General features: G+C 39.4%; 3 non-coding genes across 3 annotated transcripts; all 3 read left to right on the top strand.

Annotated features, from left to right (window-relative positions):
• The first annotated feature begins 21388 nt into the window (after positions 1-21388).
• Positions 21389-21494, top strand: LOC120264100. Its single transcript, XR_005537278.1, has one exon. It is a non-coding gene; the product is annotated as a small nucleolar RNA R71 (small nucleolar RNA).
• A 16108-nt stretch (positions 21495-37602) lies between these two features.
• On the top strand, positions 37603-37709 carry LOC120264093. The gene has a single exon (XR_005537271.1). It is a non-coding gene; the product is annotated as a small nucleolar RNA R71 (small nucleolar RNA).
• A 2420-nt stretch (positions 37710-40129) lies between these two features.
• LOC120264042 lies at positions 40130-40236 on the top strand. Its single transcript, XR_005537224.1, has one exon. It is a non-coding gene; the product is annotated as a small nucleolar RNA R71 (small nucleolar RNA).
• The last annotated feature ends 31853 nt before the right edge of the window (positions 40237-72089 follow it).

Below are 72089 nucleotides of genomic sequence, written 5' to 3' on the forward strand. Positions count from 1 at the left end.
ATAAGTAAAACCCCCTTGGTATTCGTGTCAATGGTCTAATGGAGTGGCTGCGTCTTCTCCAATGGTTCCCTCGTCAAGCCTAGGGCACACCTCACCGAATCGATGCCTATGAAAGATCCCCCAATAACTCTCTTCCGAAGGAATGTGGTGTTGAAAGCTGTAGAACAACTACAAAAGCCTTGCCAAAGCCCCTCTAAACCGTAGCTGTAGAACAACTACAAAAGCCTTGAAGATGGTGAAGAGATGGCCAAAAGATGGGATAAGGATCCCATAAGTCAGGCTGAAATTGTGGCTTTAAATAGGCTTGAATCGGGCATCCACGGACATAAGGAATTTCCACACGCTGGTGTGAATCTGCAGGAATTGATTTTCTGCGGCCTATGAATAGTCACTGCTACAGTAACTTTGCTACAATGATTTTCTATAGGACCCGTTACAGTAGCCTGCCAAAATACTCTCTAATCCATACTTTTCATCGAGGCTACATGAATGGATACACATTCATGCGATAGATCGCGTTGCTTCTTCAACAAAATCACATTTGATGACAATCTTGCTAGCTTTGCATAAATCGGAACATTTGAGTGTGACTGCCTTTGTGCCCCTCCACTTTGCATGTTCATTCGAGCCCAACAGAGGTTGGGACACACTCACGTGTCTTTGAGCATGACTTGTGTCTTCACATTTGTTCACTTTAATATTTCATCAACAACATGCATTCACGACCTATTTTGGCTTCTTTCTTCAATACTTGTCTCCACAACCCTACATGCCTTTGATCGATAAAATCTTAGAAAAACAATGCTCATTGTAAGAAAAGAATACTTTGTATTACTAATACACAAGCACTTATCAAAAATGCTAAGTCTGGAGTTCCTCACAGGTAACCTTATTGCCGTGAAGATAACCACAAGCCGATTGAAGAAGAAGTACTGTAGTCATTTTGAGAATCCTTACGGCCCATTTACTGACCGTAAGCCACACCTTAAGCCACACCAAGTTGGGGTTTTAAGTGACTTTTAGGGCATAATTTCAAAAGAGAAGAAGTTTATCTTGAGGGCTCATCATCACCCTCCTTGATCTGAACTAGAAGAGGGTAAGAGAGAGAATATCTGAGGTAGAAATCTATGGGAAGAGCGAGATTCAGCAAGATCCACTCCTTGAACCATATTTAGAGAAGGTTGAAGACACAAGGGAAGCTACCCCTTGAGTGGCGTCTTTGGAAGCTTTTCTACAAGGGATTCCAAGCGTCATTCGGCCTCCGATTTTTGATGGAGTTTGTGATGCTTTATTTAGTTATTTTCATGGACTTGATTATTGATGTGTTGTCCGTAAGTGTGTGGGTCACGAACCAGTAGTAAAGTGGTACACCGTAAGGGGTAGGGTTGTCGAACCTCAGAGAATAGACTTAAAGTATTAACTCTTTCGCCGATGTCTAGTTGAGCAAGAATTGGTTTGGTTAAAAGAAAAGAATTAAACAAACTAGGAAAGAACTGGTGGAGATGTCAGGTAATTTGGATTGAGATTTTAACAACAAGAGAGCAATGTCCCGAGTTGATTCCTTTGAGCAGAGCATGCTGACTTGGTTCTAAAGCTTACCATGTACATTCTAAGATTCAAGTGTGTGCTCAAAAGTAATGTTGCATCTATGGTTCTCACATACACCAAGTTTTGCCAAAATAATTGTGCATATCAAACACATCAAGTTTTGTAATCACACAAGGTAACTAAAACTATAGTAATCCATACACAAAGTTATATCAAAGCAATTGCGCACATCAAACGCATTGAGTTACTCAACACAAGATTTAACAGATGAAGCAAAATAACTCCGTAAATATTAAATAAAAGTAGTCAAATCATACAAAGCATCATAGTTCACATCTCGAGGCACCACGGATGGTTAGCCCCTCATTGATGGGTACAACAAGGAAGATAAAGAGAAAGAACCAAAGGAAGTAGACATAGCTCCCTTTTTCACAAGATAAATCTTCCTAGCTGAGCTCCGATATGCTAACCCCACTTCCCTTGTGCCTCTAACTCGTCCTTGATCCACTTAGAATGTTTGGTGAAGCCTGATCTTCGCTCTCCTCAAAGTCCTCTCGGTGCAGAAGAGAATCTCCGAACCAAGATGAGAGTGAAACCCAAAAATCTAGAGTTATAAGGGCAATTTCGGACTTGATACAGGCTAAGCACTATCATGATTAGACCATGTTTCCTCTGTTGGGCTTTTGAGTGAATCGGTTAAGCTTTCACCTAGATTTTTAAGTGGTAGGTAGCACGATCTTGCTTGGACCATGTTTTACTTGAGCATGATCATGCTAGGAGCAAGGAAAATAATATGTTCTCCATAAGTGCACGGGTCTCACACAAGTAGTGAAGTAGTACCCGTGAGGGGTAGGGTTGTCGAACCACAGGGACTTTACTCAAAGTACTAATTTATCTTCTAATGTCAAACCGGATCACAAATTTAGTGTAAAGATGATAACCAATAATCTTAATGGAGTGAAGGATGACAGGTAAAAGCTGAAACTGAACAAGTGAGAGACATAGAGATAGAGCAGGTGGAATTATTAGGTAGATTAGGATCTAATATTTCAACAACAAGAGAGCAATGCCCCAGGATGATTCTTATGAGATATCGTATGCCGACTGACCTCTAATGTCTACCAGGTACATTCTATGGTTCTTGTGTGTTCTCTAAAGCAATGTTGCATCTAAGGTTCTCAAATACATCAAGTTTTGCTAAGGTAACTGTGGTTTCATACACATCGAGTTTTGCAATGACACAAGGCAATTACAACTATGGCAATCCCACACCAAGTTTTACCTTAGCAACTATGCAAATCAAATACATCAAGTTATGCAAACAAAAAGTTAAATACAAGAAACCAAAAGAACTCCATAGATCATTAGAAGAAAGCATCCAAAATCATACAAAGCATCAAAGTTCAACTCGGACAATGCTCCCCCTAGAACTAATGTTTCAAGTGCAAGACCAACTATTATGTCTCCTAATTGATGCTTACTGAGTTATGGACATCCTTGAATACACGGTCCCAAACCTAAGGTCAACCGTGACTAACTCTATACTATTCCCCGGTGGAGAAATTAAATAGTCTCAACACCTCACACTATGTAAAAGTTGTAAGACGCTCTAAGGATTCCAGGTGATAAACCCTATTCCTATGTGTAGATCTAACCCTTTGGTCCAGGCGAAAGATCCCTAGTCACAATTAAGCCCCAGTTGCTAAAGTTACTTCAATGCTTCACTCTGTTGCTCGTGCAACTAAGCCCCAGCAGAGTTCATCCCTTAGCCCTTCACTCTACTATGACCGCAAAGAACTCTTAGAATGTGGAGGTAGGATAAATCACATCGGAAGGGAAAGGGGATGCTCTGCTACCTCTCGACCCTCTCCAACCTTACTTTGTCTAACCCTCATGGTGTGTCACTCATCCACAAAGGTTACCAAGATGGACTCTCAACCATAGTGTCACTCGAAAGGAGAAATCATTCAACAAGCATTGAAGATTGGAACTCAATTAAAACATCAAATTAAGGAAAGCATAATAGAAGGTCAAAGAAACAATAACATCTTAGGGTTTACAAAATCCAAGTACCCACTAGGGGGTTTAGCTCTCCATGGAGCAAGATACAATCAATACTAAAATCGATAGTAAAAACAAGTAATCTATAAGAAAACCCCTCGGTATTCGTGTCGATGGTCATGTGGAGTGGCCTCATCCTCTCCGAAGGTCCCCTTGTCAAGCCTATGGCACACCTCGCCGAATCGGTGTCGACGAAGGCTCCCCCAATAACTATCTTCCAAGAGAATCACAGTGTGGAAGCCGGAGAACCACTCCAAAAGCCTTGCCGAAACCACTCTAAACCCTAGCCGCTGGCCTCTCAAAAGATGGAAAAAATAAGAGACAAAGGATGCTGAAATCGGGCTGAAAAACGGCTTTAAATAGGCTGTAATAGGGTTGAAAAACGGCGTTAAATAGGCTGGAATCGGGCATCCATACGGGACTGTGGGTGTTCCATACGCCCTTGTGGACTTTCCACACAAGCGTGTGGATTCTCTGGAATTCGGATTTTCTGTCGTCTGTGAACAGTAACTACTACAGTAAATTGCTACATTGATTTGCTACGTTACTTGCTATAGTACTCCCACCAAAAACACTCCTGAATCTACTTTTCATCAAGGCAACATAAAACGGGCACATGTTTATGCCATAGATCGTAACTTTTCTTCAATCAAAGGCCTCATTGGTGAAGATCTTTCTATCAATGCACAAGTCGGGATACGCAAATGTGACTGCTTTTGTGCCCCTCCCACTCATTTTAATGACTTGAATATATGGAGGTTGGCACACAGTCATGTATCTTAGAGCCCCACTTGTGTCTTCGCGTTTGTTGCTACCAAGATTCCACCAAATAGTGCTTTCACAACCCTACATGCGCAAAAAAACACAAATACACATGTATTAACACTTAAACCTGATAAAAGTCATGCTCATCGTAAGAAAAGAATACTTCACATTCTTAACACACAAACACTTATCAGTACTGTTAGCACACAAGTAGTAAAGTGGTATCAACGTGAGGGGTAGGGTTGTCGAACCATAGGTACTGGACTCAAAGTAAAAATCGATCTTCTAATGTCAAACTAGATCACAAATTCAGTTTAAAGATGATAACCAAGAATCTTAAAGGAGTGAAAGATGACAGGTAATGGCTGAAACTGAACTAGGTGAGAAACGTAGAGATAGAGCAGGTGGAATTATCAGGTAGATTAGGATCTAATATTTCAACAACAAGAGAGCAATGCCCCGGGATGATTCCTATGAGATATCGTATGCCGACTGACCTCTAATACTACCAGGTACATTCTATGATTCTTGTATGTGCTCAAAAGCAATGTTGCATCTAAGGTTCTCAAATACATCAAGTTTTGCTAAGGTAACTATTGTTTTATACACATTGAGTTTTGCAATCACACAAGGCAATTACAACTATGGCAATCCAAACACCAAGTTTGACCTAAGCAACTATTCAAATCAAACACATCAAGTTATGCAAACATAAGATTAAACACAAGAAACTAAAAGAACTCCGTAGATCATTAGAAGAAAGCATCCAAAACATACAAAGTATCAAAGTTCAACATCTCGGGGCAACATGTACTGTTAACCCCTTAGGGATAGGTACAACATGGAGAAAATAACTACAGATCTAAAGAAAGAAGATAAGACTTCCTTCTCTTCAAGATCACCTCCAATGTTGAGCTTCATTGCTAGCCCTAATTCCCTTGTGCCTCCACTACTCGTGCTCTAGCACCAAAGTTCAGTCCGGACCCAGAAATGTGAAGGGGAAGACAATAGAAGTTGTCCCCAAGAAGAAGGATGAAGGGTCAAGAGATCCTCCCGGTGGAGAAAAGATCCCCGAACAAAGATGAAAAGGAAACCCTAAAATTGGAGTTATAAAGAGGAATTTAGGGCTTGACACGGTCTGCGCATGATCGTGTCCTAGACCATGTCATGTCGGGAGAGAGTTGAATGAAAAAGAGTGTCTTTGCCTGCGAAGTTCCGTGGAATGGATACGATTGTGTCATGACCATGCAACGCTATGACACGATCTTGTCATGGGAAGCCAGATCGTGTCAGTAATTCTTCAATAAACTCTCCCATGGCTTGGTATTTTTGGGGCATTGACACGATTGGGTCTTGACCGTGTTAAGCTTGCACATCCTTCAACGCAGAATTCTTGCTGGATCAGCAAATGGCTGAGAACTTCAGGGGGTATGACACGAGTGTGTCCTGCCCGTGTCAAGCTTGAACACTTGAACTCCGATTGAATATTTTCATCCTGAATTTGCTCCAAATTGTACTGAGCCCCCAATTTCTACACATTTGAGAAAAATACCCATAATAGCACTGCTCATGTATAAAAAGAAACTTGAAAACAAGGAAAATGATAACTTCAGGTTATGAAAACATGTATACAAAGTGCACTCATCACAAAACGTGTTTCCCTTGCTATGCAAAAAATGTATCAATCCTGCATTTTCTAGTGGGAGAGATACGCTCGTACTCCGACAGTGTTTGGCCTGAGAGCATCCTCCTGCTTGAGTTTGGCTCATTTTGCCTTTGTTCTTTGCTCGTTTCATCCCCGATTGCACTCCAAATTACATTGAACCCCTAAATCCTACACATGGAACAACTATAACCAGAATAGCATCGTATATACACAAAGCCATGCTAAAGGACAAGTAAAATGATTAATTTAGGCTATATAAACATGATATGAAATGCACTCATCAATTATGTATTTTGCTAGTAGGGACAACTAAATCCCCAAGCTCAGCAGATGTAGGTGAAACTTGGGGGTGAACTTGTGTAGATTGGATGCTTTGAGTTATTTATTGCATTTGGTATGTTTGTGATCCATGTTTGGTGTATTATGATGAATTGGTATGCATGAGAACTCTGTGTATCAATTTTTAGGTTATACTAGGTTGTGTGACCATTGCCCTTGTATTAAACACACCACGCTTGGAAGGGATACATGTATGAATACTCCGTGACCATCATGTATTTTGTACCCATCCAACTTTAGGATTGTTCCTAGTTTGTGTTTTGACCCTAAATTGAGAAATCTATTACTCTCATTACAATCATAGGAGGATTTGGTCGGAAGAAATTACGTATCAATACTCCTACCGGATTAGGGGTTAATTGCCGTGACCATCCGGTTAACCTAACTTAGAATTTTTTTGGTCCAAACTACCATTTGCATGATAGTTGTAGCATCCTTCACACTTTAGTATCCCCAAGGGGATCCTCATTCGTGACCACCTTCACTCCTCAATTATCACCTGTGATTTGCCTTCATTGTAGACATTTTAGTAGAGTTTTATTTATTACTTTGGAGTTTCATTGCATTACTCAAAGTTTTAGGTTAAACAATACACAAAGAGGAAGTAAGAGTAGCTTCTCGGGCCCTGGGAATATGATCGTCTCTTGCTTGCGCGAGAGCTATTACTTGACGACCCGTGCATTTGCGGATCTTAATCAGAAATCCATAATGTTAGGTCACACATAGGAGATAGGGGTTGAGTGCACTTCTATGGCTAAGATGTATGGTGTTAAACTTCTTGGAGATTGAGTACACATTTGAAATAGAGCATTTGGTGTCAAACTCCTTAGAGGTTGAGTATATCCATAGATTTAGAGTAAATGGTGTCGAACTCTTCAAATTAGGGTTAAACCTAATAGAAGGGTTCACAAATCGTCAATACATTATTAGCATATGGGATTTGGGCAGATTTCCTGTCTAAAGAGATCAACTACTCTAGAAATCTCCACAGTCCAAGAGTGCTCTACCAATAATCAATATTGGAAGTCATTGCTAGTGTCATGAGAGGAGTGAGCTTGGCGCACTGTTCCATCCCTTGATTTTACATCAATCAATCATTCCTCTCCGCATTAGTTTTAGAATTTCATTAGTAGGGTTAGGAACATCAATTTCTTATTATAGGTTAGATAATAAATGATGAAGTTGTACTAGAAGTGCTGGTCCTTGTGGACTTAACTACATGAACTTCGGGTATATTATACTACTTTCTATGATCAATGCACTTGTAGTGTATAAGCAAGGAAAGTATCAAGAAGAAACCTCTAGATTTCTACGTGAAAATAGTAGAATATAGGATGGATACAGATGTATATCCCCCTTGGATGACAAGTGTAATATAGATAATAAAATAAAGGCACAATGGCGGTTTGGACCTAGAGACTGCTAAAGTAGATTAACCACAAATCGCTTCGCAATTAACCTTTTAATCCCATATGAGTGTTCATCAGGGATCCCTTCCTAACCAACTACTCATTGTCGAACCATCATTGGGAAGGTTCTTGAATTATTCACACAAGTCAGGACATTGAATTGTGACTGCCTTTGTGCCCTTTCAACTCACAATTTAGCTTGAATTCTCTTGGAAGTTGGCACACACCCCACGTACATGAGCTTCTCTTGTGTCTTGATCCTTATATTGCATAAAAAATCCCAAAAGGTGCCTTCATAACATATCTTTGCTTTTTTTTCTTCTCTCAAGGCCTGTACAACCTATTTGCACAAAGGAACACCAAATACACTTTACGAGACATAAACCATGATAAAAATGATGCTCAATGCATGTAAACATATAGAGAAATATGTATACTCAAGCACTTATTAAACTCCCCCACACTTAAGCATTTGCTTGTCCTCAAGAAAAACTAAACATTAAACTCTCAAAAATAAGAGAGAAGTGCTTCACCTTCGGTTCACCAAGAGAGTATAAGAATAAAATTCTAAAATCATGGAGAGAGAGTCAAACACTTAATAAAACAATCAATACTCTAGCAAAGAATCCAATTGAAAAGAAAGGAATGAAATTCGAAAGCGTGTGTGTGTGAGGAACTCAAATCATGTCAACACTATGTCCACTACTCAAAGTTCTTATTAAAATGGTACTTATTTGTAGACAAAGAATAGGTATTAGCTTCACACATCCTCTAAGGTATCCCTTTCCCGTGCTGCCACTCGAGTGGCTTTCACACTTTTCAAGGTGGTAGCTTTCACTCATCCGATGAGATATCTCTTTCTCTCATTAGGGCATAACATGTATTCGATTTATGAGAGTAGCTACATACAACCTAGGTGGTAGCTCTTTCCACCCCCTATGTACACACAAAACAAAATTTTTGAAAATTTTCTGATTTTTAGATTATTTTGTTTAGAATAAAACTAGTACTATGGAGTCCCAAAAATATCAAACTAGAGTTTTCATAGGTCTAATGAGTGAGAAAAGTGCACGAATCAGCAATTGAACAAAAATTTCAAGGATATTGGATGAAAACTAGAACATGATAAACCCTAGTATTTACAACCTCCAAAAACTAAGAATTAAACTCTTAACCCTAAGGTGAACCGTCATTGGCAACAAGAGCATGCTCATGAAAAACACAAGTATAAGACATATATAAGGTGAACCCTCCCCCATGCTTAAGATGTACATTATCCCCAATGTACGCATGAAAGCACAATAAAAATATCATCAAAATAAGCAAAATGTGTATGGGAACGCAACTGAAACAAAACTCCCCTGAACTCCTCATTGATCGTTTGGTTAAGTCTAACTCATGGGTGTGTTGTGTTCAACGGGTTGTGAAGATCACACAGGTGTACAATAATGTCACATGGCCATCGACAGACAAAACCATCATTAAAATCACTCTCAAGGCCATTTGCATAGATACAAGAGGTTCAGAGAAGTTCAACAAATATAGAAAGCACGGACAAGTTTATACATATAAAACAATAAAGAACAGACTCAGAAAGCAAAATAAAGCATGAAGATAACTCTCAGAAGATGAAGCCTTTTGAGTATACAAGCCCACAAAATAACAATGACAAAAATGAAAGCATAAGAAAATAAAAGGAAATCGTATGAGTGAAAAGCCTCAAGCTTCCGTGTCCGGTGTTGGTGCTGCTGGTGAATCAGAGGCGATATCCTCGTCTAATGTCTAGTGCATGCGATCAAGGCGCTCTTGAATCCATGCCTAGTTCTCGAGGATGGTTGCCAAATCAGCCTTGAGTCTAGCCAAATGCTTGTAAACTTGAGTAGAAGATGGACCAGGATCGGAAGATGCTCCCAGTGCTACTGTGATTTCCTCTGAATCAAATGAAGAAGACCTATCTTAAAAAGGAGCTGAGAGATGTATGGTCCGACGAAGAGTGCCCCTATCCCTAAATACTATCTTTGGTGGCGATGATAGTCGGCTACAATATACCCAAGATAGAGGGGCTCTCTCTAAGTCATGGAATGGAGAAAAGGAAGATCTAACCGGGTAAGTGAGCCTGTATCATCACCACCAACTTTCACCGACCTACTGAGAATGACATAGATAAACTTATGCACTGGTCATGAAAGTAAATAGACCTTGGACTAGCCAGGAACAAACTGGTAGTTGCCACACAAGTCACGTAAAACTCAGCTCAGAGTAAGGCCAGTAAGATAATCTGCAGGAAGCTGAGCAAACTCCTCTGTGCCAATGTAATCCTCGTTGTACAGGCCCAACATGACTGCAAACTGAGGCAAGGGCATACCGTGGGGCTTACCAAGAGCTCTAAAATAAATAGTGTTCTCCTTGTCGAAATCAGTGTCTGAGCAATCAACGGACTGGATCACGAATGCTAAGAAGTCGATCACAACCAACCACATCAACAAGCTCTCAAGCCTCATCAGCAAGTCTGATCTCCCCAAGTGCATCCCAATCAATGTAATGTGAGGGTCCAAATTTAAACTTTTGGAGACGCTTGAACCTTTGCCAATGTTCAGGTTGAGTAAATTCAAATTCTGATGATGGGGTTGGCTCCCAATCTTGGTAAGGATGTTTCTGAGCAATCTTCTTGGTCCTATGTTCCATACCTACAGATTAAATACCAAGAGAAGTCAGTTTGGCATGAATTGGTGAAGTGCAGAAATCCACGTGGGCGTGTGGCAACCACATGCCTGCGTGGGCTTGATAGCCACATTTCAAGCCCATATGGGTGCGTGAGCAAGCCACGTGGATGCGTAGGGTAGCTTAGGGCATTAGAACAGCCATGCAACTGCATGGCCCTACTAACGGTCATGTGCCAGGGCTGGGCACGGGGTACCAGCTCATGCAACCGCGTGGGTTGCCCTTGCGGTCATGTTGGCTATTGGCCTTCCTTAGCCAACCCACTTGGTCTGTGGGAGCACCATGTGACCGCGTGGGAGCCTGACCATGGCTAGTATGATATGGTCAGGCCTCAACAGCTCTCCAAACTTTGTTTACATGTATCCTCAAATGTTTACCATAAGTTTCCATGAAAAATAGCATATAAAAACCATGAAATCCTAAAAAATCTAGAAATAGGGGCATGGAGGAGATGATAAGAGTTGGAGGCTTACTAGTGTGAATCAGAGAAGAAAACTCATTGAAAAGAACGGTAAAACACTCCTAAATCTTCAAGAAGTCGAGGAAAAATGGTTTGGGAGTTTAAAGGATGGGACTCTTGAAGTTGGAGAAATTAGAAGGTGAAGGGTTTTGGGGATGAAAAAGATGAATAGTGACCCTTCATTTTCTTATAAGAAATATGGGGGTGTGGATATCCGACACCCCCACGTGGGTACTGTACACGAGCACGTGGAAATTCCATGCACCCGTGTAGGCTGTAGAATTTCTACAGACAGTCTACACAAACATGCATTCTCCAAATTAAAACTAATTCCTCAACTATAATCTTGAATTACACTCTAAACCATGCCACACACATGAAAAACAATTTAAATCACCAAAACAATTTCATGAAAAACCCAACACCAACAAAAATCAACCAAGGCACACACTCATGAAATTTATTATTGCATAAATTGAAATCTAAGCTAGAAAACAACTAAAAGCTTGGGTTACCTCCCAAGAAGTGCTTATTTTACGTCACTAAGCTTGATGTATTTGTCCTTACCTGATGGTGGGTCATAGAAATGGAAAATTTCTTTCATTTCACCTTGCATTGTTCCTTTCTCCGGATTAGTGATTCCAATAGCACCGTGTAGAGATACTTGAGTAACTTCATAAGGACCTGAACCATCTTGGCTTCAATTTTCTCGCAAACAACTTCAAGCGAGAGTTAAAGTGTAATATTTGGTCGACTACCTTGAAATCCTCCTGCAATTTAATATGCTTGTCATGCCATTGACTCATTTTTTCCTTGTAGTTTTTTGCATTCTCATAGGCCCTTAAGCTCCACTCATCCAATTCATTCAATTGGAGCTTCCTTTGATCCAAGCCAGTGCAAGGCTGAAATTCATCACCTTAATTGCCCAATATGCCTCCTATTCGAGCTCCACCAGTAAATGACATGACTTCCCTTAAACAAAATAATACAGTGTAGTTTTTACCATAGTCTTATGCGCTGTCATATATGCCCACAATGTGTCATCTAACCTTTCCGACCAATCTTTCCGATTATGCTCTGGTGTGACACCCGCAAATGTGTGAGGTCACCAAGTAATACCTCTCACGCAAGCAAGAGAGGGTTATATTCCAAGGGCTCGAGAAGCTACTCTTACTTCCTCTGCGCATGTTGTCTAACCTACAGATTTGAGTGATTACTCTAACTATAAAGTAAAAGAAAGAACTCTAAATGCATGTCTACAGGCGATGCAAATCAGGGGTAGAAATCAAGGGATGAAGGTGGTCACAGATGTGGATCCGCCAGGGGCTACTAAAGTGCGAACGATGTTGAAACTATCATGCAAATGGTGGTGTGGACCAAGAGATTCCTGAGATAGATCAACTCAATAATCATGGTAATTGACCCCTAATTCGGTACAAGTATTGATACGGAATTTCTTCCAACCAAATCATCCCACGATTGCATTACAATTAGGGAAATCTTTAATTATGGTCGAAAACACAAACTAGGTCCAACCCTAATGTTGGAGGGGCACAAAATACCCAATGGTCATGGCGTATTCATATATGGATCCCTTCCAAGCTAGGTGTGTCTAGTACAATGGCAATGGCCACACAACCTAGTACAACTTAGGAATCGACATACAAAGTTCTCATGCATATCAGTACATCAAAGTACACCAAGCATGGATCGCAACACACAAAAATCCAATAAAATAGATCAAAGTATCCAATCTACACAATTTCACCCCAAGGTTTACCAATATCCGGTGACCTTGGGGTTTAGTTGTTCATACTAAGAAAATACATGACCAAGCCCATAAAAACAACTAAATAAGCAACAAAGAGCTCCCTCAAGTGATGAATGTGGAGAATCAAGCCACCGGAAGCTTCCAACGATGCCACCAAAGGGGTGGCTTCCTTGGTCTCTACAAGCTTGAACAATGGGAAATGATGCCGGATCTTGCCTCTTCCTTTGATTTCCTTTTCTAAAATGTCTTCTTGAGTTATCTTTACCCCGGATTTGGAAGATGGATAGGAATAGTAGAGGTAGGAGAAGAAGGTGTGGAAGAAACCCCCTCATTTTAAAACTTTCTCGGGTTGGCTTTAGGCCTTCTTCACATGCATAAAGGACACTGTCAGAGTCTCAGGAATTCGCTAAAAATTGGTGAAGTTACAGTAAACTGCTACAGTACTGTGCATTTTTCATCTTATTCACGGGAAACTTCACACGCATTTTTCTTTTTTTCTTTTTTTTTTTTGTATGTACACACTGTGTGTCATGTCCCCTGGTGTAAAACATGCTACAATGCTTCACTTAAGGCTAAAGAAAACAATGAAGAAACCAAAAGCTATTAAAAGTAGTATTAAAGATAGAAGTTAATATTCTAATGGCAATAATCAAGTGATGGGTTGGTAGGAGTGTAAAAAGGTTGAAGTTTTTGTAAAAAATCATAAAAGTGCACTAGAGATAAAACAAGACTTCTATGAAAGCATAAGTATGGATACCACTCACATCTATCATTTTTTCAAACTAGGAAGTTCTAAACTAAGCATGATAGCTATCACAGGTAAATCAAGTATGCAATCATTATAATACCCCATTCCCACACCTAGAGTTGTACATTGCCCTCAATGTACATAAGTCAGTAGCATATGGTGAAGAATAGTAAATAAGCACAAGGAGATGGAGTAAAGTGACTTCCCCATTTTCAGTGATGAGTGAGTTGTATGCGTATGTGACAACGCCCCGTATGTATGTTCCGCAAGTGCACGGGTTTATCGAGTAATAAAATCCCATGTGAGTGGGTATCGTATCTACAGGGAGTAGGGAGTAAAAATATTTAAATTGTTTTCTTAACCGAGTGTAGATGAATAATGATTGTGTCGACAAGATGTAATGTATTCAAGAATAAAAGAAACAAGAGAGAAAAGCACAAGTAAGTGAGAGATAAGGCAATCAATATAAATGGGGTACTCGGATATTGCTCCGCCTAGGACAATTACTTCAATTGCAAAACCGACTATTATGCCTCCCAACTAATGGATTAATGAGTCGTGGAAACCCTTCAATACACGGTCCCAAATCTAAGGTCAATCGTGACTAACTCTATACCTTGTCCAGGAGGAGAAATCGAACAATCTCAACACTTCGCACTCGGATAGAATTGCATGGAGTTTCTAGGAATTCCAAGTGATAAACCCTCTTCCTAGAAATAGACCTAACCCTTTGGTCCAGGTGAGAGGTCCCTAATAACAATTAAGCCCTAGGTGCTAAAATCACCCCAACGCTTCACTCCGTTACCTATGCAACTAAGCCCCAGCTGGAAGGTCATCCCTTAGCCCATTCACTCTACTATGACCGCAAAGAGATCAAGGAAATGGAGGTAGGATAAATCACATCGGAGGAGAAAGGCGATGCTCCGCTACCTCTCGACTCACCCTCTCGAACCTCTCCAAACTAGCTTTGTCTAACCCTCGTGGTGTGTCACTCACTCACAAGGGTTACCAATATGAACTCTCAACCCTAGTGTCACTCTAAGGGAGGATTCAATCAATCAAGCATTAAAGATTGGAATTCAAATAAAACACCAATTAATGAAAGCATAATAGAAGGTTTAATGAAACAAATACATCATAGGGTTCACAAATCCAAGTACTCACTAAGGGGTTTAGCTCTCCATGGAGCTAGTTACAATCAACAATGAAATCAAATGTAAAAACAAGTATTCCATAGAAAACCCCTTCGATAGTTTTGACGATGGCCTTGTGGAGAAGCTTCGTCTCCTCCAAAGGTTCCCTTGTTCGGCCTAGGACACACCTCGCCGGATCTGTGCCAACGAAAGCTCTCCCAATAACCTTCTTCCAAGTGGAGCACGATGTTAAAGCCGAAAACCTCTCCAGAAACCCTGCCAATACCTCTAAAAACCCTAGCCACGACTCTCTCTCAAGTTTGGGAAAGAATGGAGAAAAAATGCTGAAATCGTGGTTGAATCGTGGCTTAAATAAGGCTGGAATCGGGCATCCACACACCCATATGGATTTGCCACAAGGGCCTGTGGAATTTCTGCAGGGGCATGGCTAATTTCCACACACCCATTTTGGATTCTCTGGAATTCTCTTTTTCAGCTGCTTGTGAACAGTACCTGCTACAATAATTTGCTACAGTGTTTTCTACAATACCTTCCACAGTATCGGCCCGAAACACTCCTGAATCTATGTTTTCATCAAGGTAAAGTTAACGGGCACACGTTCACGTCGTAGATCACTTTGCTTTTTTCAATAACCGGCCTCATTGGTGAAGATCTTGCTATCAATGCACAAGCCGGGATACTCGAATGTGACTGCCTTTGTGCCCCTCCAAACCATTGTGCTATCTTGAATACACGCAGGTTGGCACACATTCTCGGATCTTGAACCCGACTTATGTCTTCGCGTTTGACCCTTCTAAAGATTTCCTCCAAATAGTGCGTTCACGATCTACATTGGCTTCTTTCTTTAACATTCGGCTTTACAACCCTATATGCATGAAAGTAACATAAATGCACAAGTATTGGTGCAAAAACCTGATAAAAGTAATACTCATCATAAGGAAAGAACACTTCACATTCTTATTACACAAACACTTATCAAACTACCCCACACTTAGGTCTTAGGTTTTGCTTGTCCTCAAGCAAAAATTAAAACATTAAAGAATAGATGAAGGAAATATTGGAAGTGCTTGGCCTTAGGTTCACCAAAGCATACAAAGAGAGCATTCTTAAAATAAGGGAAGTTTCAACATTAAATACAAAAAATCAATGCTTTAGCTAAAAACTTGAATAAAAAAGGACAACAAACCCGAAATTGTGTAAGTGTGTGTGCAAACTCACTCAAATCAACCCAAAGTATACTCCTCAAAGTTCTAAGTATAAAAGACTTATTTATTTACACAAAGTAACACAAATTAAAAATAAATGGTAGTAGCTTCACACATCCTCTAAGGTAATCCTTTCCAAAGTGGCCTCTAAGGTGGCTTTCACACTTTCGAGGTGGTAGCTCTTTCTACCGGGGTGGTAGCTTTTACTCATCCTATGAGATAGCTATTTCTCTTATTAGAGCATAACTAGTATCCGACTTATGAGAGTAGCTTCATACTTCTTAGGAGGTATCTCTTTCCACCCAACAAGCACAAGTAAAGAATAAAACTATTTTGTTCTTCCTTTTTCCTTTTTCCATTATTTTTTTCAATTAACAAAAGAAACAACTATAACTAGTCCCTTCAACAATGAATTTGATTTTCTAAAAGAGTTTGATGAGCGAGAAGTGCAACAAGTGTCAATCGGGCAAAAATTCTTAAAAATTCAAGCAAGAACTAGAGCATGAGAACATTCAATGTTAAAAAGTTTCCCAAACTCAAGAATACAATAATTGCAACTAAGGTGAACCACCATTTGCTATGTGAGCATGTATGTCAATCAAAACTAATATAAAAGACATATGCACTATGAAACTCCCCCCTTCCCCCTCCCTCCCACACTTAAGTTGTACATTATCCCCAATGTACAGATGGAAGTCCACTCATAATGTATATCAATCGAGAGTATATGTGGGAGAAGCAATCAAAATAATACTCGCCAGACTCCTAGTATTGCATTTGATGGAGCCAAATCCTTGAGAGGGATGTTCTGACGGGTTGTGAAGCACACATGACCAAGTGCAAAAGCACTTCGGTCGTGTCCATGACTAGTTCTCAATTCCCATACTGACAAGACCATCTACACGCATACATGAGGGTGTTCAGTGAAGCTCAATAAAACAAAAACCACTCGAGTAAATAATAGGTAAAGCAATAAATACAACTCAAGGCCACAAAATGAAAAATAAACTGAGAAGGAAAGTCCTTTCTAAGTATACAAGTCCAAAATGAAATGCAAAAGTAATAAAGATGATGAAAAAATAAAGTTAAGTGTCTGTGTCATTAGCTGTCGGCTCTGCTGCTATTGCTGGATAATCGAACGGTGCAGGTGGATCAGGTGATGATTAGGTCGAGGAGCTGGGGGAGTCCGTGGTCACAGAATGAACAATGGGGCAACATCTCGCTCAAGAATCTACTGTAGTGTGTCAAAACGTACCATCAAATCTGCGTACTACACGGCCTGTGTAGCTCGGACCTTCGTAATATCTGTCCGTAACACCCCTATTGCACTCTCAAGCATCTCAAATCGATCATAAGCTCGAGATGGTGAAAACAGGCTTACTGGGGATGGCTCATCTGCCACAGGGGATGCCTCGGTCTCTATCCGTGTCGGCTGAGGCTCGGGGATAGGCTGAGAAACCTCAGCGTCATCACCTTCACCATCGGCTATCTCTGGAGCTGGTGTAACCAAGCCATAAACTCCAGACCTGACCCTGCGAATCATCCCCAAAGGAGCAGGTATGCTCACCTTCTCGGTCCCTCGAATCGCCTCTAGGAGACCCATGCTGATGACTAGTCTTGTGATATACGGGCCTGAAAAAATGACTCCTGCTTTAACATACTGGCTCTGGTGGCGCATGTACTCAGCTAGAATGTGCCCCAGATGAATGACTCTCTCTGCACCATGGAGTACATTTATAATAGCTCTTGTCTGCTTAGTACCCCTATGCTATCACCACACCCGTTCACTGATCTACTAAGAACGGTATGGATAAATCTGTATGATGGCCGAGAAAGGAAAGTAGCCTTTGACACTCCTGGCTCATACTGTCCCTTCCCACAAAGTGTCCTATATGCTCTGTGGGGTGCCAGACTACAGAGGTAATCGGTGGGTAATCGATCGTACTCCTCTGTATCTGTGTAAACCTCATTATACAAGCCCAGATAAACAAAAAAACTCTGTAACACTCATACTGTAATGATGGCCGAGTGCTCTGATCTGTATAACATCAATACTGTCGAATCTCGAGTATGATCGGTCAAACTCAAAGGATGAAAGTGCCTCCAAAGTGAGCTGACGAATAGCTGGCTCTCAAATAGACAAAAGACTTCTCCAGCTACCCACAGATAACATCTTCTTAATCTCATCTGCTATATTCTCTGTTGATTGAACTTCCCTGAGAATGCTCATGTTTGGAAATCGGGTCTGACCAATTCTGAGCATCGACAGCCGCTCGAAACATGCTTGATACTTGGGAATAGCAAAGTCCATGTGACCTAACTCAGGGAAATGCTCCCGCGGACACTTGTTAGTTTGCTTCTTTGACTGAGGGACCATTCCTACAAGATTTGAAAAGAAATTCGATCAAAATGCTCACAGGTTAATGCTGCAGAAATCCACACGGTCGTGTGGAAATTTCACACGCCCGTGTGGATCCACGGGCATGAAAAACGCAAGGCCGCATGCTAAAAACTCACAAATACATCATTAAAACTACTTAGACTTTTTCCTAAGCATTCATTCCCCTTCTAATTGTAGAAACGAAGCAAAATCCACTAGTTTTAACAAGTAAAATCAAGAATTATCGAAGAGAAAGAATGGAGAAGGGTTTACTGATGAGATGAAATCAAGACACCTGAAATCGGCGAGAAACTCAAATAATCTACTCAAAATCAACAATAGGAGATTGGGAGAAGGAGTGTGTGTGTTTTCTGGGCAGTTGAAAGTGGAAAGGCAGAGAACTCGATCAAATTTTAAAAGAAAACCCGCGCTACTATAGTTTTTGTACATCCATACGTGCGCGAGGAAATTATCCACGCCTGTGTGCCCGACCCACAGGGGCATCTCCACATCCCTGCGGTTCCTTTTCAAACCCGAGAAAACTCTCTAAGTGTTTCGCACGCCGTGGATTCTTATTGGGCAGTTCACTAGGGCATACGCATGCCCCTGTGTCTTCTCGGGATGGAGGAGAAACTCTCTGCATAGATCCACATGGGTGTGCCGAAATTACTCACGCCCATGTGTTTATGGGAAAGTCATCCACAGGGGCGAGTCCACGCCCCTGTGTTTTTTTACGATAAATTTGTAAGTCTCTGCATGAAAACGCACGCCTGTACGGAAAATTTCACATGGGTGTGGACCGTTACAAGGTTGTTCACAGGGGCGAGTCCAAGCCCCTCTGCCCTGTTTGAATGAGCTCTGAACGGAAACGTACACCCGTGCAGAAATTCCACACGGGAGTGTGTTTTCTCTTGACACTTCGAAAACACTGCAGGCTCTGCAGAAAATTCCTAAACATATAAATAAACTCAAAGCCTGCCTTACAAAGCGACTTGACCCAAAGAAAACACTGAAAATAAGCTCAAACAACCAAAATTCTCCCAAAACACAATAAAGCACAAGATGACATCAAAAATCTACAACAAAAATCATGACAAAAGCATTTAACAATCAAGACACCAACAATCAAGCTTATTCATGCAAACTCTAATCTAAGAACTAGAAAAATAGTAAAAACTTGGGTTGCCTCCCAAGAAGCGTTTGTTTAATGTCAATAAGCTTGACCTACCTTGTCTTACCTCACATGGGCTCATAGATGAAAGTTACCCTCTTACCCATAACTTGAAAGCATGATGACCAAAGCCTCTTGAAGGTAGAGGGGGAGTTATCGGGCTCGGTACCGCCTAGCAAAGGTTCATCCAACTTGTTCAGTTTGCGCACATCCCCAATAGCCATGGGGCGCTTCCTTGTCGTCTCCTCGCCCGCTTCATCTTCTGAAGCATCTTCTTCATGATCCCCGGAGTAGATGGTACTTTCTCCTCTAGACCAAGCGCCATTACTTCTTCATTATCCACCTCTTGGTCTATCAACCCCTCGTATGGGTCCGGATTCAACATTTCCTGTATGTATTCATCAATTATCTCATTAGTAGTGTCAAGAAAGTATAGAGTATCATCAAAGTCTAGAGAATATCACATAGCTTCGGCAAGGGGATATGTTAGCTTATCATCTCCAATCCTCAGTGTTAACTCCCCGCTGTCCATGTCGATCAATGCCTTACAAGTGCACAAGAATGGCCTCCCAAGTATCAAAGGAACATCCGCATCCTTATCGACATCCAACACTATGAAATCTACAGGAAATATACACTTATCAACTTTGACAAGCACATCTTCAATGATTCCCCTCGGATGTCTCATTGTTCGGTCCACCAATTATAATGCCATCCAGTGAGCCTAGGCTCTCCCAATCCTAGCTTCCGAAAGAAGGAATGTGGCATGATGTTGATACTGGCCCCTGAGTCTGCCAATGCCATTTCTTCACCCATGTTGCCAATGTTGCATGGAATGATGAAGCTGCTGGGTCATTCTTCTTGTTCAGCATATCATTTTACAAGACCACCGAGCAAGATGCATCTAGAATCACAGAGGCAGTCTCCTCCAATTTCTTTTTATTGGTCAACAAATTTTTTAAGAACTTGGCATACCTCGGCATTTGGGATAATGCCTCAACAAAGGGAATGTTTATATGTAGTTGCCTAAACAAACCTAGAAACTTCTTGTACTGCTCGTCCACTTGGTCGTTCTTCAATCTAGAGGGATAAGGGATTCTTGCCTTGTAAGGTGGGGGTGCCACCTTCTCCTCTTTGATTGCTCCCTTCTCAACCTCTACGACCTCTGGTGTTTCAACATTGGTCTTCTCACTTGGAAGCCTACCTTCAACCTCACGACCACTTCTCAAAGTGATCGCCTTCACATGCTCTCGTGGATTTTTCTCGGTATTACTTGGCAAGCTTCCTTGCGGTCTCTCCGATAGAGACTTTGTAATTTGTCCTACTTGATTTTCTAGGTTGTTCAATGAAGTGGTGTGGTTGTGAAGTGTAGCCTTGACTGATTGGAACCGTGTATCCGATGATTGCACAAATCTAGTAAAGGCTTTCTCTAAGTCGGTCATTTGGGTTTCCAAGCCGGACACTCTGTTTTCCATGTTTGGGGCTTCTTGTTGTTGGAAACCTGGTTGTGTGGTGGCCTTTTATTGCCTTGATTGTTCCATGAGAAATTAGGGTGGTTCCCCCAACCCGAATTGTAGGTATTGCTATAAGGATTTCCTTGGTTTCTCATTGCATTACCCACATAATCAACTTGTTTAACGGAGGGTGTACCACCAACGGCTATTGGATAATCAGAGGGAGCATGTCTTTCACTGCATCTAGTATAAGTAGTCACAGCCGCCACTCTATTAGAAGTTAGAAGGTCTAATTTCTTACTCAATGATTCCACTTTGGCTACCAAAGAAGTGACTACATCTATTTCATGGAGTCCGGCCACTTTTTTTCATCCCATGCATTCCATTGATAACTATTCATGGCCATCTCTTCCACTAATTGTCGGGCTTCTTCCAGGGTTTTACTCCCCATTGTTCCTCCTACGGCGGTATCTAAGAATTGCCTTGTACTCGGATTCAACCCATTATAAAAAGTCTGAATAAGCACCCATTCGGGAAATCCATGTTGTGGGCACCTCTGCAAAAGATCCTTGAAGCGCTACCATGTCTCAAACAATGATTCCAATTCCATCTGCATGAACGACGATATCTCATTGTGAAACTTGGCCGACTTCTTGGAGGGAAGTATCTCGCAAGAAAAGCTTCAACCATCTCATTCCAAGTCATTATGGATGCTTTTAGCAAGGAATGAAGCCACTGCTTGGCTCTTCCCTTGAGAGAAAATGGGAAAGTCCTCAATCTTCAGCATATTACAAACTTCCAAGAAGTTCTCTATGTGGTTGTTTGGATCCTCATCGGCTAAACCATTGAACTGCGCTGATTGCTGAATCATCTGGATGAATGCTGGTTTCAGCTCAAAGTTCGAAGCTATAATCGGGCGTCACACAATGCTAGATGGTGTCCCCTATACTGACGGTCTGGCATAATCAGATAATGTTCTCTACTTTTCATTCTACTTAGCCATGTTGTCAGATCTTTCAACTTCCAATTCAGCTAGATTTGACAGTTCTTACATAGGTTCTTTCCCTTTTCTTCATAGTGTAGGTTCCAGTTTGGGATCTCCTTCAATTAATATCGAAAGGTTCCCTTTGGTCATAACCTGGAGCTGTACCAAAAAGAAAAGAAAAATCAGAATGATGATAGAATAGAAAAAATGTGAAATAGAATGAATGAATGAATGGCTAAGATAACAAAGTGCAAAGTATCTCTAAACGCCCTACTCCTCGGTAACGGCGCCAAAAACTTGACAACGCCCCTTGCATATGTCCCGCAAGTGCACGGGTTTGTCAAGTAATAAAATCCTATATGAGTGGGTATCGTACCAACAGGGAGTAGGGAGTAAAAATACTTAAATTATTTCTTAACCAAGTGAAGATGAATACTGATTGTGTTGACAAACAACAATGGATCTAGTTACAATCAATAATGAAATCGAATGTAAAAACAAGTATTCCATAGAAAACACCCTCGATAGTTGTGACAATGGTCTTGTGGAGAAGCTTTGTCTCCTCCAAAGGTGCCTTTGTTCGGCCTAGGACACACCTCGACGGATCGGTGCCGACAAAAGCTCTCCCAATAACCTTCTTCCAAGTGGAGCGCGATGTCAAAGCCGAAAAACCTCTCTAAAAACCCTGCCAATACCTCTCAAAACCCTAGCCACAGTCCCCTCTCAAGTTTGGGAAAGAATGGAGAAAAGAATGCTGTAATCAGGGCTGAATCGTGACTTAAATAGGGTTGGAATCGGGCATCCACACCCCTGTGGATTTGCCACACAGCCCTCTGGAATTTCCGCACGGGCGTGGATAATTTCCACATGCCCGTGTGGATTCTCTGGAATTTTCTTTTTCAACCTGCTGTGAACAGTACCTGCTACAGTGTTTGCTATAGTACCTGCTACAGAACCTACCCGAAACACTCTCGGATCCATGTTTTCATCGAGGTAACATCCACGTGCACACATTCACGTCATAGATCGCTTTGATTTTTTCAATAACCGGCCTCATTTTTGAAGATCTTGCTATCAATGCACAAGCCGGGATACTCGAATGTGACTGCCTTTGGGCCCCTCCAAACCATTGTGCTAGCTTGAATACACGGAGGTTGGTACACATTCTCGCATCTTGAACCCGACTTATGTCTTCTAGTTTGACCCTTCTCAAGATTTCCTCCAAATAGTGTGTTCACGATCTACATTGCCTTCTTTCTTTAACATTCAGCTTTACAACCCTATATGTATGAAAGTAACACAAATGCACAAGTATTAGCGCTAAAACCTAATAAAAGTAATGCTCATCATATGGAAAGAACACTTCGCATTCTTATCACACAAGCACTTATCAGTATGAATATGAGGAGAGTCAAATCCAGACAATGTGATAAACGCAGAACTCCTATCATTATAGTCCTGAAAAGATCAAGAAGCATATCATAACTCAAAACTCATAAATTTGAAGAAGCAAGTTGACAAGAAAAAATGGGGGAGCGTTTAGCAGGTATTGAACCCTTGCTATCAACATAGTACACAACATAAAACATAACACACAATACAACAAAGTACTAATAACAAACAATAAAAAGCATCACTAAAGCACTCATGGATGCTGTGTGTCAGGTGGCAGTGGTGGTCTCTCAAGATGTCCCAATCTATGTAGTGGACTGTGTCGAATGATTTTTGGGCCAAAAGTGCGTAATGTGTCTTATGCTCATCATTGTTGAAGCATGGTTCAATGGTAGGAGGTGCGTCAATCCTCCTTGCTCACTTAGAGGCCATACGCTTCGCTAACATCCCTACAAGACACAAGACAAGTTATCAAACCAATCTAACAAATAAAACAAGTCATCATGATAATAGAGAATGAAGATTTTCAATGAATGCTACAATATCTTTCAAAAAACATTTTGCAAGGGTTTCCATTGTACATGGACTATAAAATTTTTTACAATGCTTAAATTTCTCTAAGAACCCATCATAATGACAAACAATCAATCCCCTATATGAATCTCATCCATTCATCAAGAGAAAAGTAGAGGAAATAAGAAGAAAGAACCATTCTCAAGGTTAGGGTTCAGAGAGGCATACCATTCAAACTCAATGAAAATGATGGTAAAACTCAAAAAAAAACCTTGCAAAACAAGTGATCAAGAGTAGGACAGTGATCTAGAGCAAGAAATTTGGAAAAAAAAATGGTGAAAAAATGAGTGAAATCAGTGGAGAATTGAGTGAGAAATGAGAGAAAGAAGAATGAGATAAAGATAGAGAAAATGTGGCAAAGTGGGCTTTAAACGGGTTGCAAGACCCGTTAACTGGTTGGCAACCACTTAAGCTGCCTACTAAGCTCCTCGGGAAGCCTTCACGGGTCACTTGACGGCTACTAAGGGGGCCATGAAGCTTCCCGGAGGGCTTCACGGATTGCTTGCTGGGCTGAGAAGCCTGGCAAGTGACAAGTTCCCCTTGCGTATATCCCGCAAGTGCATGAGTTTGTCAAAGTAATAATCCCGGATGAGCGGGTATCGAATCCACAGGGAGTAGAGAATAAAAACACTTAATCCACTTCTTAGCTATGTAAAAGATCAGTAGTGATAAGTGTGACAATAATTCAATTCTCAAAATTAAAAGCAACAAGTAAGAGAGCACAAGTAAAGGAGGAGGTAAGGCAATCGATAAAGATGGGGTACTCGGATAATGCTCCGCCTAGGACAATCGTTTTAAGTGCAAGAACCCTCTATTATGCTTGCTAATCAATGCAATGGTGAGTCGTGGAAATCCTTAAATACATAGTCCCAAATCTAAGGTCAACTATGCCTGACTCTATACATGTCCCGGAGGAGAGATTGCATAATCTCTCAACCTCGCACTCGAATAGAATTGCAATGAGCTCTAGGGATTCCAAGTGATAAATCTCTTCCTAATTATAGGCCTAATCCTTTGGTCCAGGTGGAATGTCCCTAACCACGATTAAGCCTTAGATACTAAGATCGAATCAACGCTTCACTCTGTTGCACGCGCAACTAAGCCCCAGCGGAGAGTCATCCCTTAGACCATTCACTCTATTATGGCTGCAAAGAATTCGAGGAACGGAGGTAAAATCTATCACGTCGGAGGGGAAAGGGGACGCTCCTGTACCTCTCGACTCACCCACTCAACCCTCTCCAACCAAGCTTTATCTAACGCTCGTGGTGTGTCACTCACTCACAAGGTTACCAACAAGAACTCTCAACCCTAGTGTCACTCTAGGGGAAATGTTCATACAATGAAGCATTCAAGGTTGGAACTCACAACAAACATCAATTAATTGAAAGCATAATAAAGAGATTCAATGAAACAAATACATCCTAGGGTTCACAAATACCCAAGTACACACTAGGGGTTTAGCTCTCCGTGGAGCTAAGTACAATCAAAGAAATAGAATGTAAAAGCAATAAATCCATAGAGAAACCCCCTCGATAGTCGTGTCGATGGTCTTGTGGAAAGTCCTCTACTCGTCGTCCAAGGATTCCCTTGTCCGGTATAGGATACGCCTCGACGGAAGCTCCCCTACCAACCTTCTTCCTAAGCAATGACGTTGTCGGAGCCGTAGAACCTCTCCAATACCTTAGCCAATATCTCTCAAAACCCTAGCCGAAACCCTCTCTCAAGTTGGGGAAAAGATGGAGAAAAGAATGCTGAAATCGGGGCTGAATCGGCTTTAAATAGGGCTGGAATCGGGCGACCACACGGGCCTGTGGATTTTACACACGCCCATGTGAAATTTCCACACGGGCGTGTATAATTTCCACACGCCCGTGTGGATTCTCTGAATTCCTGTTTTATCGGCCAGCTGCGAACAGTGCTGCTACAGTACTTTCACTGCATTTTTCTGCTAGAGTACCTGGCCTAAAATACTTCCCGAGTCCATACTTTCACGAGGTGACGCAAACGGGCACACGTTCATGTCATGGATCGCTTTGATTCTTTAATGACGGACAAGTTGGTGGAGTGGGGCGTTCATTCCTTATGTTGAGCATTACTTTTCTCGGGTTTTTACACTAATATGTGTGTTTTTATGTTACTTTCGTGCAGGTAGGGTTGTGAGGCCGAGTATGAAGGATAGAAAGCCAATGTGGATCGTAATGCACCGAGTTTGGAGGAAATCTTGCTAACGTTCAAACGCGAAGACATAGGTCGAGTGTGAGATGCTAGAGTGTGTGCCAACCTCCTCGTATTCTAGTTGGCCGAGAAATCTTGCTAAGGTTCAAATGCGAAGACATAGCAAGGTACTGTAACAGCACTGTTCACAACCGGCCGAGAAAACAGGAATTTAGAGAATCCACATGGGCGTGTGGAAATTATCCACGCCCGTGTGGAAATTCCACATGGGCATGTTAAAAATCCACAGGCCCGTGTAGTCGCTCGACTCCAGCCCTATTTAAAGCCGATTCAGCCCCGATTTCAACATTCTTTTCTCCATCTTTTCCACCAACTTGAAAGAGGGCTTCAGCTAGGGTTTTGAGGGGTATTGGCAAGGGTTTTGGAGAGGTTCAATGGCTCCGACATCGTCATTTCTTAGGAAGAAGGTTGGTAGGGGAGCTTCCGTCGAGGAGTATCCTATACTGGACGAGGGAATCTTTGGACGATGAGTAGAGGACTCTCCACAAGACCATCGACACGACCATCGAGGGGGTTTTTCTATGGATTCATTGCTTTTACATTCTATTCCTTTGATTGTATTTAGCTCCATGGAGAGCTAAACCCCTAGTGGGTACTTGGGTATTTGTGAACCCTAGGATGTATCCATTTCATTGAATCTCTTTATTATGCTTTCAATTAATTGATGTTTATTGTGAGTTCCAACCTTCAATGCTTGATTGTATGAACATTTCCCCTAGAGTGACACTAGGGTTGAGAGTTCTTGTTGGTAACCTTGTGAGTGAGTAACACACCACTAGTGTTAGACAAAGCTAGGTTGGAGAGGGTTGAGAGGGTGAGTCGAGAGGTACAAGAGCGTCCCCTTTCCCCTCTGACATGATAGATTCTACCTCTGTTCCGCGAGTTCTTTGCGGCCATAATAGAGTGAATGGTCTAAGGGATTACCCTCCGATGGGGCTCAGTTGCGAGTGCAACAGAGTGAAGCATTGAGGTGATCTTAGTATCTAGGGCTTAATCGTGGTTAGGGACATTCCACCTGGACCAAAGTGTTAGGTCTATAATTAGGAAGAGATTTATCACTTGGAATCCCTAGAGCTCATAACAACTCTATGCGAGTGAGAGGTGTTGAGATTGTTCGATTTCTCCTCCGGGACATGTATAGAGTTAGGCATAGTTGACCTTAGATTTGGGACTATGTAATGAAGGATTTCCACGACTCACTATTGCATTGATTAGGAAGCATAATAGAGGGTCCTTGCACTTGAAGTGATCGTCCTAGGCGGAGCATTATCCGGGTACCCCATCTTTATCGATTGCCTTATCTTCTCCTTTACTCGTGCTCTCTTACTTGTTGATTTTTACTTTTGAGAATTGAATCATTGTCACACTTATCACTATTAATTTTTCACATAGCTAAGAAGCGGATTAAGTGTTTTTATTCCCTACTCCCTGTAGATTCGATACCCGCTCATCCGGGATTATTACTTCAACAAACCTGTGCACTTGCGGGATATATGCAAGAGGATCTTGTCATATTTTTGGCGCCGTTTCCCGGGAGTAGGCGTTTAGAGATACTTTGCACTTTGTTTTCTTAGCTATTTTACCATACATTCTATTTCACATTTCTTCTCTATCACCGTTCTGATTTTTTTTTTTTTAAAAAAAGGTTATCTCACATTTTCTTATTCTTCCATCATTCTCATTTGTTTTCTTTTGTTATGTTTTACTTTTTCTTGCAAGGATTTTAAATAATGATTGACCCAGTCGTTGCTCTATATTTTTAGGTCGAAGCTCTTAGTAAAAAGGTTGATAGAATTGTTACTTCATGACAACAAAACATTCCATGTTACAACGCTTATCATCCAATTGAAGTGGGCTACCCAAACTTATTATGGAATAATGGTGAACAATATTGGGAGGCACCTCAAGAGGAATGTCAAAGGGGTGAGATATTCGGCGAGGATGCACTTCAGTTACAAAGAGTATTAGCTAACTTTATTGAAGCATCTGATGTCTGCATCCAAAATATGGAGACCACACGAAGATGTCATGAAGCCTCCTATAAAAACATTAAGCATCAATTAGGAGGGATACTTGACACACTCTCCAAGGAACAATAAGTATTTGAGCAAGCAAGTCATGTTCCTTGTAGAGAAGATGTGGTAGTGAATGACAATGAAGAAGTGGGGCGGAACGAGTATGATGTTGTCGAGATTTAGAGGATACATGAAGAACCGTTCATTCAATGTGATGATTCTTTGAGTGGACAGTATGTTTGTGAGCAAGAAATGATGCAAGGAGAGTTGGCGAAGACAGATTGTTTTCAAGTTGAAATTGAAGAAGAAGCAACTTCTATGCTAATGGAACACGCATCTCTCTTTGGGATTGATCAATTCATAAATTGCAAGAAAGAGATTTTGGGTTTGGAAGAAGACGTGGGTAGGAGATTGAAGCCATCCAATAACCTACCTGTGTTAAGCTTGGACAATTCCCAACCCAAATTGTTTCCTTGGAGGCCAAAGGTAAGATGGTTGGACTCTCCAACAAATATTCCACTCCGGCAAGCAAATTTTTGGTTTAAGGGAAGTAGCTATGCAATGTCTAGTCGGGAGGAACATACTTTTTTCAAGCCTCCATAAGGTAAAGAAGAGGTACGTCAAGCTTAGTGACGTAAAACAAGCGTTTCTTCGGAGGCAACCCAAGTATTTACTGTTTTCTAGTGTCTAGTTTAGTGCTTGCATGAATAAGAGCTTGAATGTTGGTGTTTTGATTCTTATATGCCATTGCTATGCTTTTCTTGTGCACTCGTTGGTGTTATCTTGTGCTTTTATGTGTTTTGGTGAAGTTTTGGTCGTTTGAGCTATTTCTCATGTTTTTCACTGGTAAAACTTGCATATTATGGCAGGTTCTGAGTGTGTAAACATGTTTAGAAATTTTCTGCAGAGCCTGTAGATTTTTCTAAGGCATCCAGAGAAAACGCACGGGCGTGTGGAATTTCCGCACGCCCGTGAATTTGTATTATGAGCTCATCCAGAGAAGACACAGAGGCGTGCGGCTGCCATTGTGAACAACCATGCAGTTTTCGCACGCCCGTGGGTAATTTCCGCATGGGCGTGTGAAGTCCTCCAGAGTTTGGAAGATTATCCCGAGAGTACACAAGGGCGTGAACTCGCCCTTGTGGGTGACCTTGTTAAAATCGCACGGGCGTGGGTAATTTCCGCATGCCCGTGCGAATCTCTGCAGAGGAGCTCTCTCCATCCCGAGAAGACACAGGGGCATGCGTTTGCCCCTGTGAGTTGGGCATGTGAATGTCCACGCTCGTGTGGAATTTTCACACGGGCGTGTGTCTTAGAGAATTTTCTTGGTTGCATGGAGACTCCCAGGGCGTGCGTCTGCCCCTGTGGGTCTGGAACACGGGCGTGGGTAATTTCCACACGCTGTGTGGATGTACAGAAATGCTAGAACCGCAGGTTTTCTTTAAAATCTTTTCGGTTTTCTTCATCTTTTCACCCTCAAATGTTTTGAGAACATATCCATGCTCTCTCCTGACCTCTCACCATCGTTTTAGAGGGTTGTTAATTGAGTTTTCCGGCTGTTTTCTAGTTTTTAATTCTCATTTTGTCGGTAAGCTTCTCTTTCTCTTTTCTTTGCCAATCTTTCATTTATTTTGCAGCACCAGCGTCATCTTCACTAGCAGCGGAAACAGATGTACTAGCTATTGACACCGACACTTGAGGCGTCTTTAACTTCTTTGTTCTTATTTTTTGCATTTTATTTTCTGCATTTTATTTTTGATTTGTATACTCAAGAAAGGATTTTCCTTCTGAGTTTATTTTCATTTTGTAGTTTGAGTTGTATTCATTGTCTATCATTTATATATACTCGAGTTATTTTGTTTTTATTGAGCTTCACTGAACCCCCTCGTGTATGCGTGCAGATGGTCTTGTCATCATGGGAATTGAAACTTAGTCATGGGCACGGCCATGGTGCTTCGGCACTTGGCCGTGTGAGCTTCACAACCCGTCGAAACATTACTCCAAAGGACTTAGCTCCATCAAACGTGGCACTCGGAGTCAGGGGAGTATTGTTTTGATTGCTTCTCCCACATCTATTTTTGAATGAAATACATTTTAAGTGAGCTTGCATGTGTACATTGGGGACAATGTACAACTTAAGTGTGGGGGGGAGTTCCATAGTGCACACATCTTTTCTATTATTCTTGATTGATATATGCTCACATAGCCAATGGCGGTTCACCCTAGTTACATTGATTGTATTCTTGAGTCTAGGAGAATTTTTAACATTGAATATTTTCATGCTCTAGTTTTGCTTGAATGTCAAGGAATTTTTGCCCGATTTATACTTGTTACACTACTCACTTATTAGAGTCTTTTGGAAACTCAAGTTTGATGTTAAAGGGACTAGTTATAGTTGTTTCTTGTGTCAAATTCTAAAAAAAAAATGAAAAGAAGGAACAAAATAGTTTTATTGTTTATTTGTGCTTGTTGGGTGGAAAGAGCTACCACCTATGAAGTATGAAGCTACTCTCATAAGTCGAATACTAGCTATGCCCAAATGAGAGAAAGAGCTATCTCATAGGATGAGTGAAAGCTACCGCTCCGATAGAAAGAGCTACCACCTCGAAAGTGTGAAAGCCACCTTAGAGGCCGCTTTGGAAAGGGCTACCTTAGAGGATGTGTGAAGCTACTACCATCTTTGAAATTGCTGTCACTTTTGTAGATAAATAAGTCCCTTTTACTTAGGACTTTGAGGAGTATACCTTGGGTTGTTTTGAGTGAGTTCACACACGTACACGATTTCGGGTTTGTTGCCCTTTTTTATTAAAGTTTTTAGCTAGAGTTTTGATTTTTTGTATTTAATGTTGAAATTTCCCTTACTTGTAGAATGCTCTCTTTGTACACTTTGGTGAACCTAAGGCCAAGCACTTACAATATTTCCTTCATCTATCCACAGAATGTTTAATTTTTGCTTGAGGGCAAGCAAAAGCTTAAGTGTGGGGGAGTTTGATATGTGCTTGTGCGATATGAATGCGAAACGTTCATTCCTTATGTTGAGCATTACGTTTCCCGGGTTTTTACACTAATATGTGTGTTTTCATGTTACTTTCGTGCAGGTAGGGTTGTGAGGCCGAGTATGAAGGAAAGAAGCCAATGTGGATCGTAATACACCGATTTTGGAGGAAATCTTGCTAAGGTTCAAACATGAAGACATAGGTCGGGTGTGAGATGCTAGAGTGTGTGCTAACCTCCTCGTATTCTAGTTGGCACATCCATTTGGAGGGGCACAAGGGCAGTCACACTCGAGCGTTCTGACTTATGCACATAGAACAAGAACTCCACCAACTTGTCTATCATTGAAGAAGCAAGTGATCCATGACGTGAACGTGTGCCCGTTTACGTTACCACGATGAAAGTATGGATTCGGGAAGCTATTCAGGCCGGATACTGTAGCATAGCACTGTAGCAAGGTACTGTAACAGCACTGTTCATAGCCGGCCGAGAAAACAGGAATTCAGAGAATCCACACGGCGTGTGGAAATTATCCACGCCCGTGTGGAAATTGCACATGGGCGTGTGAAAAATCCACAGGCCCGTGTAGTCGCTCGACTCCAGCCGTATTTAAAGCCAATTCAGCCCCGATTTCAACATTCTTTTCTCCATCTTTTTCCCCAACTTGAGAGAGGGCTTCGGCAAGGGTTTTGAGGGGTATTGGGTAGGGTTTTGGAGAGGTTCTACGGCTCCGACATCGTCATTCCTTAGGAAGAAGGTTGGTAGGGGAGCTTCCGTCGAGGCATATCCTATACCGGACGAGGGAATCCTTGGACGACGAGTAGAGGACTCTCCACAAGACCATTGACACGACCATCGAGGGGGTTTTTCTATGGATTAATTGCTTTTACATTCTATTCCTTTGATTGTATTTAGCTCCATAGATAGCTAAACCCCTAGTGGGTACTTGGGTATTTGTGAACCCTAGGATGTATCCATTTCATTGAATCTCTTTATTATGCTTTCAATTAATTGATGTTTATTGTGAGTTGCAACCTTGAATGCTTGATTGTATGAACATTTCCCCTAGAGTGACACTAAGGTTGAGAGTTCTTGTTGGTAACCTTGTGAGTGAGTGACACACCACGAGTGTTAGACAAAGCTAGTTTGGAGAGGGTTGAGAGGGTGAGTCGAGAGGTACAAGAGCGTCCCCTTTCCTCTCCGATGTGATAGATTCTACCTCCGTTCCTCGAGTTCTTTGCGGCCATAATAGAGTGAATGGTCTAAGCGATGACCCTCCGCTGTGGCTTAGTTGGGAGTGCAACGGAGTGAAGCGTTGATGTGATCTTAGTATCTAGGGCTTAATCATGGTTAGGGAACTTCCACCTGGACCAAAGGGTTAGGTCTATAATTAGGAAGAGATTTATCACTTTGAATCCCTAGAGCTCATTGCAACTCTATGCGAGTGCGAGGTGTTTAGATTGTTCGATTTCTCCTACGCGACATGTATAGATTTAGGCATAGTTGACCTTAGATTTGGGACTATGTAATGAAGGATTTCCACCACTCACTATTGCATTGATTAGGAAGCATAATAGAGGGTCCTTGCACTTGAAGTGATCGTCCTAGGAGGAGCATTATCCGAGTACCCCATCTTTATCGATTGCCTTACCTTCTTCTTTCCTCGTGCTCTCTTACTTGTTGATTTTACTTTTGAGAGTTGAATCATTGTCACACTTATCACTATTGATTTTTAACATAGCTAAGAAGCGGATTAAGTGTTTTTATTCCCTACTCCCTGTGGATTCGATACCCGCTCATCCAGGATTATTACTTCGACAAACCCGTGCACTTGCGGGATATACGCAACGGGATCTTGTCATGGAGATCTTGTTCTATGTGCATAAGTCGGAATGCTCGAGTGTGACTGCCCTTGTGCCCATCCAAATGGTTGTGCTAACTCAAATGCGAGGAGGTTGGCACACACTTTAGCATCTCACACCCGACCTATGTCTTCGCATTTGAACCTTAGCAAGATTTACTCCAAAATCGGTGCATTATGATCCACATTGGCTTGTTTCCTTCATACTCGGCCTCACAACCCTACTTGCATAAAAGTAACATAAAAACACACATATTAGTGTAAAAACCCGAGAAAGGTAATGCTCAACATAAGGAAAGAACGCTTCACATTCATATCGCACAAGCACTTATCAACAAGCCTCTCGAAAAAAATAGCCTGTTAAGCAACCTGTTAAACCAAAAACACCCTCCAAACTTCTCCAAACTTCATGCAATCAATAACCAAATAACATACACTGAAAGCCACTTAAATATAGCATAAAAATTCATCAAACATTCACCAACTCCATGAATAATCATTAAGAAACTTCAAGCATGCATGAAAATGATAATAATCAAATAACTACATGTGCATGAAAGTATAAGAATAAACAATCAAGCATGCATGAAATAAAGATGGTGATCAAGAGAGCATGAGACTCTAAGCAATGACGAATTCAACACCACAAGAGAATGAGCACAAACTTGAGAGATTAAACACACAAGTAAGATGAGCATGAGCATAAAACATAACAAAAGAGAGAAAATAAAGAAGCACAACAACTAAGAACACAATAAAACCAAAATAACAACATAAATGGAATGAAACTTTGGTTGCCTCCCAAAAAGCGCTTGTTTAACGTCATTAGCTCGACGTACCTTCACTTACCTTCATATTGGGTCAAACATAGGGAAGCTACCTTGGTCCTCTTGAACACATTTCCACATGGGAGATTAATTGGAAGGCATGAATAGACTTGAAATTCATTTTTCCCATTAAAGTATAACTGGTCTATGAAACGCCCCTTGCGCGTGACCCGCAAGTGAACGGGTTTTTCGAAGTAATAATACCACGGTGAGTGGGTAGTCGAATCCACAAGGAATAGTGATCAGAAACACAAAGATTGCTATTTAACTATAGTGAAGATGAATCAATAGTTGTGTGAACAAAATCAATATGAAAAGAACTAAAGAAAATAAGAAAGAGAGGCATAATAAAATGAGAGGTAGGTAATCGATAGAAAGTGGGGCATTCGGACATTGCTCCCACTAGGATTATTACTTAAAGTGCAAGACCAACCATTATGTCTCCTAACTAATGCTTAATGAGTCATGGAAATCCTAAAATACATGGTCCCAAATCTAAGGTCAACCGTAACTAACTCTACACTATGCCTCAGTAGAGAAATTAATCAGTCTCAACACTTCACACTGTGTACAGTTACAAGAAGTTCTAGGGATTCCAAGTAATAAACCCTATTCTCTAATATAGATCTAACCTTTTGGTCTAGGTGAAAGACCCCTAGTCACAATTAAGCCCCAGCACTAAGGATTACATCAATTCTTCACTCTATCGCTCGTGCAACTAAGCCCCAGCGGAGTTCTTCTCTTAGCACTTCACTCTATTGCGACCGGAAAGAACTCTTGGAACATGGAGGTAGGATAAATCACACAGAAGGGGAAAAGAGACGTTCCGCTACCTCTCGACTCACCCTCACGACCCTCTCCAATCTTGCTTTGTCTAACCCTATGGTGTGTCACTCACTCACAAGGATTACTAATGTAGACTCTCAACCCTAGTGTCACTCTAAAGGGAGAAATCATTCAACAAACATTCAATATTTGAACTTAATTAAAAACATCAATTAAAGAAACATAATAAAAGGTCAATGAAACAATAACATCCTAGGTTTTACAAGTCCAAGTACCCTCTAGGAGTTTAGCTCTCCATGGAGCAAGATACAATCAATAATGAAATTGAAAGTAAAAACATGCATTCCATAAGTAAAATCTCCTCGGTATTCATGTCGATGGTCCTGTGGAGTAGCCTTGTCCTCTTCATAGGTTCCTTTGTCAAACCTAAGGCACACCTCGCCGAATCGGTGCCAACGAAAGCTCCCCTAATAACTCTCTTCCAAAGGAACGCGGTGTCGATAGCCATAGAACCACTCCAAAAACCTTGCCAAAGCCACCATAAACCCTAGCCGCAAGCCTCTCCAAAGTTGGGGAAAAAATGGAGAAAAGATGCAAAGAAGGATGCCCTAAATTGGTACAAGTCGTGGCTTTATATAAGGCTGGAATCCGGAATCCACACGGGCGTGTGGAATTTCCACACACCCGTATGAATCTATAGGAATATGATTTTCTACGGTCTATGAACGATAATTGCTACAGTAAATTTCTACAGTGATTTGCTAAGTACTGCCCAAAAACACTCCCGAATCCACACTTTTCATTGAGGCAACATAAACGGGCACACGTCTATGCCGTAGATCGCGTCGCTTCTTCAATAAGGCCTAACATTGATGAAGATCTTGCTATCATTGCACAAGTCAGAATACGCAAATGTGACTGCCTTTGTGCCCCTCCAAACCAAGTAATTGCTTGAGCGCATGGAGGTTGGTACACATTCATGTATCTTCGAGCACAACTTGTGTCTTCATGTTTGTTTACTCCAAGATTCTATCAACAACGTGCAATCACAATCTACTTTGGCTTCCTTCCTCTATATTTGACTCCACAACCCTACATGCACACAAGTAACACAAATACACATATATTAGCGCTAAAATCTGATAAAAATAATGCTCATCGTAAGAAAAAGAATACTTCTTATTACTAATACACAAGCACTTATCAATCTACCTATCTTGGTGATGATAATGTAAGATCCATGCCCTTCATTTTCTTATTCACCTACGCCACATTTTCTTCAAGCTTTTATTCTTCTTTCTACTTTGTGAAGGGTTTTTCTCCACATAATTTACACGTTGCACTAGCGGGTAGGTGAGAACTTTCCCATGACCTTCTTTGTTGTCCAACTCCTCCAAGTATTCATGCAATGGGTTAAATGACAAAACCTCCTGCACAAAGTCAGAAACAATAATCTCAGTCTCATCAGTGAAGTATAGACTATCATCAAGATCTAGGGTGTGCTTCATAGAATCCAGGAATGTGAAAACCACTTTTTTCTCCCTTACTCTCAATGTCATTTTTCCTTCTCTCATGTCAATGACGGTACCTGAAGTCTTTAGAAATGGGTGCCCTAGAATTAGTGGAATCTTAGCCTCATCATCCATACCCAGAATTACAAAGTCCACCAGGATGATCAACTTGTCTACTTTCACCAAGACATCCTCTACCGCCACTCGAGGTTTTCTCATAGAATGGTCAACTAGTTACACAGTCATCCTTTTGGGTCTTAAGTCTTCTAATCCCAAGTTCAGAAATAGTGTATATGGCATGACATTATTACTAGCCCCAGAATCTGCTAAAGCTTTCTTTCTAATTCCATCTCCCATCACGCAAGGAATAATGAAACTTCCAGGATAAGTTATTTTTTTTGACAACTTCTGAAGAATCACTGAATAATTTCTAGTGAGTGCCACTGTTTCTATATCTTCCAACTTTCTTCTATTTGTAAGAAGATCCTTCATGAACTTGGCATATTTTGGCATTTGCTGTAACGCCTTAATAAGGGGAATGTTAATATTAAGTTACTTGAACATGTTGAGAAACTTCTTGAATTGAGCATCTTCTTTGTCCTATTTAAGCTATTGTGGGTAAGGAATGCGCAGCTTGTATTCCCAAACTTGCTTTTGTTATGGTGGGGGTGGAATCCCATATTTCTCATTTGCACTCTTTGATGTGCTTGGACTATCTTGCATAGTGGGTCCCTTCTCTTTGGTGATGTGCCCTATTTCATCCAGTGTTTCAACCTGCTTTCCACTCCTAAGAGTGTTGGCCTTCAAATGCTGCCTAGGATTACTTTCAGTATTACTCAGTAAGCTACCTGGGGAGCACTCAGAATTTGCCCTAGTGAGTTGCCCAGATTGATTTTTGAGCGTATGAATTAATGCTTGGATATTCCTCAAAACTATGCTCAATTCATTAAGCCTAGTGTTTATGTTATGAAATTTGGCGTCCGTGTTAATCATGAAGTTGGTCAAAACATCTTCAGTAGTCAACTTCCTCTCTTGTTACTGTGGTGGTTGTTGATGTACTTGAGGAGGTGGTGGTGGTGGTGCTCATTGTTATGAATCTTGGCCCCAAGAGTGATTGGGGTGGTTTCTCCACCCGGTGTTATAGGTGGTACCATAAGGATTCCCTTGTCTTCTTTGGCCTCCACCAATATAGTCAACCCTTTCCATAGGCACTAATGATGTACTAGAAAACTGGGCACTGAGTAGTTTCATGTCCCGCCCCACATGTCTCACAAGATAGTACTGCCCCAGATTTTGAGCTCGAACCTATCATAAACTGATCAAATCTTCTTTTCAGTACCTCTCCTTCTATAGCTAAGGCATTGGTGTCATTCACTTCATAAATCCCTATTGCTCTTGGACGTTTCTGGCGAGTGCTCCAATGGCATTCACTACTCGCCATATCCTCGATTAATTTCTCAGCATCCTTAGGATATTTGTTACTCAATGAACCTCCTGCTACAGTATCAATAAGCTGGCGAGTTGTATAATTCAACCCATTGCATAGCATCTGCACTCTGATGAAAGAAGAGAAACCATGATGAGGACATCTTCTTAGGAGATCCTTGAATCTTTCATGAGCTTCAAAGAGTATCTCAGAATCCCCCATCCTACAGGGTGAAATCTCTTACCTCAGTCTAGCTGCGTTTTGATGCAGCGGTATACTCGAACTGTTGATTCGCGCAAGAATACCCAGTACGAGTCTTCAAAACCTGTTGATCAAAGATAGCCATGAATTGGAAAAGAGAATAAATTTTATTACTCAAGAGAATAACTATTACAAAACTCCCCCTACTCTCGCCCATAGGCTTACATTAAATAGGAAAAATCAAAGATATGAAAATAATCCTAAAACGGAGATAATTCGAAAATATACCAAAAATGGTAAATTTTCAAATACCGGCAAGAAATAAAAGAGTTAACAAAATAAATGCTAACGGCATAAACGGCTTACAAATCAGAGATTTCTAGCCAAAGGAATAGCGAAATCAATTATTACTAAAAATAGCAAAATCAGGGTTTTCGAGGCCTAAACGATGGAATTTGGCCAAAATCATGCATGACTCACCTGTTTCCCATTAGACTAGGCCCAAGAAACGCAAAAAACTCCACCGCCCGCCGAATTACTAAAATACCCTTATTACTTCGAGTCCCACTTCCGCATGAACGCGCATGCCATCTCCTCAATACGGCCCGCATCACTTTTCTTGGTGAGAAGTATCTTGCAAGAAATTTTTCCACCATTTCCTTCCAAGTAGTGATGGACCTGAGAGCTAATGAAGTAAGCCATCGATAAGCTGCTCCTCTCAGACTTAACGAAAATAGCCTCAATTTGATGGCATCATCTGAGACTGCATTAATCTTGAAGGTGGAGTAGATCTGGAGGAAACAGGACAAATGAGCATGAGGGTCGTCATCAACTAACCCATCAAATTAAACTAAATTTTAAATTATCTCAATTGTACAGGCCTTGATTTCAAAATTATTTGCTGGCACTATAGGAGCTTGCACACTAAATTCTTCACCAGTAAACTGTGGCCTCTTATAATCTGACAAGGTCCGCCTCAGTTCTGCCATGACTGATGTTTCACTATGTTCAATATGAAATTCTTGTTATCCTGAGCATTCAGCTTTATCCCTCAACATTTGATGTAAGGCTTTCTCAATTTTGTTGACTGGCTCTACCAAGTTTCTTTGATTTGCATGTGTCATAAAATGGGTACCTTGCACAGTATTGAACACTGAAAATCAAGATTCAAAAAAGAGACAAGGAAAAGAAATGAAATCAAGGAAATGAAAAACAATCCACTTGAACATGCATTCTCTAAATTAACACTAATTCCTCGACTATAATCATGAATTACAATCTAAACCATGCCACACACATGAAAAACAATTTAAATCACCAAAACATTTTCATGAAAAGCTCAACACCAACAAAAATCAACCAAGGCACACACTCATGAAATTTATTACTGCAAAAATTGAAATCTAAGCTAGAAAACAACTAAAAGCTTGTGTTACCTCCCAAGAAGTGTTTGTTTTACATCACTAAGCTTGACGTACCTGTCCTTACCTCACGGTGGCTCATGGAGATGGAAAATTTCTTTCTTTTCACCTGGTATTGCTCCCTCAAAGTAAGGTTTCAATCTATGCCCATTTACCTTGAATGTTCGTTTCTCTGGATGAATGATTTCAATAGCACCATGCCGATATACTTTAGTAACTTCATAAGGACTTGGCCATCTTGACTTCAATTTTCCTGGAAACAACTTCAAGCAAGAGTTAAAGAGTAACACTTGGTCGCTCACCATGAAGTCCTTTTGCCTAGGACAATTAAGATCGGGTTTGTCTCTGTATTGCTCAGCAAGCTTCCATGTGGCCTTTCAGAGAGAGATTTTCAAGGTTATGCAAAGAGGCGGTGTGGTTGTGAAGTGTAGCGACTAATTCAAACCTTGTGTTTGTAGATTGCAAAAATCTAGTCAAGTGCTTCTCTAAGTCATTCATTCGGGTTTCCAAACCTGAGACTCTGTTTTCCACCTAGGGGCTTGTTGTTGTTGTTAGAAACCCGGTGGCCCCATGGCCTTTTGTGAACCCTGATTACTCCATGAGAAATTGGGATGATTCTTCCAACCCTTATTGTACGTATTGCTATATGGGTTTCCTTGAGGTCTCATGCCATTACCTACAAAATCAACGTTCTCCACCGAAGAAACATCAAAGATATAGATCGGGCGATCGGAGGGAGCATGTCCTCCACCACACCCGGTGTAATTAGTCACGGCCACCACTCTGTTTGAAGTTAGAAGATCTAACTTCTTACTCAAATTTTCCACTTGAGCCGCCAATGAAGTTACCGCATCTATTTCATGGAGACCGGCCACCTTTTTCTTCTCCCTAGCATTCCATTGGTAGTTGTTTAACCCCATTTCTTCAATTAATTGACGGGCCTCATCGGGGGTCTTGCTACCAAAGGTACCTTCTGCTGCCACATCCAAGAGTTGCCTTGTACTCTGGTTCAAACCATTATAAAAGGTCTGAACAATCATCCACTCCGGAAATCCGTGTTGCGGGCACTTTCTCGGGAGCTCCTTGAACCTTTCCCATGTCTCGAATAGAGACTCCAATTCCAACTGAACAAAGGATGAGAACTCATTCCTAAGCTTTGTAGATTTTCCGGGAGGAAAATAACGGGCAAGAAAAGCTTCTACCATCTCCTCCCATGTGGTAATCGATGCTCTAGATAATGAGTGTAGCCACTGCTTCGCTCTCCCCTTTAGGGAAAATGGGAAGGCTCTCAACTTGATGGCATCATCCGTCACTCCGTTTATCTTCTGCACATCAGACACCTCGAGAAAACTCTCTATATGACTGTTTGGATCCTCATCGGCCGAACCATTGAACTGTGCGGATTGCTACAACATGTGGATAAATGCTGGCTTCAGCTCGAAGTTCTGAGCTGTAATCGGGGGACGCACAATGCTCGATTGTGTCCCCAACACTGAAGGTCTGGCATAATCAGATAATGTCCGTTGTTGCTCATTCTGTTCTGCCATGTTTTCAGATCCTTCTACTTCCAAATCAGCTAAATTAGACTGTTCTTGTACAGGCTCTTTCCCTTTTCTTCTAAGTGTACATTCAAGCTCAAGATCTCCTTCAATCAATATTGAGGGATTTCCTCGGGTCATAACCTGGAGCTGCACCCAAAAAGAAAGAAAAAGAAATCATAACGATGATAGAATAAGAAGAGATGAAATATAATGTATGGTGAAATAGCTAAAAGAACAAAGTGCAAAGTATCTCTAAATGCCTACTCCCCGGCAACGGTGCCAAAAACTTGACAAGGTCCCCTTGCGTATATCCCGCAAGTGCACGTGTTTGTCGAAGTAATAATCCCGGATGAGTGGGTATCGAATGCACAGGGAGTAGGGAATAAAAACACTTAATCCACTTCTTAGCTATGTGAAAGATCAGTAGTGATAAGTGTGACAATGATTCAATTCTCAAAAGTGAAAACAACAAGTAAGAAAGCACGAGTAAAGGAGGAGGTAATGCAATCGATAAAGATCGGGTACTCGGATAATGCTCTGCCTAGGACAATTGTTTCAAGTGCAAGAACCCTCTATTATGCTTCCTAATCAATGCAATGGTGAGTCGTGAAAATCCTTAAATACATAGTCCCAAATCTAAGGTCAACTATGCCTAACTCTATACATGTCCCGGAGGAGAGATTAGATAACCTCTCAACCTCGCACTCGAATAGAGTTGCAATGAGCTCTAGGGATTCCAAGTGATAAATCTCTTCCTAATTATAGACCTAACCCTTTGGTCCAGGTGGAAGATCCCTAACCACGATTAATCCCTAGATACTAAGATCACCTCAGCACTTCACTCTGTTGCACGCACAACTAAGCCCTAGCGGAGGGTCATCCCTTAGACCATTCACTCTATTATGGCCGCAAAGAACTTGAGGAACGGAGGTAGAATCTATCACATCGAAAGGGAAAGGGGACGCTCCTGTACCTCTCGACTCACCCACTCAACCCTCTCCAACCTAGCTTTATCTAACGCTCGTGGTGTGTCACTCACTCACAAGGTTACTAATAAGAACTCTCAACCCTAGTGTCACTCTAGAGGAAATGTTCATACAATCAAGCATTCAATGTTTGAACTCACAACAAACATCAATTAATTGAAAGCATAATAAAGAGATTCAGTGAAACAAATACATCCTAGGGTTCACAAATACCCAAGTAACCAGTAGGGGTTTAGCTCTCCATGGAGCTAAGTACAATCAAAGAAATAGAATGTAAAAGCAATGAATCCATAGAGAAACCCCCTCGATAGTCGTGTCGATGGTCTTGTGGAAAGTCCTCTACTCGTCGTCCAAAGATTCCCTCGTTCGGTATAGGATACGCCTCGAAGGAAGCTCCCCTACCAACCTTCTTCCTAAGGAATGATGATGTCGGAGCCGTAGAACCTCTCAAAAACCCTAGCCGAAATCCTCTCTCAAGTTGGGGAAAAGATGGAGAAAAGAATGCTGAAATCGGGGCTGAATCGGCTTTAAATAGGGCTGGAATCGGGCGACTACACGGTCCTGTAGATTTTACACACGCCCATGTGGAATTTCCACACGGGCGTGTATAATTTCCACAAGCCCGTGTGGATTCTCTGAATTCCTGTTTTCTTGGCCGGTTATGAACAGTGCCTGGCCTAAAATACTTCCCGAGTCTATAATCGAGGTGACGCAAACGGGCACACATTCACGTCGTGGATCACTTTGCTTCTTTAGTGATGGACAAGTTGGTGGAGATCATGTTCTATGTGCATAAGTCGGAATGCTTGAGTGTGACTGCCCTTGTGCCCCTCCAAATGGTTGTGATAACTCAAATACGAGGAGGTTGGCGCATACTCTAGCATCTCACACCCGACCTATGTCTTCGCGTTTGAACCTTAGCAAGATTTCCTCCAAAATTGGTGCATTATGATCCACATTGGTTTCTTTCCTTCCTACTCGGCCTCACAACCCTACCTACACGAAAGTAACATAAAAACACACATATTAGTGTAAAAACCCGAGAAAAGTAATGTTCAAAATAAGGAAAGAATGTTTCGCATCCATATCACACAAGCACTTATCAAAAACATATAGAGAAATATATATACTCAAGAACTTATCACTTTGAAAGGTCTCTAAGGAGAATTAAACCTAATCTAGGCTTAAATCTAATGCTGGAGGACCGCCAATACCTGAATCTCTCAGTGTATTAAGACAAGCAACCCTATTCAATCTAAGTATAATGTAGTATGAGTGAGTATCTATTGTCACAAAGTACTATTCAAAAATAAACTACGGAGGTCTCTTTGTGTAGTCCAAGGCATGAAAAGCACACTAGATTGAATTACAAAACACTTAATTGCATTAAAAGAAATAAATAATCCACATAACTTGTTCATGACAAGGTTCATCACCATCCGGTGTCCTTGGGAGTTTAGTTTAAGATAAATGGAGTTTCACAACCATAAAGCAATGAAAACACAAAGGAATTTATAAGGCAAACCACCCTCCAAATGTGTGATGGTGAACAACGTAAGAAATAAGGATTGTTGATGATGCCACCCCTAATCCATCCAAAATGTGGCTCCCTTGATTGTAGTCTAGCCTCCAGTATTCATTGGAGTGATCCTAAGGACGTATCTTCTAATCCTTGGTCTTCCCCAATTAGATTGGTGCTTGACTTCCCTTTATCTCTTGCCGCATCCAACAATTCCTTCTTTTTTCTCTTTAAGCATGGGAAAATATTTTGAGTGGATATTGAACTTTGCTTTTGTTTCAATTTTAGCATAATCTTTCAATTTGTATCAAAATGATGACTAAGCTTTGATTGCATCGGTAAGGTATTTGGGGCATTTTAGTGAGATTTTGGTGACATAGATTATGGAATATTTGCATGGATAGCCTACATCACCTGTGCTTGTGGACGGTCCAGATAATCTACAATTCTTTAAGAGGCCTGCATTTCTAGATCAGTAAACTGGCGAGTGGTCACTTTTGATCTGTCTTCTAGTCTTAGAAAGAAAGTTCAAGCTATTTGTTGATGACAATAAATAGAGCTTAGCTAGCTCACTCGTTGGATGCATGCATACACTTTTGATTAGTTTCAGATGCTTATTATTTACATACATGTGCTTAGGTACTTTATGAAACACAAAATCCAAGAATAATGTTTAACTTAAAAATCATATAACTTAAGAAATTTACCCTACATTTTCTTAGATGTTTATTGTTTTGTGTTTATTATTTCAACTTTCATAACTTACTTGATTCTAATCAAACATAATCAAGCACAAAATCAATATAATACTAAAAAAATAGCAAAATCAAACTCAACAAACATTTCATTAATTACTTGAATTTACACCTAACAAATTCATTTTTGCCTCACAAGCACAATAATTTCGTTAGTTACTTGAATTTGAGAAAATACTTTTCTTTGACTAAAAATACAACTGTAAGTACAATTCATATTATTCCTTTAGTTGCAATACTACAAAAATACAGAAATGCAAAATGCATAGATCATATGTAATAGTGTAAATGATACATAAAACTTAAGTGCAATGCTGTAGAAATGCAGACATAGCTTTAACAACTATAAATACAATTCATTCAAGCATAGACACAATTCCTTCAACTCACAACATCAAAATAACAAATACAATTCCTTCAATTCATTAATCTAATTTCTTCAATTAATAAGAATTGGTACAAGTTCCTTCAATTCATTCATATAATTCATTCAACTGCAGAGACAATTCATGAACAAAAAAATTAAATGATTCGTACAATTTATTAGGACAATGTAGCATGTTGTAACAACTATACAAAAACCAATAATAAAGTATATCCTTCAACTCATTCAATCATGTTTTGACCATTGTTATAGCTACACAAAAACACACAATTGAATTTAATCACTTGACCTCCCACCCGCTCTTTTTAAAAAATATCAAAAATGGATAGCAACATGACTCAAGAGGTCCTCCTAGGTGTAGAGGTACTAAATCCTCCAAATCCTAGAGAAATCCATTTTTTTTGTCTACAACTACTTTCTCCTTGCCTTTCAAGTGCTTATACTTGATTAGGGACTTTAGCCTAGGGATGCTCAAGATCTCCTGCTCCTTGTTTATTGACCTTTTTTCATATCTTTTTCCATAGGAATTTGTTCCTTTTCTTTCACCTAGGCAAGTAATTTCTGGTAAAATCTAGTTGTGCCTTGATTTTCCCTCCTTTTGTTGTAAGATTTTCTTTGTTCTCTCCTTTAATTGGCTTGTGATAAGTTGTACAGACCCCGCTGAGATGTGTCAATGACTTACAATGATGGGAACCTTACTTAGATAAGTTATTGCTGCATGAAATGCCTTGATGTTGTTAAATAAAATTAATTTCACATGTGAAGTCGGCTCTGCTAGAGGCTATTCAGGTGCTTCATCTACAAATTGGTCAAAAGAAGAAGATAAAAAATTTAATTTATCATAGTACATTGATTTAATTCTATTATATATGTATATACATCATTTTTCCAAATGAGATTTAAGTCCTCCTATTAACTAGAACCTAAATGATGTTATCTTCACCACAACATCACAACATCACAACCCAAACCAGAGAGAATTAACACTTAATCCCTTTCTTATGTAAAGAGAATACATTCTGGGAGTTTCAGGGATATTTGTAGAAAAATACCAAATTGTAAAAACATGCAACAACAAAAAAAAAAGGCAGAAAACACCAAGTTTCATGACTCCACAATTTAGAAACATGTTCCAAAATGTAAAACCTTACTACTACACTACCTAACTCAATCATAGCGATTAAGGATATGATCAAAGCAATTATTTCCCATGAAAAAGTACCACAATCCCACAATAGAACTCAAATTATGATGCCAAAGCAAAGAAAAATTATTGGAAGGGGAAAATACATGCAACACCAAATTAAAACAACAACAAATAAATTGTTTGAGGGCATCATAGCTTGATTAGAAATTATAAAATCTCATACCTTAACTTGCCCTTAAACATATGGAACTAAAGCACTGCTACTTGCAATGTAACCCAATGAACTAAATAAATGAATAAGAGTCAATAGTTTCCATGCAAATATTATATTTTCCCACCACATTACTTTAAAGGTATCCCAATTGAAATTAAGAAAAAAAAAACTAAATAAAAATTTGATAAACAAATTCTAACTACATTACATAATAAACATTACTTTTACATTAGTTGGGTTTTCTTATGTACTTCATCAACTAGGCCATTCCTACCATGGATCACCACTTGGTGCATCATGAATTTTATTTGAAAATCAAAATAAATTGTTATAAATTCTAACATTCATTTACAATTCAAAGTTTAGAATAATAAACAAAACAACTTACAATAAATTGGTTGCTTAACCTCTAGCGGTCATATCGCCCAATCCACTTACAAGGCAGCTACGAAATTTCTCTCCTACTTTTCACTTGTGATTGTGCCCTAGTCTCCAGATTCAAACTTGTGGACCTCTTAAAGAGCTTCTCTTAGGATGGAGGCCTCGACTGGATGGGAGTTGCTTTTTAAGACTCAACATTCTCTAGTTTGATCAAAAGGTTTGTGGGGAATTAAGGCAAGCTCATTGGTAGAGAAAGGGAGGGAGAGAAGAAAGATGGCGTGGCATTTTAGGTGCTAGTAGCTAGGAATGCCACATGTATAAGTTGCCAGAATGGCACAATCCACGAGTGTAGGTGACATTCCAACATCCAAGTCACCAAAATCTCACCCAAAAGCCCCAATTACCCTACCTGAGTAATCAAAATCACTCACACAATCACAGACAAACCAAAGAAATAAGAGACAAATGAAATTGATAACCCAGCTTGACACAACACGTCCGGGAGGCCAAGCTCGGAGATAGATCTGTTAATTTCGGGCATAAACCGACAGGCAAGCCCACCCCACCAACAAAAAGCCTGTTTGTAGATGGGTCAAATGGGCCAGCCTGCACGGGCCACAAGTTGTGGTAGGGTGGGGCCGATTTTGAGTGACCTAACCACCTACCCCCCTTAATTTACACTAAAAATTAATTTATAAAATGGCTTATGTGAAAAAAAATAAGAAAACAAAATAATAATTAGAATAAACAATGGCCCAAACTAATTTTGGGATGTATCCAATCAGATCATCATCAACCCCCACCTAATCTAAACCTATTTTCTATCCATCAATATCATCTACATAATTGAAAGTTTAAACCCATCTAATCCTACTATTATCCTAATTTGAGAATTTCTATCTCTATGAGTCTACGACTACCGCAACCCTAATTCTAATTTATTACTTTCTTTGCTCTCACCTCGCAACGATGGCTAGGAAAGCAATGGCATCACACTAGAATCGACGACTTCGTAGAAACACCAGCACGGCGATAGCCTTCCTCAGGTCAGCTCCAACTCCGATGTTCCGAGACCTCTTCATGTTCCTTTTCTTATGCTTTCTTGTTGTTTTGTTTTTATTTTTTTGAAATTTCATGTTCATGTGTAGTAAGTTTTAAAAATTGAATTTATCTAAAGTCTTAAATGTAAAACCACCATGCTCTTGGTATTATGTTCATGTTCTTGCTATTATGTTGTTTTTCATTGTTTAATAGTATTTAAAACAAGTAAACCAACCATGTGTAAAGGTGATAGGGGCAAGTTCAATATCCCTTTAGAAGACACTAGACTGAAAAAAATGAAAATTGATTACATTAGTTTTAGTTTGTGATGAGTGGTAAAAATCAATAGCTTGTCATAAGGTTCTGCCAAATTCCAATCCACACTCCAAATTCCTGATCTACTTGCCATCAAGTCTAAATAATGAGCATGATAATAACACTGGTTAATTGTAATCCAAGGTGAAACAAACTTAAGATATCCAACTTGGTATGAATCAAAACAATAATGTAAAGTTCCATAGAACACCAAAGAAAAATAGTTAAATGATTCATTAATTTAATCACAAGCATAACAATAGGATGTCACAAATTAAATGACTATCAACAATTAAATGACTTCTCCACAACACCAAGGAAATCCACTGTATCTATAACCTTCTCCATCTTCATTACATATATTATATTTTTTGCTTAGTTGAAATCTTGAAATATTGGTTTATTAAATATAATTTTTAGCTAATCTCTTTATTTGTGTTTCTTAATATAGATAATGAAGATGGAACAAATATTAAAACAAATACATCTAGTGAGGGATCAAATATTCTTGAGGTTATTGATGAAGATAGAAGAGAAGGAGGAGATGTAAAAGAACAATATTTTAATTAATGATGTAATGGTTGATGAATTTTAATGCATTTAATTGTTGTGTGTCTTAAAAGGGAGAGGGACATTAAAAAAAAACATTTTAATGGATTTATGATTTTGACGAACATTGTAATTGTAATGGATGTTTTTTATTTTGTTGATTTTGTTGATTTTTTATGTTTTATAGCCAGGTTATGTTAAATATATTAATATGTTACTTATGTGAGAACTATAAAATAGAACAATGTTTTAAACATTTTTGCCTGGGGGGGGGTGCTGCTTAACCAGCAAACCAAAGCTAGTCGAATTGGGTTGCCATTTTGGTGAGCTGTTGGCGGCCCTAAATTTACCACTCTACTCAGAGATAAAAATCCATTAAGAAAATGAAATAAACGTAAGTATAACTTTCACACTTATCCTCAAAAAGATAAACAAAAACCTTTTCTAGATTGTCTGATGCTCACTCAGTCTCACCCACACACTTGGGTCTCTCCTGGTGGCTCATCTTAAACCTCAGAGCAGGGTCTCTTATTTAGATGTCTCTATGTCCAAAATATAGCACATCCCTTTTTGAGAATCTCTACGGCTCCTAATTTGACACCTTCCCAAATGACGATGTTACAACTGCTATTATAACTTAGCTTGCAACTCAGCCCTGGTGCTAATCTTGATTAAGTGGTAGATTATATTGCAATGTAACCTACAGAAAGCCTCCATCCATCTTGGCTAAGTCTGAGATTGGGGCAATGTAGTCGAACCCTCTCAATCTCACCCTACCAGCAACTAGCTCATCTCCTTACGTCATATCAGTAGTACATTCACAAGAGCCACACCTTATATGGCTCGTCTCCATCATAATAAAGATAGTCTTCAAAGGTCTTCAAATCTTCATTCTAAACTTGATCTTCAATCATTTAAATTTGATTCATCGAACTTCTTGTTACTAAACTTGATCTCTCATTCATCCAACTTTAGTTCATAACAATCTTCGAAACTTGATCTTTATACAACCAATCTTGATGTTCAATCTTTCTTCATACATAATAGTGTCTTCAAATAGCTCCACCCATAATTAACTTCAATGATCATTTAGCCTTGACCCAAGTTGGTAACTTAGATTTTCCTTTCATGATTTATACCTTCATAAATCTTTCTTACCAACCTACGCTTCATTAAGATCTAGGCCTCAAAGTAGTTGATCTCCCATGGTTGATTCACTTGCTAAAGATAGATTGCATCTTTATATGGTAATCGCTCATATTTCAAGAAAGATCCTCTAAGTTGATTGTCTTGCCAAAAATATCTCCTAAAAAGATAGCTTCATGTCTTCATGTCATCTCTTGCAACATCATCATACTACCTTATTATAGTTGCCACATCATAAGCAATGCGTGTCAAATGATGTTAACATGGAGCTTTAATTCAAACAATATGACACAAGAGTACAAGGGAGAAGGGCAAGAGTTTGAATCCTTTAGGCCGTAGTATTGTTCTTTATACTATTTTGAACTGTACACTTGAGCTCAAGTACTATTCATCAGTACAAAACATTGGGTGCAGGTGTGGGTCCTTTGTTGGAGCAATAGTAGTTTCACCCCTCCAAGGTTGTATGGCAAGTGGATTTTATTAAGAGATCTGTAAGTGAGAGTAACTGGTCTATCTTTGTACATGTCTGTTCCTTGACAATCCCTTAATTAAGGGACGCTCATCGCCTATTCGTCAATAAAATAAAATAAAATAAAATAAAAAAACTAAGTGTATCTTATATGCTAGACATGTGCTATATCATGTATGTACATAGTATCCATCTGAGGCTTGCAAGAAACATAATGGAAGGAAAGATAACACCAAACACCTTATTCATGCATAAATTTATTCATAGAATCTTTTCTTTTCTTGTTATCTTAAAATATTTACAAACTAGACAAACTTAAACGCTCAATTTGTCTTCAGAAATCCTAATAAAAAAACCAAATATCAAGTAATACAAAAAAGAGAACATATTTTGAAATGAAAGATCCATATTTCTTATGTAATAGGTAGAAGCTCTACTTTAAGGAATGATGTGATCATGGTCAATGCTCTTTCAGGCTAGCCTCTTAGCACATGATGCCCTGCTCCCCTCATTGTCACAATTGTTAGTCATTTATAGGCAATAACATATCTTCTAACTTGTCAGTATAGGACATAGTAATAATCATAATAAATAGAAATGATAAGTATTATGGATGTATTATTAGAATGGCAGCCAAGAAAGTCTCGTACCTCTTCATTGGTGCATCAGGGGTGCTAGGGTGTTTTGATTGTGAGACATAACTTATTAATAAAGTACCGAGTTTATGTACTAGAAAACACTACATCCAGATCCCCACTGTAAGGATACAAACTCGTGCCTTTAGGTTCTGCTTATATCTAGTAAAATTAGCTCGTGTTAAAGATATGTAGTTCCATGAAATCACCTATAAAGCCAAAGTCTGATGCCTTTTGCAATAACCTTCTTGATTGTAGGTAACATTGTTCTTGGTGCATCATTCCAATCAGTTCACTATGAACATGAAGTTCGTACCACAAAAAAACATGCATATGTCATAATTATAGAATGATATAAATTAAAATTGGAACAAACTAAATAGCCAACTAGCAAGTAGTCCATGGATATGGCAATCTTGTAATATTTGCACGAAGAGCCTATTGCACCTTGGGAAGATTAAGATATGCTATCACATAGAATTGGGCACATGGATCAATTTCCTTCAGCTATATCAAGTACAAAATATATGGTATCAACATATTCTTTACCTATTCGCATGATTAGATTACATTAGTCAATGTGGCGAAGACTAACCAAACTAGTGATCTTGTTATTTTTGTTTTGGGGTTAATGTGGCAAATAGAAGCATATATGTCATAGTTATCTATATTTCCGATCTCCATGTAGGCAGATATGATAGCAATGTCACACTCTTCACTGAAATTCCCGATGGTAAAGTTGCATGTGGACAGAATAGCTTCATAAGTTTCATCCAAGATCAATGCATGTGTCCAAAAGCAATCAATCATAGCCTTTAAAGTCAAAATCTCATCGAAATATCTATTTCCAATCTATTATAGAAGAACATTAGCACTCATTTAGAACTTAGTCCTATAAATTGGGCTAAATAATTGAGGTCATGATAACTTACAGCAATGCCTTTGAGGCTAATATTGTTGTGGTTTATGTGCTTCTTGTTTGTGATGAACGTATCTGCAAGATCTAGCATAAAATGGGCAGTATAAATCTCTCCCATGATGTAGAAATCATGGTCTTTATACTGTGGGAACCTCTCAAGTCAATTTATGACAAAAATATAGGTATCATAGGGTGTTTGTCTTATCTCCGCTAGACTTAAAATCCATAATTGAGTTCAAATATGAGAATCCAACACCTGTAGGTGATTCTAAGAAGATTATATTTGTCACTTCATTGAAAGTAAAATATGGTGGACAAAAATATGTTATTAAGCATAGAAGCATGCAATTAACACTAGATAAGGAAGATTAAGTGTAATTAAGAACAAATACCATGTCTATGTTTAAGGCGTTTTATTCAGTGTTTTAAAATTGATGTAACTCTCTTGAGATTTACTTACAGAATCTCTCCAACCTCACCTAGGACAACCTTATAGATTCAATTGGAAACCATGAGATGTGGTGCAAAAAAACAAAAACAAAAACATGCAAATGGCACAGCTTGAAAAGATTTTTTATTTTATTTATTGTATTTTCTTTAGCATAATTTCTTTATTATTTTTCCCTTATTATAGACTTATATAAATACATTTTTTAGGGTTTGTGACCTATCAATCTATTGAATATATTATAAGGAAGTTTTCAGCTATGAGTGATTATTACTTAATTTTGAGTGTGGGTTCTTAGCTTGGAACTACATTATGAATACTTAATCTCATTAGGGCTTCTTCCTTGCTACTCATTGAGTTAGTTACTATCAGAGTATGTTTCCCCTGATTAGATGGCTACCTAAGGAAGTAGTGGTGGTAACCAACTTTATGATAATGATCAACGGTTACACGTTCCTTAAAGAGCAATGGAAAATTTAGCTAAGCTCAATTTACAATGTGGAATGGCTATTGGTTGCTATGCAAGTTCAATTGCAAGTGTTGGCATGGATAAGTGAAAATCAAAATAGAAATCATAAAAAAAATTGACTAGAGGAGAGGACTAAGATTGAATTTTTAATAACACTATTCATGAGAATAATCAAAGAATGGATATAAATGATGATTAATATTGATGATGAAGATGCCAACCTAGAGTTAAGAGAAAATTAAGAAAATAGTAGGCTTGGTGGAAATTATAATAGAAATGTTAACTAAAGAGGAGATGATGAATTTAAACTAAAGTAGATATTCACTTTTAGTGGTGGCATAGATATAGAGCTATTTCTTTTTTGGATTATTGAAATTGATAAATTCTTTGAATATACAAAAATTACTAAGGAGAAAAGATGGAATTGGTTGCATATATATTGAAATATGGAGCTTTATATGGTATGATAGATTGAAACTGACTAAAAGGCAATAAAGTAGAAATCTTGTCAACTATTTGGGCAAGATGTAATAGTTTGTAAGAGCTAGCCATTTACTTCTTGAGTATGAACATTATGTTTGTGCTGAGGTGGTGCCGTGATTGAAGCTCTGTGAGCGCGTTCGTCATCCAAGTCGTGGGAAGCGTGGTAGATCAATGAACTGGAACTTGATGCGGCATAGACGAAGAATGCATAGCATGGGGTGAAGGAATGGCTGGGCATGGTTGCTCAGGAGAAGCAGGACTATCTCTTTAAACTTTTGACTAATATTATTATATAGTATCTGTGTTAAGGATGCTGGCCAATCATGGTTAACTAAATCAATGATAATGGCCAATCAGGTGCAGCTTAATGTGTTAAGTTAGCCAATCAGGTCGTTAGTTGAGTTATAACGTTTCAGCTTTCTTTTGACTATTAATACTATGGAGACTAATCGTTCATTGGTTGGATGAGCAAGCTTTTAACTCATTTGTCTCTCTTGACTTGTTGACTGAGAACCAGTGCTTATTCTTCTCATCTTCTTCACAGGTTCTCATCTCTTCATCTGTGTTTTTCTATCCAGCAGGGGATACTAACGGAGGTTTGCCGGCGTCACGATCCTCAACAAGGTGGTATCTGAGCTTTAAGGTGGTCATGACGAGAGAAGCCCCCGTGAGTCTCACGCAGCACTGTGTCCCAGTCTTCAAGGGTGAAGAATATGGGAGATGGAGCTTGAGAATTATTCATAGTGGCAAATAAGAGAATATTACTAGCAATAAATGTTGTGTTAAAGCTACAATTAGTGCTTGAGGTTTATCCTAATCCTTATAGTATTGGATGGATTAAATGAATTGGAGGAATTTGAGTTACAAAGAGATATGAAGCGTTATTCTCTATTGGCAAGAATTATGACCAAGTTTGTTATGATACAGTTGATATGGATACTTATTTCATATATTGTTTGGTAGGCCTTTGTGGTTTGATGTTGATGTTAAGCATTTGAAAAGGAGGAACTCCTATCAGCTAAAGGGGATTGAATATACTCTTATGCTAATTTGGGAAAAGACTCTTACTAAAGCTTCTAAACATGAAGAAAGGACGTCATTTATAATTCAACAGCTGCATCAAAATTTATACCTAATTGCAAAGAGACCCGAGAGTTGCACATGTTGATTAAGAATGGAGTTGTTACAAATAAGGAGTTAGAGTGCAATGAATTTCTAGTAGAGATGTAGAATTTGTTGGATAAATTTGAAAATGTTGTTCTTGAAGAATTACCCACTAACTTGCTTTGCATGAGGAATAACCAACATCAAATGGATTTGATACCTAAAGCTAACCTACCTAATTTGCCACAATATACGATGAGCCTAAAAGAGAATGAGATTCTTATCAGAAATTTGAAGAATTATTTAGAAAAAGGGCATATCAAAGATGGTATGAGTCCATGTAAAGTTCTAGGCTTGTTGACAATTAATAACGATGAAACTTGGAGAATGTGTACTAATAGTAACGTCATCAACTAGGTTACCACCGAGCACCAATTTCCAATTCCTACACTGGATGACATGTTAGATCAACAAGATTAGGTAGTGGATTTTCATTGATTAATCTTAGGATTTGCCACAATCTAATTAGAATTCTTTTTCGAGATGAGTAAAAGACTGTATTCAAGACAAAGGATGGGCTATCGGCTATATGAGTGGTTAGTCACACTTTTTGGACTAACCATTCTACCAGCATTTTGATAAGGCTAATGGATTAGGTACTTGGTAAATTTTTTAAAGTGTATTTTGATGATATATTAATATTAATTAAATCTATTAATGAGCATAAGGGTTATATTTGAGAGATTCTTAATTTGTTAGAAGAAAATAAACTCTATGTTAATTTGAAAAGTGTACTTTTATGAGTGAGAGTTTACTGTTTTGGAGTATATTATTAGTAAGGATGGGATTAAATAAGGTCGATGAAGGAAAGATGAGAGTGATTAGAGAGTGGTTTAGTCATATGTGGCGTCAACTTAATACTTATCATTATGAACCCATTGTGAAAATGGGACTATTAAAGTTATTAGAAATTAGGTTCACAATTTTCATTTTATTTAATATATATAATTTTGATTGGTTTGATTAATAGTGATCAAAATAATTTTTTTAAAACTAAGATGTTATTTATTTAATTAATAATAATCATTTGCAAAAATTAATATTCTTTAAAATTAGTTATTAAATATATTTATCTAAATAATTAAATCTAGTAAGAAAAGGGTGGTGAGTAATTAAGGACACATTTGGTGGATAGAATAGAAAGGATATAATAGAATAATTTGTCATATCTTGCTCTTATCTTTTATTTGGTGAGACAATAAAATATGATAATCTTATCTTGTTGACCTAGTTTTTCTTACTCACCACTTAATAACTAATGCTATGAGGAAGAACAAAAAAAGAAATGAGTAGGACATAATAAAAAAGAAATTTACTTTTTTGCCATTTTACAAGGTATTCTCCCTCGGAATTTTTATTGTATCCCTCTTTCATTCAGTCTTCGCACTTCAAAGTTGGGACAAGACAACTTCATACTTTATACAAGACAAGTCCAAAAAATAGCTATTTTAAAAAATTATAACTATATCATGAAGGTAATTTTATCAATTTACTTATAATTCATATCATATCCTACTATTATTTAGCCCAATTCAAACGTAAATTAGAATAACAAAATGATCTTCGATGCCTTATTTTGTCCACATCAAATACAACATAGGATATATATCTTTTCCGACTCCTATTCAGTTCTCATATTTTATTTGCTCTTATACTATCTTATTCACCAAATGGACCATAAATTTTAAAAGGCATAAGTGTTATGTAAGATTAAGTAGGTATACCTTATTGTGAAGTCAATTTGATAATTATCGTTTGATAAGTGTGTTTAAAAGGGGGCACACTCAAGTAAGTTATTAGGAATTCGGTTCAAAATTTGAGAACTATTTTCATATGCAAATTCTTGATTGATTTAATTAACAATTGATAAGTGCTTGTGTATAAGTAATACGAAGTATTCTTTGTTTACACTGAGCATCACTTTTATCAGATTTAATCGCTAATTTGTGTGTATTTGTGTTCTTTTGTGCATTTAGGGTTGTGGAGACAAGTTTGGAAGAAAGGAAGCAAAAGTAGATCATGGACGTAATTGTTGATGAAGTTCTTGGATCGAGCAAACGTGAAGATACATGTTGTACTCAAGGATATGTGGGTGTGTGCCAACGTCCATTGCGCTCAAGTAAATACAAAAAATGGAGGGGCACAAAGACAGTCACACTCATATATTCCGACTTGTGTAACATCATCAAGAGCTTCACTAATGTGTTTTATTGAAGACGCGATGCCATCTACCGCATGGATGTGTGCTCATTCATGTGGCCTCGATGAAAAGAATAGTTTCGGCAGCATTCCGGTGAAGTACTGTAGCAGTTTATTATAGCAAAACAGTATAGCAAAATCACTGTAGCAGTTAATGTTCACAACGCACAGGAAATGAAGACCTATAAATCTACACGGCTGTGTGAAAATTTCACAAACCCGTGTGGATGCCCGATTCTAGCCCTATAAATAGCGCTTTGAGAGTTCTATTTGGAAATCTTTTTCCTATCTTTTGCCCATCTTTGGAGGCGCTTGCGACTAGGGTTTGGAGAGGCGTTTGCTTGGTTAGAGGAGCGGTTCTACGGCATTCGACATCGAGTTTCTTTGGAGGAGAACTATTGGGGGAGCTTTCGTCGGCATCGATTCGGCGAGGTATACCCTAGGTTGGACAAGGGAACTTTGTAGAAGACGAGGCGGCCCCGCAAGACCATCGATAAGGAATACAAGTGAGTTTTATCTATGGATTGCATGCATTTACTTTCGATTTCATTGTTGATTGTGTATTGCTCTATGGAGAACTAAACCCCTAGTGGATGCTTGGACTTATAAACCCTAGGATGATTTTATTTCATTGACTCTTATTATGTTTTTTTAATTGATGTTTTGATTGAGGTTAATCCTTGAATGCTTGTTGGTTTGATTTTTCCTTAGAGTGGCACTAGGGTTGAGAATCTATCTTGGTAATCCTTGTGAATGAGTGACACTTTATTAGGGTTGGACAAAGCAAGGTAGGAGAGTGTCGAGAGGGTGTGTCGAGAGGTAGCGGAACATCCCCTTTCCCTTTCGATGTGGTTTATCCTACCTCCACATTCCAAGAGTTCTTTTCGGTTATGATAGAGTGAAGTGCTAAGAGACAAACTCTACTGGGGCTTAGTTGTGCAAGTAACAGTGTGAAGTGTTGAAGTAATCCATAGTGCTAGGGCTTAATCATGACTAGGGGTCATTCACCTGGACCAAAAGGTTAGATCTATATTAGGGAATAAGGTTCATCACTTGGAATCCCTAGAGCTTTAAACAACCTTACACAGTGTGAGGCATCGAGAGTATCCCTTTCCACCGGGACATAGATAGGGTTAGCCATAGTTGACCTTAAGTTTGGGACCGTATGCCTTTGGATTTTCAGGACTCATTAAACATCAGTTAGGAGGCAAATGATTAGTCTTGCAGTTGAAATAATAGTCCTAGGGTAAGCAATGTCCAGGTAACTATCTTTCTATCGATTACCTCTCCTTATTCCGATTGTGCTTCCTTTCACTTTCTTTATTTCTATTTGCATTGATATTGTTTACTCAAATCACAACTTGATTTTCACTATAGTTAGATAGCAATACTTTTGTTTCCAAACACTATTTCTTGTGGATACGATTACCCAGTTACCGGGGTACTTTATTACTTCCACAACCCGTGCACTTATGGTTCACACACACAAGGGGTGTGTCCACAATAGTCAAAATAAATTTTTTGAACTAAGTTTTTAATTAATTAATTGATCAATTATTAATTATTTACTAACAACCAGTGATTTAAGATAGGGGAAAGCATGCTGCTATTCAGGGTAGAAGATGTCGCATTCATTCTAGCCCTCGGCTGCGATAGAGATATCGTATCCTTTAAGAACGAGAGGGCCCAATCAATATTTGAGCAGACTTTTCTCAATAAAATGCATAACCAACATTATGATACAATTAAGGACTACTTATTGAGGTTCACATCTAGTAAAGATGGTGAGGATGAGACATTTGTGATGCTCCTCGTGGTTTACTTCATGATGACCATCTTCTTCACAAATACAACTCTAAATGTGCCAACATGCACAACAAGGAACGCTGAAGATCTAGCCTTACTCAGCCATTATGCCCAGGCACATGTTACTCACAAGTGGTTGATGGCCGATGTCCCTTTAACGGTAGCCCATGTGCAGACTCGATGTAAAGGAAAGTACACCATGGCAGGCTCTTTGAAACAGTGCTCCACTGGCCCTAATCATCTGGTTCATAAAGGCGGCATCTATTAGCCCGATATTGAAATCACTCAAAGGTAAAAGAAGTAAGTTTGTCTACTTCTGTGTGAAATGTTTGCTAATTTTGTGTAGTGAGTGTTTCCTATGTATTATTATCATTTTATGTGTAAGATAAATTATTTCTATGTATTACAATAGTTTCATGTGTATGACACATAATTCCTATGTATTGTCCCATTTTTATGTGTATGTTTTAGATTATTTGTGTACAATATGCTGATGATTTTGTAATTTTTGCTCGTTTACTTTGCAGTTCTTTGAACTTTTGCCTACTAATGATGAAGAGAATACATTCTTTGCAGTGTCAAGCAACAACCTCTAGAAGATCATCTGAAAGAGCAGCAAAGTGCTCCACAACCAGGCCAACCCAACAAGCTAGTAAAACAAAATAATGTCCATACTGACTTTGGGAAAAAAACAAGTGCTAAGCAGGCAAGGAAGCAATGTTGAGATCATTCCCTTGCAATCAACCATGAGAAAATTAGCCATCGTCAGTCATCGTTTGATAGCCCAGATGATGGCCCGTAAGGTGACGATGACATGTGTCGGTTATTGTAACAAAGTGTGAGTTGCGTTTTGTGAACTATGAGCTGTACAGATGGATGACTCATTGTCACTGCCTCCTGAATCTAACACCCCTAGTGATCCAATGGATCTCACTCATACTCCTTTAAGTCATTTTCTTGATTCATGTATGAGGTTTAAACAGACAATGTAGCCTTGGAAAGGCTGCTCTGGCTACCACAATCCATATACGACAGGCAATGATAAAATCCCTGCAACTAAAGGAGTGTATCTCGTTCGAATGTTGATGTTCCACTAACAACAGCTATCCCACTAGAACTAAAAGTTGACATTCCTACTGCCCCCTGGGATGAATTTTTTCCCGCCTGGATATATCTCGCCCAGAAGTTGAGGATCTATCTCATTTAGATGTCGATATTCTTACTCCTATAGGCCCTCGGGATGAATTTCTTTCTCCTATTCACCCTCCCTAGTGACGTTTCTATTAGCAAAGCACTAGTGCCCGCCCCTATTCTAGTAACATCAAAAGAGACACCCTAGGTAGATAATGCGATGCACGACTGCGCTAGATGCAAGTTAAGCCAGTCCTACTCATCTTTCTCCGAACGGGTTCAGCAAAAGGAGCCCCATTGAAGAAGACCCCAGCAAAGAAAGCTCTACCGATGAGGGCCCTACCAAAAAAACAACACCATCGAAGTGAGCTCCACTAAGGAGGCCACTCTACTAGAAGAAGACCCTAGTGAAGAGGACCTAACATAAGAAAATGGATGCATAAACAGAATCCTACTCATTTGACTTATCAGAAGTGGAGGAGGAGACATTACATGCTGTTGACATAGTTCTTGAGTCCCTCAGCAGTTTGAAAAAAAAAAGTAATAAAAATCTGAGTTGCTTACTCTGGTACCATATGAGGGTCCAGTAGAGGTGTAGCCTACTGTGAGGTTCAGAAAAAGGCCGATAGAGGTTTCCTTTTTAAGAAGAAGTATTATGTAGGCTTCGGTAGGCTGAACTAACTCGAGAAAACAACCATCTCCATATACTTGAACACCCATTTTGACAGGTAATTTTTTTCTCTCAGCGTGTGGATCTTTCATGTGTAGTATTAATGCTTCCTATGTAACACATATGCTTTCCTATGTATTATATATGTTTCATGTGTAAACCATTATTATCCTATGTATAATTTGTACTTACTCTGTATTCTTATCAGATCATGTGTAAAGTTTGTATTTTTGTGTATTAATGTCATATAGTTCCATTATTTGGATAGATGACTATGGGTATACGACCCATGGTAGCCTATACATCATCCTCAAAGGAAAGGAGCAAGTTCCCGATGATGTAGTTGATGTCCTCGTTCTCATGATCTATGAAGAATTGCTGACCAATCGCTTAGAATACAAGAAACGAAATGTTGTGACATGGCCCCTAGCGCTTGCTATGCAAAAAATGCAATCCGTGGAAAATCAAGCAGCATATATTATGGAGGATATGCTATATGGACACAAGCAAGTGGAACTTATACTCATGCCCGTCATCCTCAACGGTTATTATCATTTACTCATCCTTGAAAATCCAAGTCAAAACTACTTACACTATTCATCCCTTATGTTAGAAACATATGACGCTGATGCTGAAGCCATGGTAAGTCATTCAAACACGAGATCATACCTATTATTAACTTCGTAATAGTTGATTTTTGACTCATTCCAGTAGGAGCTCTTCAAACCGTGCATCGAGGTTCATACCGGGTACAATAAATTTAAAGACCTTCTACTGGAGCATGTATGGTATTGCCTCTAATAGGAATCCAGAAGCGTTGACTATCTAGCATTTTGCGTGTGATATATAGAGAAGTTCTAAACAGGGAAAAGTTGGGCATACCTTGGTCAGACATCCCATTCCTATGGATTCGTTACTTCATACGGATATTACTTGATGGCATGGAGAGAAAAGTTATACCGATCATAGATAATGATGCTACAGCAAAAGAGGAGGATGGAAGAGAGGAGACTACTGCCATAGAGGACGCCATGCCCATAGAGATTGCTACCCGATGAGAGGGTGTTGTTGGCGACGAGAGCATTACCGGGTTGGACATAAATGCCATACTTGATGACAATGCCACCAAAACAAGTGTGACGAAAGAAAGTATTGGCCCATCTAATAACTGATAATGTAAGAATCCTCTCATATGTGGTCATAAACAAATGTATTATAAAGACTTCTATTTATTACTTTGAAATAGAAACAAATCGTATATGAAGACATTGTTAAATAGTCTGTAAATGTGAAAATTATAGCAAATGCTAAATGGAAACGACAACTAATATAAAGGAAACTCAAATAATACACAACAAAACCAAATAATACACAAAAAAAATAAGTAATACACACTAACAACATATAATACACAAAAACTTGAAATAATACACACGAAGAGCATACCATACTCTAAAACAAAATGTAATAGGCATGAACAACAAATAATAAACCTAAAAGAGAAGTAATACACAGGAAGGACTTCGTAGTACACAAAAATAAACCCGCGACACATTTTACGCATGCCATGTTCAGTCTGCTATGGCTGTATTACATGATCGATGATTATGTCCAGATTGATAGCACCGACTACAATGTAAATTATGTATAGCAAAAGCCTACAACTCGATTCTCTTTCTTAGTGAACGGCCATGTCATTTTTTTGATATTGGTGGCCGCATTTGGAGTCCATGTTTGTCGTTATATGGATTGTCATTAACAGGGAATAGGTATATTGGGTCACCAAATGCACGATGATACCATTCTACTATGAAATAATCATCTATATAATAGTGCCCATTGGTGTCAATTTGCATAATCACAACACATGCATGCATGTACAGGAGGCCGTGCACTTCCCATCACCTATAGGAGCACTTCCGGATCCAGAGTCTAACTGCATTGTTATGGTCATCAACAGCTTTGTAGGTATCATAGATGGATCAACTAACCCTATGAAAATGACTGTCTTTGACACCTTATTCGACCTTCTTTCATACCTCAGGGAAGAGATATATATCCCACTTATTTGATTGTTCGTGTCTTTCTGCCAGCATATTCATAAGTTTTAACCTGCGGATTAACACGCTATACACACATGAATTCTATGTAATACATTGAAAGGTAAACTAAAAAAAAGTTAAACAGGGTTTAATGAATAATAACTTAATATATTACATAGGAACGACAAACATTACACAATAACTGATTATAATACACACTAATAGTGGATATTACACAGGAACAAACAGGAAGTATATGTATATGTCAATTGAGCCTAACGTAATGGAATCAACCATGATTGTTACTGGTAAGTAGTACACCTCTTTGATCCAATCATTGAAAGACTCTGCACATTAGAGTAAATCTCACACCATCCTGTTTCTTTAAACAAATAGTTTGACCAATGATCAACTTTGGGCTTGTGTAACAACCAAGTGTGTACATCGGTAGATGTAGATGCAAGTTTACTAACTACATCATTGAACTCTTTCGATGTGTAAGCATACGCAATTTTCACAATTACTGCCCAACACTTCTCTCTCAGTGTTTTCCCGAGTATAGCATTAGTCTTCTTGAAGTTCGCTTCCAAATTTCATAGATTATGACCATGTGGCGATAAGGGGAAGACTCACGTGATGGTATTGACTAGACCCTTTGATCGATCTGTAATGAATGTTATAATCTTATCATAGTCATCTTGACCATACAACATCTTCCTAAGAGTAGCAAGAAACCAAGTCTAATTCTCATCAGTTTCATTGTCATCAATAGAGAATGCTACATGAAACAAACCCCCATTGCCATCATTCCCTGTCACCCCTAACAAAACCCCATCATACTTGCCTAGTAAATAAGTTCCATCAACCAAAAGTACTGATCTACACCGTTTCTTAAACCCCGACAAACAAGGTGGAAAAGGGAAGAAAGTATGCTTAAACCTATCCCCCTCATTGTCAATGGTGGCGTTACTATCGGGATTTGTCTCAGCTACTTTATCTATATACCAAACAAGTTAATCATAGCTACTAACCTCACTACAATTAACGGCGGCCATGGTAATCTCCTTCCTCATCCAAGCACACTTGTATGGTAAATGATAAGTGTCTAAATGTATGTATTTTGTTAAGAATTGATGCCCATTTTGTGCCTAATCGTGTGTTATTTACTGTAGCGGATAATGTAGCTGGAGGATTGTAGCAATCTCACTATAGCAGCTAATGTAGGACCTGTAGGTTTTTCTGGATAGAGAGTTTTACCTAACTCATGCGGCCTCTATACGGGGCCACATGAAGCCCGTATGGACCCATGTATGCCACAGATCATCAATGTTTTGGGCTTAATACGCTCTCCATACGGCACCCATACGAGAGGTATGACTCGGGGATATAAAAGCAAGTTTCTAGGGCTGGAAAAGTGGGGCTTTTGCCACCATTTCAAAGAGAAGATGAATCAAGAAACGAAGATATCTTTGAAGGGGAAGTTCAAGGTATAGAGAAGGTTTCAAGGGCTTCATCACTCAAGGTGGAGATCCACCACCAAAGAAGGAAGGATTCTTAGGACCATAAAGCAGTCTTCCGCTAGGGAATGTGTCATTCTGCAATCCCTAGATAGGGGAAGCGTCATACAGCCTAATCTCCACCTCCTATTTCATCATTTTGCCTATGAAGTGTCATCTATGAACTTTTATTATACTTTACTTTACACTCTTTCTTACATTTGTTTGATGGCACACTAGACACCCAAGGCCACCAGATGTCAGTGAACCTTGGGGGATTCATCATGTATTTTGGATGATTGATGCTTAATTCTAATGCTTGGGTTGATTTGTGATTTAATTCATTGTGCTTTATGCTAAGAAGTACTTATGGAGAGATCTGTATTTCTTTCTCCAGTTATACAAGTCGATTTGACCTACTCATGTGTATTAGATCGTGAATGAATTAAAAGGGGTTGCTTGTACCAACATGCTGAGAGATTGGGTGTTAATAGCCCTCTGATCTTTAAGGGTAAACTTAGGTTGAGTGTAACCTTGTCTTGGGATTTTCTTGTTCTAAATGCAATCATAGGGGTATTGGTCAGGAAGAGATTCTGATCAACATTAGTATGGGATTAGTGTTCAATCACCAAGAAATCGGGGTTGACCTAATCTAGAGATCCCTCGGTCCAAATCACCCTTGCATCTTTTGTTCTTTATCCTTGTATCATGATGACCCCTCAAGGGGATCCACATCTATAGGCCTTTGCATTTCATTGTTGTTTTTGTAATCTCTTACTTAATTCTCTTGTTTGTGTAGCCGTATCTTATGTATTTTCTTGTATCTAGTAGAGTAAATTCTCTTGCTTAAGATGTTGGGCTAGATAGTAGGCGGTGAAAGAGTAATGGTAGATCCTTAACCCCGACCAATACGATCCTTGTGTCTTTAAATGAGGTATTACTTGGCGATCCCATACATATGTGGTGAAGCAATCAGTAAATGGACACCATGGTACCGTAATATATCTTTCTATATGTCAACAACTCTATACAACGGCAGCTCCTTTAGTTCCTGGATTATGTGGTCAAAGATTGATAAGTGCTTGTGTATTAGAATTACGAAGTATTCTTTTCTTATAGTGGCTATTACTTTTCTTAGATTTTATCTCTTATACATGTGTATTCGTGTTCTTTTGTGCATGTAGGATTGTGGAGACAAGTATGGAAGAAAGAAGCCAAAGTAGATCGTGAATGCACTTTATTGATGAAATCTTGGAGTGAACAAATGTCAAGACACAGGTTGTGCTCAAAGACATTTGAGTGTGTGCCAACCTCCGTCGTGCTCGAGTGAATATGCAAATTGGAGGGGCACAAAGGCAGTTACACTCATGTATTCTGACTTGTGCAATGCTAGCAAGATTGTCATCAAATGTGATTTTATTGATGATGTAACGCAATCTACAGCATGGATGTGTGTCCGTTCATATGGCCTCGATGAAACTGTGGATTTGGGAGTATTCTGGTGGAGTACTGTAGCAAAGCACTATAACAAATTACTGTTGTAGTTACTGTTTACAGGCGGCTGAAAAATCAATTCCTGCAGATTCACACGGGTTTGTGGAAATTCAACACGCCCTTGTCGATACCCGATTCTAGCCTATTTAAAGCCGCAACTTCAGCCGTTTTTAGAATTTCTTTTCTCATCTTTTGCCCATCTCTTCACCATCGTTGGAGGTGCTTGCGGCTAGTGTTTGGAGAGGTGTTAGCTAGGTTTTTGGAGTGGTTCTACGGTCTTCAACACCACGTTCTTTTGGAAGATAGTTATTGGGGGAGCTTTCGTTGGCATCGATTCGGCGAGGTGTGCCCTAGGTTTAACGATGGAAACTTTAGAGAAGACGCAGCTACTCCACAAGACCACTGACATGGATACCAAGGGGGTTTTATTCATGGATTGTATATCTTCACTTTCAATTTCATTATTGATTGTATTTTTCTCTATGGAGAGCTAAACCTCTAGTGGGTAGTTATAATTGTAAACCCTCGGATGATTTTGTTCCATTGACCTTTTATTATGCTTTCTTTAATTGATGTTTTAATTGAGTTCTAATCCTGAATGCTTGTTAAGTTGATTTTCCCTTAGAGTAAGACTAGGGTTGAGAATCCATCTTGGTAATCCTTGTGGATGAGTGACACACCATGAGGGTCAGACAATGTAGATTGGAGAAGGTTGAGAGGGAGAGTTGAGAGGTAGCAGAACGTTTCATGAGTTCTTTGCGTTCACAATAGGGTAAAGTGCTAAGAGACGAACTCCGCTGGGGCTTAGTGGCGCAAGCAACATAGTGAAGCATTGAAGTAATCCTTAGTATATAAGGCTTGATTTTGACTAGGGGTCTTTCTCTTGGACCAAAGGGTTAGATCTATATTAGGAAATAGGGTTTATCACTTGGAGTTGCTAAAGCTTTAAGCAACCTTATACAGTATAAGGCGTCGAGACTGAGCGATTTCTCCACGGGGACATAGTGTAGGGTTAGTCACGGTTGACCTTAGGTTTGGTACCGTGTGTTTTAAGATTTCCACGATTTATTAAGCATCAATTGAGAAACATAATGGTTGGTCTTGCACTTGAAACAATAGTCCTAGGGTAAGTAATGTCCGGGTGCCCCAATTTTTGTCGATTGCCTCTTCTATCATTTATTTGCTCCTCCTTGTTCTTTTCTTATTTCTATTTTCATTGATTTTGTTCACACTACTATTAATTCATCTTCATTCTAGTTAAATAGAAATCTTTGTGTTTCTGATTACTATTCACTGTGGATACGACTACCCACTCACCATGGTATTATTACTTCGACAACCCGTGCGCTTGCAGTTCACACGCAAAAAGGTGTGTCAAGTTTTTGACACCGTTGCCGGGGAATAGGCATTTTAGAAACACTTTGCACTTTGCTATTTTAGCTATTCATCATTTGTTCTATTTCACATTCTCTTATTCTTACATCGTTTTGATTTTTTTTTTTTGGTTGCAGCTCTAGGTTATGACCTGAGTGAACTGACAAACTCCCTTTTGTTTATGTACCGCAAGTGCATGGCTTTGTCAAAGTAATAATACCCCGGTTAGTAGGTAGTCAAATCCACAAGGAATAGTATTAGAAACACAAAGATTGCTATTTAACTAGATTGAAGATGAATTGATAATGATGTGAATAAGAATTAATGCAGATAGAAACAAGAAAAAGAAGGAGGCGCAAATAAAAGATAGAAGAGGCAATCGACGATAAATGGGGTACCTGGACATTGCTCACGTAAGACTATTGTTTCAAGTGCAAAACCAATCATTATATTCCCTAACTAATGCTTAATGATTCGTGAAGATCCTTAAACACATGGTCTAAAACTTAACCCTCCGTTTGGTTCATGGAATAGGCATGGGAATGAGAATGGGAGTGGTGGATGGGGATTGGGGATGGGAATAAAAGTATAGGGATAGGAATGAAGATAGTGTTTGGTTGGAAGGAATAAAAAGTGGGAATAAAAAAAAAGAAAGAGAAATCATGTAAAATTACTTTTATATCCTTTAATGTAAATGAATAATATTACATAGTATAGTACCAAAGTTAATTATATTTAAGAATAATTAATTTTTTAATTTATAAAATAATTTAAACAAAATTATTCATTTTTATTATTATAATTAAATATTTTAAATAAAGTCTAATTTAATTATTATATGTTTTATTATGATTATTAAAATAATTAATCCATTTAACTATTATCCAATTTTATTTTTATGATTAAATATTTAATGAAATATATATTTTAACTACGGTTTCATGAAAATTAAAATGGACAAAATTTCTACTTTCCTAAAAAAAATTTGAAGTCTATTTTAATTATGATTTAATTATGATTAATAAATGTTTAAAAATATTTTTATTTAATTATACTAATTAAATATTTTAATGACATAAATTAATTTAATTATAGGATGTATTTAATTAAAAAATGATTTAATTATAACATGTATGGGGTGTATTATAGAAATAATTTTTTTATTTAATAAGGGTATATTGATAATTAGAAAAGGCAAAAAGGGAAGGAATGCTCATGCCCCCAATTTTTGGGGGCATGAGCAATATGGGTTTTGAGGGGATGAAGCCCCCCCTCATTCCCATCCCCAATCCTATTGGTGCATACCCAAACATGGGTATGCACCAAAAGTGGGAGTGATCCCCATGCCTTGGGGATCACTCCCTCAATCCAAACACTACCTAAGGTCAATCGTGACTAACCCTACACTATGCCCCAGTGGAGAAATCTCTCAATCTCGACACCTCACACTATGCTAGGTTGCTTTAGGATCTAGGGATTCCAAGTGATAAATCCTATTCCCTAAAATAGATCTAACCATTTGGCCAAGGCAAAAGAGCCATAGTCATAATTAAGCCCCAGATACTAAGGATTACTTTAATGCTTCACTCTGTTGCTTGCACAACTAAGCCCCAGCGGAATTTGTCTCTTAGCACTTCACTCTGTTGTGACCGCAAAGAACTCTTGTAACATAGAGGTAGGATAAATCACGCCGTGGAATTTCTACACGCTCGTGTAAATCTCTAGTAAATCGATTTTCTACGGCCTGTGAACAATAACTGCTATGGTAAATTGCTACATTGATTTGCTACAGTAACCTACTACAGTACTCCACCAAAATACTCCTGAATCCACACTCTTCATCAAGGCAACATAAACTGGCACACGTCTATGATGTAGATTGCGTTGCATCTTCAAATAAAAGCACATTTGACAACAATCTTGCTAGCTTTGTATAAGTCAGAACACATGAGTATGACTGCCTTTGTGCCCCTCCAATTTACATATTTTGTTGAGCATAACGGAGGTTGGAACACACTCACATGTATTTGAGCACAACTTGTGTCTTCACGTTTGTTCACTCCAAGATTTCATCAACTAAGTGCACTCACAATCTACTTTCACTTCTTTCTTCTATATTTGTCTCCACAACCCTACATGTACAAAAGAACACAAATACACATGTATTAGCGTTAAAATCTAAGAAAAGTAATGCTCATCATAAGAAAATAATACTTTCATATTACTAATACACAAGCACTTATCAGGAACCCTTTTACATTCGTTGAATGCGATTCTAAACTTGAACGAACACTTTGAAGGAGGGGTAAAGACCCTGTGTAAGAACAGAATCATCTAGCTGAAACAGAGGTCGAAGAATTTGAAAATATGGTTGAACAAGAAGGGCAACAAAGAACACTTTCAGATTTTTTTAGACCTCTTTCATTCAATTTGAAAGTATGGGACACAATTGAGCATTGTTAGGCCACAGGTAGTAGTAAAAAATTTTGAGTTAAAGCCATCTTTCATTCAAATGGTTCAACAGTCATCACAATTTAATGGGTTAGTCAATGAAGACCCAAACAACCATATTGAGAACTTCCTTAAAGTGTGAGACATGTTGAAGATAAATGAGGTTTCTGATGATGCAATTTGCTTGAAATCTTTCCCATTCTCATTGAAAGGAAAAGCCAAATAGTGGCTTTATTCATTTCCAAGAGCTTCCACCACAACATGGAATAAAATGGTCGAAGCTTTTCTTGCAAGGTATTTCCCTCCAGGAAAATCGGCAAAGCTTCATAATGAGATATCTTCATTTGTTCATATGGAGCTTGAATCCTTGTTTGAGACTTGGGAATGATTCAAGGACCTCTTGTGGAAGTGTCCAAACAACTGGTTGAACTCAAGCACCAAACAACTTCTAGATGCCACCGCGGGAGGTACAATGGGAAACAAGACCCTCGAAGAAGCCTGGCAATTGATTGAAGAAATGGTTTTGAATAACTACCAATGGAATGCAAGAGAGAAGAAGAAAGTGGGTGGCCTCCATGAGATTGATGCGGTTACGTCGTTGGCAGCCCAAGTGGAGTCATTGAGCAAGAAGTTAGATACTCTAACTTCTCCTAGATTGGCGGTCATAACGAGTTGTAATGGATGTGGAGGAGGACATGCTCCATCTAATTACCCGATAACTATTGGCGGTACATCCTCCGTGGAGCAATTTAACTTTGTAGGGAATGCGATGAGAGGCCAAGGGAATCCATATAGCAACACATACAATCCGGGTTGGAGGAGCCACCAGAATCTTTCATAGAGTACATCTGGGTAACAAAAGGCTATGGTACTACCTGGTTTCCAATAATAACAAGCCTCGAACATGGAAAATCAAGTTTCAGGCTTGGAGTCCTGGATGACCGATCTAGAGAAAGTTTTGACCAAGTTCATCCAATTATCAGATATAAGGTTTCAATCTGTTAAAGCTACACTTTACAACCACACTGCGTCATTGCACAATTTAGAGAATCAAGTGGGTCAGATTACAAAGTCATTATCAGAGAGACCTCAAGGAAGCTTGCCTAGTAAAACCGAAACAAACCCAAGAGAACATGTGAAGGTGATCACTTTGAGAAGTGGTCGTGAAGTTGAGGGTAGGCTCTTGAGTGAGAAGACCAATATTGAAGCACCCGAGATCGTGGAGGTTAAGGAGACAGCAAAAGAGAAGGGGGTCGCAACCCCACCCTACAAGCCAAGAATCCCTTATCTTTCAAGATTGAAGAACGACCAAAATGATGAGCAATACAAGAAGTTCTTGGGTCTGCTCAAGTAGTTGCATATCAACATCCCATTTGTGGAGGTGTTATCTCAAATGCCTCGCTTTGCAAAGTTTCTTAAGGACCTCTTGACCAACAAGAGGAAGTTGGAGGACAGTACATTTGTGATCTTAGATACTTCATGTTTGGCAATGTTGCAAAAGAATATACTGAACAAGATGAAGGACCCCGGGAGCTTTATCATTCCGTGCAAAATTAGCAATTTGGGTGAGGAGAAGGCATGGCGGACTCAGGGGCTAGTATCAACGTCATGCCTTATATATTCTTCCAAAAGCTAGGCTTGGCAGAGCCTAGGCACACTCGGATGACATTTCAATTGGTAGACCGCACGATTAGACATCCGAGGGCATCATCGAAGAAGTACTTGTAAAAGTTGACAAGTACATATTTTCTATGGAATTTGTAGTGTTGGATGTTGATGAGGATGTTGATGTCCCATTGATACTTGGGAGGTAATTCTTGTGCACATCCAAGGTCCTTATAGACATGGACGGTGGGAAGTTGACTTTACGAGTTAGGGATGACAAGCTTACATATCGCCTCGCCGAAGCCACGAGACATTCTCTATACTTTGATGATACTTTTACTTTCTTGACACTACCGATGAACTAATAGATGAATATATGCAGGAAATGATGTGTCTGGACCCGTACGAGGGGTTACTAGACCAAGAGGTGGAGAATGAAGAAGTTTTGATGCTCGGTCTAGAGGATAAGGTTCAATCTACCCCAGGATCATGAAGAAGATGATCCAGAAGATGAAACAAACAAGGAGACGTCACAAGAAAAGTCCCAAGGCTAATGCGGGATGTGCAAGAACAGAGTAAGGGTGGCATAACCTCATGTGGTAACATGCTCGTCAACTCCCTCTCTACCTTGAAAAGATTATGCTCATCATGATTTCAAGTTATGGGTAAGAGGGGAAACCTTCATCTATGAGCCTACGTGAAGTAAGGTCAGGTACGTCAAGCTTAGTGATGTTAAGCAAGCACTTCATGCTCGACAACCCAAGTCTTTATTGTTTTCTAGACTTTAGTTTAGTTTTTGCATGAATAAGGCTTTGAATGTTGGTGACTTGATTTTTACATGTGATTGCTGTGTTTTCCTTCTGGATTATTGTTGTTTTTGTGTGCTTAATTGTCATTGGTGAAGTTTCTTGGTCATTTGAGCGTGTTTTGCATGATTCTCTGTTCAGATTTTTCCAATGTCTAGGCAGGCTCTCTGAGTATGTATGAGTGTGTAAAAATTTACTACAGAGTCTATAATTTTTTTAAGTCATCCAGAGAAGACACATGGCCATGTGTAATTTCCACACGGGCATGTTTCTCCGTTCAGAGCTCATCCCCAGATGACACAGGGCGTGTGTCTGCCCCTATGAACGACCTTATGATGGTCACACGCCCATGGGTAATTTCCACACAGGCGTGTGTTTCTCTGTAAAGTTCAAAGCTCTATCCTAAGAAGAGACAGGGCATGTGTCTGCCCCTGTGGATGACCCTGTGAGTTACACAGGGGCGTGAGTAATTTCCACACGCCTGTGTGAAACTCTGCAGAGACTTGTCATCCATCTCGAAAAGACAAATGGGTGTGTGAGTGCCCCTGTGAGTACCACTATGAAGATCCATACGTCCGTGTGAAATTTCCACAAGGGCATGTGGAACACTTAGAACAATTCTCAGTTGGACAGAGAAGCCACAGGGGTGTGTGGGTGCTCCTTTGGGTCGGCCACACGCGCGTGGGAAATTTCCACACGCCTGTGTGGATGGGTTCAGAGGTAAGTTATGCCCTTTGAAGCTCCCCTGTGGAGTCACACAGGTGTGGGTAATTTCGACATGCCCGGTGGATGTTCAGAACTCAAAAGGCCTCAATTCTTCTTTATAAATCTCTTGTGCCTTTTCATCTATTCACTCCAAAACACTCATAAAACACATCCTTGCACTCGCCTGACTTCTCACCGTCGATTTAGAGGGGTTTCAATTAAGTTTTCTGGCCATTTTTGAGTTTTTCATCTTTATCTTGTCGGTAAACCCTCATTCCATCTTTTCTTTCTCCATATTTGATTTAACTCGATTGAACTGGTGAGTGCTGCTTCGTTTGCAAGCTAAAATGGTTGGTGTGCGTTTTAGAGTGAGTTATGAGCGATGTTTTTATGTATTTCATGGATTCTTGCGTAGTGGCCGTGCGGCTTTTACGCCCCGTGGATCCACATGGGCATGTGGAATTTCCACATGGCCGTGTGAATTTCTGCAGTAGTGAATCTTTGAGTTTATTTGATTAATTTCTTTTCAATTCATGCATGTATGACACCCAGATCAAAGAAGAAGCAGGCAAGGGTACCAGAGAGCATTCTCCAGAGCCAGAACACATGGAATTTGCTATTCTCGAGCATCAGGCTCGGTTTGAGTGACTAGCGAAGCTTAAGTT

This window comes from Dioscorea cayenensis, chromosome 6 (genome assembly GCF_009730915.1).
Source record: "Dioscorea cayenensis subsp. rotundata cultivar TDr96_F1 chromosome 6, TDr96_F1_v2_PseudoChromosome.rev07_lg8_w22 25.fasta, whole genome shotgun sequence".
Taxonomy (NCBI): Eukaryota; Viridiplantae; Streptophyta; class Magnoliopsida; order Dioscoreales; family Dioscoreaceae; genus Dioscorea; species Dioscorea cayenensis.